The sequence below is a fragment of the Rhineura floridana genome, chromosome 4 (assembly GCF_030035675.1).
Source record: "Rhineura floridana isolate rRhiFlo1 chromosome 4, rRhiFlo1.hap2, whole genome shotgun sequence".
Classification (NCBI taxonomy): Eukaryota; Metazoa; Chordata; class Lepidosauria; order Squamata; family Rhineuridae; genus Rhineura; species Rhineura floridana.
Genome location: NC_084483.1, coordinates 56,138,810 through 56,210,898, shown reverse-complemented (window position 1 = coordinate 56,210,898; position 72,089 = coordinate 56,138,810).

The following is a 72,089-nucleotide window of genomic DNA, read 5'->3' as shown; positions in this document are numbered from 1 at the left end:
TCCACTAGGGATGGGGAGTAATTTGATTCAGTTCACATTTATAACCAAATTTATCAAATCCACTTTCTGAAACAACAGGAGAACCGAAACACAGCCAGCCTCTGGAATTCACACTTATCTGAATTTTGCAATGCAGTTCTCCAGCTAAGCAATGTTTGCAAAACTGCGTATATTGGGGGAAAGTGTGCATAAACACAAATACATTTGTGAAAAATGACATTCATAAATGCATTACCTCAATCAAAATTGCTTGCAAAAATAGGTATATTAGTCAAAATTGCATTCATTGTTTAGTAGAAGAAATTCTCATTAAAATGCTGGGAAATTTTCCTGAGGATTTAAAAATAAATAAATTACAAATTGCTACAGAAATGTGGAGAACCACATTTAGGACTGATAATATTGAGAAACGGAGAGAACCGAAACTGACGGATCATTCCAGTCCTAGTTTCCACTGAGACAGAGTATTAGCCCTGGAGGATATGCTGCAAAGAGCTGAATCAGTGTTACAAGGTCTGTGTTTTCTTGAGTCACCAAAATACTGTTGCAACATTCCTTATGGCATCAGGTCTATGTTGCAACAGCAGCACTGATGCAACATTGGTAAGGTGTTGCATACTGGAGTACTAGGATATGTAGTTAGTAGCTCTCTCTGCTGGCTGAGTACTGAGTTTGGTTTAAACTATAGTAGACCAAGTCACCAGTTTGTGCAGCAGCAGAAATATCAAACTGTTAGCTGCATATCGTTGGCTATGTTTTCACAGCTGAATCCAAACTTTCCTTGGAAACTAATTTTTGGTTGGGGGGGGGGAGAACCAACCAACCAACCAACCAACCAGCAACTTGTATGACTACGGCTTCAATCTTATATACACTTACCTGGGAGTAAGTATCATTGAGCTCAGTGGGACTTACTTCTGAGTAGACATGTGTAGGATTGCACTGTAAATATGCTTTTGTAGTGGTTGCATTGTTATTCAGTCAATATATTACAATGCAGTTTCCATATGGGGAAAAAATGATCATCTAGAAATTTCACAAATGCCACTAGCACACTAGAACTGGAAAGTCTGGCTCACATTATGAAAAACATGCTGTTCTGGAAAGCAATGTAGCAGTTTTTGACAGGTTTTCTCACATCAGCATAAAGATGAAACAGAAAATGCTTAGAATGGCTGAGCAGATTTAAATGATACGATGTTATATATTATTAGTACAAGAAAATTCTCTGGTGAAGTAATTGTCTGAATGAAGCAGACCCAAACAGGAACATATTATTTTGCTCTGTAATTGTCAGACACAGTGGGATGGGCTTAAGAGAAAATAATCTGGACAGTTTTGCTGTGAAGTATTCACATTCTGACTTTTTAGTGGAACAGAATTCAGGTATTCATTTTGAACCTTTTATTGGCCACTCAGGAAGAAGGAAAACATTTTCAAAAGTCACAGCATGAGGCATTCCTGTAATCTGCAACTCACTGACATAACACAGGGAGTCAACCATAGGCTGATTTTTGTGACAAAAAAAAGAGGGGAGAGAAATTCATAACTCCGTGAATTTCTGTTCTCAAACACTCAGCCAGTCAGAACCACATCCTTTCTGCTATTGGCCTTTCCATCTCTTCCTCCAACAAAGCAAAGGCTTAAGTACCTGTGGGGTGAAGGTATGAATGGTAGAGGAACCTGTTGATTATCAACCAGATTATTTCCCTCTGTATGCTTGTTCAGTCCCCATCATGGCATGGACTCTTGCTGTGAATGCTTTTCTCCTTAATTTGCTGTAACAATTTTTTTTTTAAAAAACAACATGCACATTATATGTAAATACATATGTAAATTGCTCTACAGTGTTCATTATTGACATATTCATTGATGTATAATTGCTACTGTCCTGACAGACATTGCTTTTCTTTTTTTTGGATGTGTTGTTGACTTTGTATAAGTTGTTTCATTGCTAGGAGCAGCCCATATGAACAACGGCTGCAATCTTAACCATGTCTACTCAGAAATAAGTCCCACTGAATTTAGGCCCCATCTGCACTATACATTTAAAGCAGTATCATACCACTTTAAACACTCATGGCTTCCCCCAGAGAATCCTAGGAACTGTAGAGCTCCCTGGCAAGATAGATTCACTGTTCAACCACTTTGGGAATTGTAGCTCTGTGAAGGGAATAGGGGTCTCCTAACAACTCTTAGCGCCCTTCACAAAGGGTGGCAAGAAGGAATCTCTTTTGTTGCCAGGAGAAGAAATCTAAAATGATTTACTTCACCTTCAAGTATCAGAAGGAACTGGAGTACACACCAGGACATGCAGCTGCATGGGATCGGTAGAATATCCTCCTGCCTAAAGAGAAGGACAGAAATGCACCAGGTTAGAAATGTCTTTTTCAGTCTTCAGGAACAGGAGGGTATGCTTCTCAGGAATGTCAAAAAGTGGTATCCTGGAGCTGGCTTAATTATTCTGCAAGGTTTATTACTGTATTTATTATCGGTATTTGTTAGCCACCATTCACAAAAAGGTCCAAGGTGAGATACAAAAAGAATAAAAATACAATATGTAAAATTAAAAAGACCTATGCAAAGTGAAAAAATACAGAATCAGAAAGCTCACATTTAACCATCCTCAAAAGCTTGGGTGTAAAGGTGCACCTTGGTGTGTCACTGAACTGTCTACAATGTACACAATATTTAGTCTTCTTGGCGTTCAACTGTAGTCCTGCTTTTGTGCTTTCCTTTTTAACTTTCATCAGGATTCGTTTCAAATCATTCCTGGTTTCTGCTAGTAGTATGGTATCATCTGCATATCTTAAATTATTGATATTTCTCCCTCCAATTTTCACACCTCCTTCATCTTGGTCCAATTCCGCTTTCCGTATGATATGCTCTGTGTATAGTTTAAACAAATAGGGTGATTAAATACACCCCTGTCTCACACCCTTTCCGATGGAGAGGGTGATCTAATGATCTTGTAAACTGCTCTGGGGAGCTTTTTGGCTAAAGAATGGGGTAAATGATCACCACCACCACTAGAGGTAGCAGTCTTCCATTGCAATAGTTTTACTGAATTTACTCAATTCAGTTCTCTTTAGTTTTATTTACTCTGTCAGACATCTCTGAATTCAGTGGCAAACTATAAATATGACAAACAAATCCTGAGCCCGCAATTTAGCATTTTAAACAAAGGGTTGTAACAGCTTTGTAAAATTAGGAAGCCATTCCTAATTTTAACTTGGAGCAAAGCACAGCTAAATCATAAACCCTGTGAGATACACTATGTAGTTAGGGAAATGCTGTACATCGCTGGACTGCTGATGGCCTTGACTGTAAATAATTGTCACAATATGCAATGATTGACAGTATTATTTTGTTTGCTCTGTAGTGCTGCTTTATATAAAACAAAAGTACTGATTAACACAGAGTCTAACTTCTGTCATGTTTCACAGAAAATATTGATTTTAGTGTTTCTCACAAATAATTTTTCCTTCATCACATGCTCACTTACTAGAAATTCCTACAAATATACTGAAAGACAGAGGGATCTGGGGAAGGCTCCTAGGAACAAATGGGCCTTTTGCGATGAGGAAATGTGACACGAAACATGCTAACAAATTAGCATGTGTAGCACATTAGAAAATACATTTTTAAAAAAATCACTGACAAATGAGGGCTTATTTGTTCAAGTGATAACATATATTTGTAGACTGTATATTGATTTGAGAGTTTTTTAATTTTCTTTTTTGGTATCGGTTTGTACTTGTATATGGTTTTGTTATTCTTTTGTATGGTCCTGGATCTCCACTTTGTACAATGTTTTGAAATTATGTTCAATTCATTTAACGTTTCTTTTCTGTACATTGCTTTGAGATTCTTTGAATGTAAAGCGATTAAGGCATTTTCTAGATAATAATAATAGTAATGTTAAATCTGCAAAACAACTGTAGCCCTATTAGGGTGTTAGTTTTTCTCATATGATTAGAATGGTATGAAGGAGAGCAGGGATGAGCATGCTAGCTGCACTCCCTGTTTTATCACTGTGCCCACCTCTACTCCCTCCACCTCTTAGAGGACCAGAGCTTGGAAAAGTTACTTTTTTGAACTACAACTCCCATCAGCCCAATCCAGGGGCCATGCTGGCCAGGGCTGATGGGAGTTGTAGTTTAAAAAAGTAACTTTTCCAAGCTCTGTAGAGGACCAGTGGGATGCCTGCTGCCTTCTCATCGGCTCCCTGCACAATTTACAAACCTGATCCTGCAGGGTTCTAAGTCATGCAGGAATCCTACACAAGCATAACAGCTCCCATGCTGCTGGTCTATGCTCTCCAACAAGTCAAGGGGTATGGAGAGGGGCTTGATGATGTGACAGAAGGGGCAGAGCAAGCATGCTTGCCCTTCCCCATCATTTCTTGAGGGATATAACACCTGTATATGGCTAAGAATGATTTTCAGGGACATAGAGGGCTGCAAGAGGGAGGACAGGAAGAGAAAGATCTATTACATCAGCTGTCTTCTGCTCCTGCTTTGGTTTACGTGGCTGCGAAAGAATCTTGAGTTGGATACTAGCTCAAATCAAATCAAATACTAGCTCACTTTTGGAGTTCTTAGCATGGTTTTGATTACAAAGGATTTCCATTTACATTGAATGAAGCTTGTCAGCCATTTCAGTGTTGTACAGCCTTGTACGGCAATGGTAAACCACCTCTGAAAACTGCTTACCATGAAAACCCAGTCCAACAACAGCAGCCTTCTATCATGCTGAAATTGGGGGCATGTTTTCAGGGAGAGGGATCAGCAAATCATTTCACCTGGGTTGCAGCACTTATGTTGCCACCTTCTTTTCTCTTTTTTAATGCCCAAGTATGTGCGCATGTGTGTGCATATGGTCTTTTTAACTCTCTTTGATTGTCTCTCAGAGAGATAGAGAGAGAGCACTGCTAGCTTATGTCCACCATTCCAAGCCCCCCCCCACACACACACGCAGTAGACAACAATAGCAACGAGTAGCTGTTGTTTCATTCCAGGGGTAAATGGTCAAGGACAGCCTGGTAGGAAACAACAGAACTAATCCTCTCTCTAAAGCTGGAGACACATTTGCAGCTGTACTAGTTTCAGCATGAGCCCACCTCTGTTTTCTGAAACCAGGGGTACATAACAGTAGTCAAACTCTGCCCCTTTTTACTCCAAATCCTTGGAAATTGGAGACTGAGTGCATTTTACCTTGAAGTCAGCCTCACACAGACTGATTGGCCATCAACTCTGAAACTGATTGGCCACCAACCCCGTAGCCCCTCCAAGATGTGCCCAATGGAAAGGCTTTGCTGTGGGTTCAAGCAGAGACAATGATTGGCTCAATGCTTTGCTATGGGTAAAGGTATGACATCAGCAGTGGGAAAGGGAGATGTGTCCAACCGTGGGCAAATATGCTTCTAACCACAGCCAGACAAAATGGTCTCACTGCTTTTAGAAGAACTAGTGTGCACATAGCCAAGAATAGAGTGAGACAGCACACTAAAAAAAACACAAAGGTTGCAGTTCATGCCTGAGAAACTATTTGCTGATTCCCTCCCTCCCAATTTCCCCAAAATAGTTTAAATGGCCCTGTTTGTTTTGTACCTCTGAATAAGGTCACATTTCATAAAAGAGAAAGGGCCAATCTGTGTAAGGGAACAAGGGAATGATATCATTGAAGGTTATTAAATTAAACCACTTTCCCAATCAATAGTGGGACTGACTTATAGGAGGCAAAATGCATTTTCAGTAGACTTATCCAATAGCAGGTTAGGAGATTTATCAGATATGTCTCCAGCTTCCTGTAGTCTTATGGTTTCATAGGAAAGGAGTAGAGTTGACAAGCTACCATTGGGAGTAGTAGCTATTTGGATGTTCTTGCTTCAGAAAAAGCCACCAGAGCTGGAAGCTTCTGCTAGGAACAAATAAGCAGGGATGCAATAAGGACAGCAGCAAGTGTGGAAAACCTTGGTCTATGTAGTGTTGCTGATTGGCTGAAAGCTACTGGCCCCAGATTTTTCTTCCTGGATGCAGTACAAGGGGTAGAACCAACCCAGGAAGATGAACTTCCATTAGATGTGACTGAAATAACTCACCATAGACCCAGCCAAAGCAACCGCTGCAGATTTGTGCAGGGTAGGATTCCTGGAAGCCCAGTAAGAGCATTTCTGCAGATTTGCCAATGCAGTAACATTACTGACTCCAGCATAACTCTGACATACAACAAATGAACAATTAGATTTTGTTTGAAAAGGAAGAACAAATAATCTGGGAGTTTTTAAAATTACCATTCAGGAGAAAAAAAACCTTTCCAGCATAGCTTTTACATTCTAAAACTGTGTTGAATTTGAAGGATTTGTATTCCTTTCACAAAAAAAAGCATGGGGTGGTTTCTAAGCTTGGTTAAGCAAGCAAAATATACCCTTAATACCTACCAACTCATTTTTCCTTGTTCAAAGAGTTATGGTGACATTTCTAAATGCTTCACAAAACACCAGAGGTCAAATTGGCACACAACTGCCACAGCAATGTTGGCTTTGGAAGACAGATATTCTGCTCCCCAGATCCTTGTTAAAGTTTGTATTGGGCAAAATGCTTTGCTGGTGTAAATCCATTTACTTTGGTAAAGTTATACCATTGGGGAATTTAACCCACTTTTAGCAGCGTTTATATATGTGTGTCTAAAGCCAATATATTCTGGATGCCCACAGGCCATTTGAAAATGGTAAGAAATAACTTAGAATACAATTACTTGCAAATTTGCTTTACTTCCTAGTGCTTTTTATGAGCCTTAGCTGTGACTTGAACTGGCCGATACTGAGGGTCATATTTGTTGTTGTTTAAAAAAAAACCTCTATATTTTTAAAGAAACCCCTGCCATGATCAAGACAATGATCTCAATGCTACTCACTTCAGGTTATAGCTTACACATTACTGGAAAATCTGTGACTGTCAACAAAAATTGTAGCTGTTTGTCTCCTCCTACCTTGTACCTTGATGCCACAATATTGTTTAGCAGCCCCCCCCCCAGCCTGGTGTCTTTCCAGATGTTGTTGGACCACAATTCCCATCATCTCTGAACATTGGCCATGCTGGCTGAGGTTGATAGGAGTTGTAGTCCAAAGCATCTGACAGATGTCAGATTGCGGAAGGATGCTATACAGCTTCCCACTCCAATATAAGTGGAGGTGGGAAAGAATGAGAGATGTGTAACTGTTTTGTACAAAAGTTGTACTAATAGTTGCAGGGGAGAGGGAGAGAACATGGCACCAGTGCCATAACTAGCCTTCCTCACAAGGTGGGGGACTGCTACTTTTCCTGATGGGGCTTCCAAGAAATGGATACAGAAGGACGGATTTATGGATGAATGTATGTAGGCTATGTGAAAGTTGAGTATGATGGAAAATTTATTACATATAGCACAGTGGGGAGGAGACCCTGGCTGATAGTCCAGAGTCTGTGAGTTCAAATCCCTGCTCGTGTCTCCTGGGTGTCAAGGGCCAGCTAAAGATCACCTCCACAGTGAGTGGCTCAGGGGCTACGTGCCCTGTCACCTGTGCAGCCGTGGGCAAGCTGCATAGTCCCAAGGAGCCCAGTTGCCCCCCAGCTGGCAGTTGCAGACAAGGAAGGGGCTGGCTTGTGCAGCTGTGGCAAGCTGAGCAGGCCCTAGCCAGGTGGGGAGGACAAGCCTCAGAGGGAGGCAATGGTAAACCCCCTCTGAATACCGCTTACCATGAACACCCTATTCATAGGGTAGCCATAAGTCGGGATCGACTTGAAGGCAGTCCATTTCCATCTTGTACTAAATTATATATATTTTGACTTTGTAAGAATCAAACATGCTTGTAGGATGCAATGAAGGTTCAAACATTTGAAAAATGAACAACAACAGTTTATACTGCAGAGTTAAGCTTATACTGCACAGCAATACAAAAATGTTAAAAAAGGAGTTTTAATGCTATGCACAAATTAAACCACATGGATTTGGGAACCGGGAATATGGCATCCTTGATTTGGGAACCTTGGGAATATTGCAAAGGAGAACAGACAACATGATGCAGACCGGGTTGCAAACTGTGTGTTTGCTCATCTGTCAGGAGTAATTTTTAGAGCTATGCTCCATACTCGGATGAAGCCTGAAGAACGGACCAAATTACGGTTCTTCTGCACTGGTTTGTGATGAAACAGATCTGGCTGAGTCCATCTCTGCCTCACAGGGGGTGGAGAATGCATTTCCGGATATTCGTTAATAAATAAAGCTTATCTGGATTTTTAAAAAGCAAGCACTTGTGTATTGTCTCTGGCTGGCTACAGTACACCCAATCTACACACACAATGCTGAGACATTAATTGCAGCAGGGGAGGGGAACACTGCATTTTACTGACAGCTCTTCCTGCACTTAATGTCTGCCTGACCCACTCCCTCCTCCCCCTTCCGGCTTGGGTTGCCTTGGTGCTGCTTCTCCTCCTTCCCTTAGTGTTTACATCTGGAGCTGGAGGAGGAGCTGGAGACTCAGCACTGGGGAAATGCTCTGGCAGCCATATGACCTTGTGCCCCTCCTCCTCTTGAGTAAGCTGCCCGTCTTCTTGACCCATGCGGAAGAGCTCAGGTTACAGGGCCGGTGCCAGAGGGTGGCCAAGTTGGGCCCTGGCCAAGCACCCATACGGTGCAGAGGGGCCTCTGAAGGGACTCTCCTTAGGGTGTGAGGGTCGCACTTCTGTTCCATGATCCTCAGCAGCATTGGGTCCTGCAGCCTGACCCTGCTGCGGATTGTGGAGAGTGAGCTCCCAGGCAACCCCTCAATACAGACAGCATGGGCTTCAATAAGCCTGCCTGCATGCCCCACCTACCTCTCCCATCAGCGTGAATGGCATGTGCACTGTGCACGCATGCCTGTCATCACCTTAAGGGGCTACTGCCCCTGCTGCCATCTTGGTTGATGGCAGACATGCCCACTGTGTGCGCACATTATTCAGACACGAGAGGTAGGTGGGACATGCAGATGGGTTAGCCCTGTGCTGCCTTTATTGGGGCAGGCTGGTGGCCAAGGGCCCAGTCACTCCTGATGCCAGCCCTGCCAGGTTAGCAGGGTATATGCCTCCTCCTCCTTCAGACTAAGGAGCATGGGGCTTATTCTTTCCTAACCACTGGAGCAAGGGAGGAGGACAGCGAAGAGGAGAGTGTTAAGTCTGGAGGCAAGCAATCACTGAGGGGGGGCGGCCGCTTGGTCGCCCCCTCTCCATTGCCCAACCACAAAGAAAGAGCAGCAAAGAGGTTCTTTTTCCCCACAAACAGAAGTCCCTCCCCATGTTATTTTTTTTAAATGATCAAACAAACCCAAGAGAGCTGAAGTTGTGTGTTTGTTCTCCTTTGAAAGAGTGCTCTGATGTGGCACAGTCACCTTTTCCCCAAGCTTATGAATGAAGAGTAAATCTCAGGCACTGAAAACAACCATATAAATTACACCAGCCCCATATGGTTTTATTTTATTTTATTTATTTTTTATTTTATTACATTTTTAGACCGCCCTATAGCAATAAGCTCCCAGGGCGGTGCACAGCATAATAAAACAGGTTAAAATACAAAAACACAATAAAACATAATTAAAAATTTTCAATTTTAAATTCAAATTTTAAAATTTTTAAAATGCCTGGGTGAAGAGATAGGTCTTTACCTGGGGCCGAAAAGATAGCAAAGAAGGCGCCAGGCGTATCTCATCAGGGAGGGCGTTCCATAGTTCGGGGGCCACCACTGAGAAGGCCCTAGCTCTAGTTATTGTTCTCCGTGCCTCCCTATGCGTTGGGACACGGAGAAGGGCCTTCGACGTCGAGCGCAGCGACCGGGTAGGTACATAGCGGGAGAGGCGTTCCGCCAGGTATTGCGGTCTGATGCCGTTAAGGGCTTTATAGGTAAGAACCAACACTTTGAATCTGGCCTGGAAACATATTGGTAGCCAGTGCAGCTGGGCCAGGACAGGTGTTATATGATCAATTTTTTTTGTCCCAGTAAGAACTCTGGCCGCAGCATTCTGCACCAGCTGAAGTTTCCGAACCGTCTTCAGAGGTAACCCTACGTAGAGTGCATTACAGTAGTCCAATCTAGAGGTTACCAGAGCATGGATAACTGTGGCAAGGTTCTCCCTATCCAGATAGGGTCGTAGTTGGGCTACCAGCCGAAGCTGGTAGAACGCATTCCGTGCCACCGAGGCTACTTGAGCCTCCAGTGACAGGAGCGGATCTAATAAGACCCCCAAACTACGGACCTGCTCCTTTAGGGGGAGTGTAACCCCATCTAGGGCAGGTCAGGCATCAACCATCTGGGCAGAGAGCCCTCCCACCAACAGCATCTCAGTCTTGTCAGGATTGAGTCTCAGTTTATTAGCTCTCATCCAGTCCATTATCGCGGCCAGGCAGTGGTTTAGTACATCAACAGCCTCACCTGAAGAAGATGAAAAGGAGAAGTAGAGCTGCGTATCATCAGCATATTGCTGGAAACGCACTCCAAATCTCCTAATGACCTCACCCAGTGGCTTCATATAGATATTAAAGAGCATGGGGGACAGAACTGAACCCTGTGGGACCCCATATTGGAGTATCCAGGGACTCGAGTAATGCTCCCCAAGCACCAGCTTCTGGAGACGATTCTTGAGGTAGGAGCACAGCCACCGCCAAGCAGTGCCTCCAACTCCTAAGTCCGCAAGACGTCCCAGAAGGATACCATGGTCGATGGTATCAAAAGCCGCTGAGAGATCAAGGAGAACCAACAGAGTTACACTCCCTCTGTCTTTCTCCCGACAGAGGTCATCATACAGGGCGACCAAGGCTGTTTCTGTACCAAACCCCGGCCGAAAGCCCGATTGACAGGGATCCAGATAATCAGTTTCATCCAGGAGAGCCTGGAGCTGGTGAGCGACCACACGCTCTAAATCCTTGCCCAGGAACGGAACATTTGCTACCGGTCTATAGTTGTCAAGATTTTCAGGGTCCAAGGAGGTTTTCTTTAGGAGCGGTCTCACCACTGCCTGTTTCAGGCAGGGTGGTACCACTCCCTCTCGTAAAGAGGCATTGATCACCTCCTTGGCCCATCCGGCTGTTCCGTTTCTGCTAGCTTTTATTAGCCATGAGGGGCAAGGATCCAGAGCAGAAGTGGTTGCCCGCACCTGTCCAAGCACCTTGTCCACGTCCTCGAGCTGAACCAACTGAAATTCATCCAATAAAACAGGACAGGACTGTGCTCCGGACACCTCATTAGGCTCAACTGCTACAATATTGGAGTCAAGGTCCCGGCGGATGTTTGCAATCTTATCTTGGAAGTGTCTCGCAAACTCATTACAGCGGGCTATTGATGGTATTATTGCGTTCTGAGGACCAGAGTGTAAAAGTCCCCGAACAACCTTATAAAGTTCCGCTGGGCGGTTAGAAGATGACTGAATGGAGGCAGCAAAGTACTGCTTCTTCGCAGCCCTCACCGCCTTCACATAGAGCTTGGTAGAGATCTTCACAAGTGCAAGACCACAGCCATCGGGAGTTCGTCTCCATTTGCACTCAAGCAGTCTCCTTTCTTGCTTCATCACTCTTAGCTCCAGGGTAAACCACGGAGCCAATTGAGCTCTGCAGAGGAGAGGGCGCACTGGGGCGATCGTGTCAACTGCCCGGGTCATTTCCGTATTCCACAGATTGACCAGGGTTTCAACAGGAGCGTCAGTTTTATCAGCCGGAAAACTCCCCAGAGCCTTCTGAAAACCTTCAGGATTCATTAGTCTCCAGGGGCGGACCATCTTAATAGGTCCTCCACCCTTGCAGAGGGGAGAAAACATTGTGAGCCTACACCTCAATAGGCGATGATCTGTCCATGACAGAGGAATAGATGTAAAATCCCTCACTCCCAGATCACCATCCCCTGCTCCAGTAGCAAAAATTAAGTCTAGAGTGTGCCCCGAAATATGCGTAGGGCCAGTAACAAATTGAGACAGCCCCATGGCTGTCATGGAGGCCATGAAGTCCTGAGCCGCCCCAGACAAAGCGGTCTCGGCATGAATGTTGAGATCCCCCAATACCATAAATTTGGGGGATCGCAACACCAAACCCGAGACCACCTCCGTCAGCTCAGTTAGGGAGGCTGTTGGGCAGCAGGGTGGACGGTACACCAACAGTATTCCCAGTCTGTCTCGCTGGCCCAACGTAATATGGAGACACTCCAGCCCATTAGCTACCTGGATAGGGTGCCTAATGAGAGGGATGGAACTTCTATAGACCACAGCGATTCCCCCTCCCCGACCCTCGGATCTACCCAGATGCTGAACCGAGTACCCAGGTTGGCACAGCTGGGAGAGATTAATGCCTCCCAGATCGCTCACCCAGGTTTCAGTAATAAACGCCAGATCGGCCGCCTCATCCACAATTAAATCATGGATGAGGGAAGCTTTATTATTTACCGATCTGGCATTAAGCAGCAGCAACTGGAGATCCGAGAGTTGGCTGATAGAACTACCAGCAATCCTGTGGATGTGGGGAGGACCGGAACACGGTACAGCCACCAATTGTCTGTGCCGAGTTCCCCTCAACCGGCATGTCCTCCTCACAACGCCATACCTCCCATTACCCGTCACTACGCTAACAGGGCCCCCCTCTGGTCCCCCCTCCCAATACCCTATCCTCCCACCCAGGCACATAATAAAATAAAATAAAAATAAAATAAAAATACACACACACTCACAACATACAGTCATACAAACATCCACTCATTCCATTCAGGTCTACACAACAACCACAGTCCCGTGCTCCATGCACACCAACGCAGCTCTCAAACCGTTCTTCTTCCCGGGAAAAGCGCCACCTGGGGCCTGGTCCTGCGAGGTGCCCACATGCAGAGCAGGAGCCCAAGAAGGAGAGAGCAGAGATGTTATCCAGCAGCAGCAAAGCAGGCAGATGGCTCTCCCTCCCTGGGCAGTGATGGTCCTCCTCCCTTGCAGGCACTGGATCTCCCAAGCCCCCTCAGCCAGCCGGCTTATATATCCCCTCCAGAGAAGGGACAGGTGGAACAGTATCAGGCACAGCTGGCTGAGTACCTGGAGCCTGGTCCTGCAAGGTGCCCACATGCAGAGCAGGAGCCCAAGAAGGAGAGAGCAGAGATGTTATCCAGCAGCAGCAGCAGCAGGAGCAGCAGCAGCAGCAGGAGCAGCAGCAGCAGCAGGAGCAGCAGCAGCAGCAGGACCAGCAGCAGCAGCAGGAGCAGCAGCAGCAAAGCAGGCAGATGGCTCTCCCTCCCTGGGCAGTGATGGTCCTCCTCCCTTGCAGGCACTGGATCTCCCAAGCCCCCTCAGCCAGCCGGCTTATATATCCCCTCCAGAGAAGGGACAGGTGGAACAGTATCAGGCACAGCTGGCTGAGTACCTGGAGCCTGGTCCTGCAAGGTGCCCACGTGCAGAGCAGGAGCCCAAGAAGGAGAGAGCAGAGATGTTGGTCAAGCAGCAGCAGCAAAGCAGGCAGATGGCTCTCCCTCCCTGGGCAGTGATGGTCCTCTTCCCCTTGCAGGCAGTTATTGAAATGCACACTCGAGGGGGGGGAGCAAACTTCAAAGGTGGCTAGCTTGAAATCCCTTGCATTTCAGTTGAATACTCAGATGGAATTTGGCAGGATTAATCCCCTCCATAGAGGCTACCATGTCCCTAAATTTCATGTCCCTATGTAAAACAACAGGGAAGTTATGGCAATTTTTGCTTTGCAATGCAAGTTAATGGGATTTCTAGATATTTGTAATATCTGGATTTGGGTCCAGATTGGGGCGTGCGGGGTACAAATATGTTCAGACCAGATCGGGCCATATCTGTATATACAAATCAAAGCCACAAATTGGGTTGGGGGGGTCCATGTCCGAGTACTGTTGTGAAAAGCTATTAGAAAAGGCATAGTAGGGAAACCAGGTGTGTGTGATTCCTTAGCGCTACATTATGCTGGCAAAGAGCAGGGCTTAATTTCTAGAAGGATACGTTCTTATGCTCAGATTTATGTGCTAATAAAAAAGTAGGGATGGAATCGTTGATCTTGTGTGCATGGGCTACAAGATTCACCTTGTATCTGTAGTATTGGGAAGGAACCCATTCTGTTTCAGATCTGCTCTGTATTTTGTTACTCAGTTTTGAATTGATGTGTTTAATCTGAAGCTGTTTTCCTCACCTTGACTAGAGGGGGTAAAATTTATTCTGATGGGTCACTGCTGATACATGCAGTTTCTGTTTGCCTCTAAGGTACAGAATCTACATTACAGCAGTGGTTCCCAAACTTTCCCCCCCACGGACCACTTGAAAATTGCTGAGGGTCTTGGTGGATCACTTAATGATTTCTCTACCTGTTGGAGCAACTGTAATGCACTGTGATAGATGCTGTATGATTTTTAATTGTATTCTTATGGCTTCTTGTATTTCTTATATTGTATTTTATTGTGCTACAATATGCATTTCATAGAATTCAAATTGTAATACAAAAATATACAATGTAAGAAATAAAAGAAGCAATAAGAATACAATTAAAAATCAATATGAGTATTTAACCTGGACATGCTGCAGACCACCTGAAGGAAGCTTGTGGATCACTGGTGGTCCAGACCAGAGTTGGGGAATCTCCGCATTACAGCATTTCTCCGACATTGCAAGCCACATACACTTCACATACCAGTGAGTTCAATGGGACTTACTCCCAGGTAAGTGTATGTAAAGAAAAACAGATTATGTTACCTCTGAATTCTACTATTGACGAAAAATAAATAGTATAAGTATTTGTACAACTGTGGAGCTTAAGTGTCCACTGTTTCTGTGCAAGGAAGAAGGATGGGGGGGGGAACAAGATGACTTTCTCCCTGCCTGTGTAACCCCTTTGGCCCCAAAGCAACCCCAGCAGGTGCCAGAATCACCAGCCACCATTGGCAGCAGCACAAGTCGAGAACTACCTGGCACTTTGTACATGCTGTACAGAAAGTGTAACATAACAACCACTTGTTTCTGGGAGCATCCACTCCAAGGAGGTAGGGGTGTGTGTGTGTGTGTGTGTGTGTTGAGGGAGGTGTATGCAGGGAACCAAAGATCTCTGTTGGCCTTTGGAGGACTGGATTTGCACTGGAGCACAAACGTGTGCCTCTGAGCTGGTGCAGAATGCCCTGAATAATTTACTCCCCTTACAATCCAGAATGGAGGGCAAGGAATGGGCTCCCAGCTCATAGGGCTTAACTCCCTGGAACCCTGGAACCTTTTTAAAATTTTATTTTATTAAAATGAATTAACCCTTTGCAAGTCAGGATCCCTCTGGGTAAAGGGATTGCGCTCCTCTTCTTTTCTACCCTCTCTTTGCTTCCTTCCTACCTACCTGGGCAGAAGAAGCCCATTCAGCAGCCATCGTGTTCCTAGCAGGCAGGCAGGCAGGCAGATAGGCAGGCAATCTTGCCAGCCCATCCAAAGAAGCTGCCGGAGGGAGTCCTGGAATCAAGCACTGCTGTTGGAGGAGGAAGGTACTGGGAATGGAGAGGAGGAAGGGAGAGGCAGGGGGTCCTCAGTCTGCTGGGGCAGAAGGGAAGATGAGCCACACACTCACAGCAAGCAAGCAAGCACCTGCCTGGCCACCTCTATCAGCCAGCCTTAACCCAGCGTGCAAGATCCCCCCACCTGCCCACGAGGGAAGGAAATCAGCCAGCCAGCCCTGGAGGAAAAGCCACCCAGACTCAAACTGCGGATAATAAGAGTTAGGGGGGACTCAGTCCTGGCAGGTGAAAGCACTCTACACATGCTTGGCAGCCTGGGGCATCCTCACCACACTGTGCTGCTCAGCTCTCCGAGTGATGGGGACTGACTGTTGGAAGGAAGGTGGTGGTGGTGGTGGCGGCGGTGCACACAGTGTGGTAGTGCAAGGACCAGCCAGGCTCACTGCTGGTGGTGTTTGGGCATGCCCAGGTACTATTGAAGCTTCACCAATGACTCCCAGTCCTTTGAGGCCTAGTCAAGAGGGGAGAAACAGATTCATTGACTATGCCAACAAGAGGAAGCCCACAAGCAAAGAAAGCACTGACTCATTCTTCCTTCTCTTGTGTCAATGGCAGTAACTGCTCATGGCAGAAATGCATCTCAAATTTTGCATTTGAGAGTCCTGCTGTCAGTGTACAACTCAGGATTTGCTTGTCCTCAGTGTACAGGAATTGTAATGATCTGATGCTGTCATAGTCTGTTACTTGGTTTTTGAAATCAGTTTTGGGGAGTAAATATGTTAACACCTTGTCTTAAACAGTTAATCATCGTTCTAAAACAAACTATTTCACAATCCAAACATTTTCAATTTTTCAGGAAAAAAATTAAGCATTGGGGGGGAGCCCATTTTTTTCCTGAATTTTTCTGGTTTTTTCCTCCTGGGCCTTCACATCTCCAGGTGAGCCCTTGTATAAATAAAAACCTGGGAAGGGCACAATCTCCTTGCACTTGCCTTTTTGTTTTTCTGTAAACAGGAAATTTGTGAGTCCATGCAAATTTTTTGTGTACTGAGAAGCAGAGACCTTAACATGTGGCTTAACATACAGGAGCATAAGTAACAAACTGATGGCTAGGGAGAAAGGATGACTATGCCACTGTTTTGTAGGTATGACTCCATTACATACTGGCAAATTTAGGTTGTGTAATTAAAGTTGATTTGACCCCTTATGTGCTTATGCAACAAACCCACTTAAAAAAAACCCCACAGAATTTTTGTAGCAAGAAAGTGGAAAATGCACTTAAAAATGTGGAATATTGGTAGGCGGTATCATATAACCTCCATGCCAACAAATCAGGATGAATGCTCAATAAACAGATTGTCTGGGAGAACCCTAAGGAAGAGGTCCCACACAGGAATAGAAGGACAGATCAGTGGAGCAGGGTGGACACTCAAGGGAAATTTGGAAGTTGTGGACTAAGGAGCCTGAAGAAGGGGTCAGGATGAGTCTTTGGGGGATAATATTGAATTTACATATGAATTTGAATTACCAGCTAAAAACGCTGGATGTCAGTCCACTAGTATAATTTATTATATAACTGTATATTGAAGTTTACATAAATAACAGGCTCTTTTTTGTAAAACATGGTGATGATGATTTTTTAAAAAAATTCCTAGATGTCATTAAATGTAATCTTTGGGAAGAAGTTAGGATTGGGGAAGTAGCTATCATGTTAATCCGCTCATCACTGAAGGCACTTTAGTTTGTCCATAAAGAAAATTTATATATTTACAAAGTAAACACCCATACCACTTTAGCAGTTATTTTATGTTTGCCTAAGGATTGTTTTGGGGCAAATCAACAAGTGCAAGCTACTTTCGGTTTAGCCAAGTGACAGCGAACTCAGGCCAATTCTGCCATTTTGATAGTACACTTATTTTTTTGAAATAATGTTTTCAACCAGTGTTGCATTTAAGGCGCAGTAACATTAAAAGGAATTATGTGCATTCCTCAACACCTTCAGGGGCTCAGAAGAGAGAATGTTCTGAGCAGTAATTCGTTGACTGATCTGTGCATGCTATTGTGTCAACTCTCAAAGGAAGAATGGGATCAAAAACAAGGCAAGAGATTTATTATTATTAAATACCTTACTCGTCTATGGTTGTGATCCAACACATACTTACCTGGGAGTAAGTCCCATTGAACCAAGTGGAGCTTACTTCTGAGTAGACATGTATTTGACTGCAACCTAAGCCTACTACAACCCTTCTAAATGCTATCAGCTGGCACCTTTTTTGAAATCAGGACACAATGTGTTCATTGAGCAAATCTGCAAAACAAAGCTGTTGGTAATAGCAAGATAATTCAAGTTATTAGCATAACATTTCACATTACTGATGTTGTAGATGACTTGTTTCTTTACTTTTTAAATAAGGTAGGCTCTGTTCTTCTTGATTTTGTAACTTCACTATAAATACTTGCAGATGACACATCTCAGAGAACATAAGGTTGGCCAGACTTTTTCCTTCGTTTTCCATCCAAATGTAATAGCTAACACTGAGAAAATGGAAGATAATGCCAAGTGTTTTACAGGCTGACCTCTGGGCTTGGGCCAGGGAGTTGGGTCATAGGCCTAATGGATTGAAATAATTTTTTTTCAGAGGCCTAGTTTTGAAATGTTTCCCATTTATCTGCACATGTAAGGCTTGGATGAGATTCCTCCACACTCTCCTTCACACACCTAAAGCATGGATAGCCTACCCGTGGCATGGGTGACAGCAGTAGAATAGGTCAGCAACAGGGATGCTTGAGGAATGTGAACTGTGCAAATTCCAGTATGCACTGACCTGATCTGTACTGCCCAGACTAATGTGCAGAATGCACATAAGAAGAGTCATGCTGGATAGGGTCAATGGCCCATTTAGTCCAGCATCCTTTTCTCACAGTGGCTGACCATATGCCCCAATGAGAAGCCTGAACTCAGGACCTGAGTGCAACAATGCTGTCCCCACTTGTGATTTTCAGCAGCTGATATCCAGAAGCTTACTGCGTCTGGCACTGGAGGTAGAACATGACTATTGCAGTAGTGGATTGGATTAGTTTTCCAGTGGGCTCTGCACTTCCTTTGAAAATGCATACGTTACATTTTAAAAAGAGTACTTTCAGAGAAAATGTGTTTCTAAATATGTATCTAAATATATATTTGTGTGGGGATTTCCAAAAATCAGTTGCACATTACTACAGAAATGGAACAGTTCACTGTAGTGCACACGTGGCAAGGCAGTTGCAGGAGTCTTGGATTGGCTCCACCACTGCGCCCGCACTGTATTGAGCTCCCCTTTCCCTCTCAGTAAGCAACAGCAGTGCTTGCCATGTGCAACATAACAAGGCCTTTGCTGTCCTGCCGACTGCTAATGCTCTTTCTAAAGACATTAGCCTGTATTGTGGTGTCTGCACTGGTCCTGGGATTTCTCCTTTCTGTTTATATTCTTAGCTGTGTTCTCATCCTGCTCCCCCCCCAAAAAAAATATATATATGTAGCTTTTTTTACCCTTGGCATGCTTGGGTACCTTGCTCTTTGGACCATGCAGTTGCTCCCACATGATATATTCTGGTCCTCCAGAAAGCTTCCAGAACGTTGCGTTGTGTGTAATTTGTGTGCTTAATTTCATTTAAAGCAACACCACAGCAGCAGAGTAACAGCAGATGTTGAAATGCGAGTGTGCCAGCGTGTGCGTGCGTTTGCCTAAGAAAGCAGGCTTTTACCCTGCATCAGCATCACTGAGACTGGAGACTTAGTAAAATAAGAAAAGCTACTTTATTTATAGAAATACATAATAGATAGAAAAGACATACTTAGTTCTAACTAACTAGCTAAGTTGGAGGCGTAACGCCCAGGTGTGGGAGTTAGCCTCATGGCTTGGAGAGAGCAGAGACAAAGGGATGTCTCCTGTCTCCTGGACAGTCCGAGAGGAAAGGTGTGGAAAGGGCAGAAGGAGGAGGGGCAGGTAAGCTTCCCTAAAGATGTCACAGTCTAGCGACAGAAGGAAGTCAGTCAGAGCATCACAGGTAAGAGGTAAACACGCCTGTCCATATGGAGGACCCTAGCTCTATCTTCCTTCTGGAGCACAAACAAAAGAACAAAACAGGAGTTGCTCTTGCCCCATTTCCAACACAGAATCTATAGATTTCACAGTGGGGCAAAATAAAGTAGGAGACTAGAAGAAAGGCAACAAGTGGATTCATACTGCTCATATAACTCGGTACTGCAGGTTGTATCAGAGAGTAGTATTGGGAGAGAGTTCTTCATAATGTTTACACTATGGAGTGCCACAGGGCACTCTTTTGTCCCCAATATTATTTAGCACCTATATGAAGCTGTTGGGATTAGTTATTAAGATCTTGGAATGATGTTGGAAGCAGAATGTTGGCAGATTTGGGACAGACAAAAGAATGTACTTCTTCACACAGCACATAGTTAAACTTGAATGTCTTTAAAAGAGAGTTAGGCAAATTCATGGCGGATAAGGCTGTCAATGGCTCTTAGCCATGATAGCTATGTTCTACCTCCTCTGTTGGAGGCAGTATGCTTGAGAATACTGCTTGCTGGGAATTGAAGGTGGGGAGAGTGCTGCTGTGCTCAGGTTCTGCTTATGGGCTTCCCATGGGCATCTGGCTGGCAACTATAAGAACAAGATATTGAACTAGACGGGGCTTTGGCCTGATCCAGCAGGTCTTTCTTATGTTCTTATGAGGCATCATCAGTACACTGATGACACCCCACTATTTCTTGCTATTACCTCTGAGTCATGAGCAACTGAGCAAGCCCTAAACTGGTGTGTGGACAGTGGTGGACTTGATCTCAAATCCTGAAAGACGCAGGCCTTGTGGATGGGTGGTTCTATATCCAGGAGACTGGTCAATTAACTGTTCTGGATGGGGTTACATTCCCTCTGAAGGAAAAGATTCACAGCTTGGGAGTATTCCTTGATTCATCTTTGTCACTAGAAGCCCAAGTGGTCTCTGTAGCTAGGAATGCTGTCTTCTGGCTTCAGCTGGTATGCCACCTGTGACCATTTGTGGACCAGGATAGCCTGACCACAGTGGCCCATTGATTACAATAAAGCACTCTATTTAGGCCTGCCCTTTTATCTAGTCCAGAAGCAGCAACTAGTACAGAATGCAGCAGCCATACTGCTGACAGAAGCAGGTTCCTGGTAACATGTTACTCCTTTGCTGAGAGAATTGCACTGCCTGCTGATTTGCTCCTGGGTCAGTTTCAAGCGCTTGGAGTAATTCACAAAGCCCTAACCAACTTGTGCTCAAAGTACCTTAAGGACTGTCTGATTCTCTATGCTCAGCCTCGAACTTAAGGTTCCCTTGACCTTTACCAAGGACTGAGCCTTTAGTGTGGCAGGCCCTGGCTGTGGACCTCCTTGCCAACAGAAGTCCCGCAGGAGTCATTCCTGTTTTCTTTTACAGGTCTTTTAAAAACTGTATTGTTCAGACATGCCTTTGGAATTTGAATGTTTTTAACCAACTAGTATTATTGACAAGTCACTGGTGTTTTCATTAATTTATTTATTACTAAATTTATATTCTACCCTTCCTCCGAAAGGAGCCCATTTTACCAATCGTATTATTGTTGAATTATGTGTTTTGTGTTGAACATATATTGGCTATATTTCCAACGAAAGTGCAGTTTAGAAATATTCAAATAAATAAACTTCAGTTTACACTAGCAAATTCAATCCAATGTACAATCTGAATGAGATTGGAGAGGGGGCATTAGAATCTTGCTAGACCTGGACAGAGGCCATTAAGCACTAAAGAGCCAGTTATTAAGTCATTACCATTTGCTGGAGGTGAAAGTAAACAGCACATTAGGGAAAAGTTAAGAATACGTCTTACTTTCAAGTTTGTTTAAAATGTTCTTATTCCATTCATTTTTATTATAATTCTGATGTATTAATCAAAACGCCAAGGTGATTTTGAGTTTCTACAAAGAAGTCCAATACTGTGGATCTTCAACCTGGCCTCAAAATGCCTAGTTGTTTCATTCAGGAAAGCCTCATAATGTTTACATTGCTGAAGGAGTGATAAAGATGCAAAATAAGTAGTAGTATGGAAATGAATAAAACTTGCAGGATGGTCACTGCCAATTACTCTTAGCTCAGTGATTGCTATTCCACATGGCAAGGCACAGGTGAGGTAGCACAAATATTTGGTTTAGAGTTACATGGAATAAAATGCACAGGCTACATGTAACAGTTAACCTGCAGTTGGCAAGGTGCACAACATAATCTATGAACTCATTCTCTCCTCAGATGCAGAAGCAGTGTGGTGTACTCTCTCTCTCTCTCTCTCTCTCTCTCTCTCTCTCTCTCTCTCTCTCTCTCACACACACACACACACACACACACACACACACACACACACACACACACACAAAACTTCAATATGACTACTGTATATGACAAACACAGGTCAGAACAGACGTATGGGGCAGTCACCATGCCTCATCTTAAACTGCACCACAGGGTTGTTGCCTTGACTTACTTGGAGAAGGGATGTGATATAAAGGCAATAATGCAATCAAAATGTAGACAGCAGTTGTGGGTATAATTAAATGACAATATATGTTTGTGAATGCCAAGATGTACTGGACACGGCTATGCAGCAGATCTTTGACATGGTCTCTCACTAGCATTTCTTAATAAACAGTGTGCTTTGATAGGTGATTTTAATGGTTCATTAATTAGCTAAAAGATAGAAGACAGTGTCTACAACAGTGTTGTGCCCACAGATGGGAGTGAAGCTCAGCAACAGGAGGAAAGGAACCACACCCAAGACTAGAACACAGGCAGGGCAAAATGTTATTATTGATTACAGCTCTTGACAATAGCAAGGCATGGCATGCAGGCAAGGATCCTGTTCCTGACAAAACACCTGCTACCAGAAGTGTGTGGCCCAGCCACCTGCTGGAGAAATATTGGAAGGTAGCAGCCACTGACAGCTTGAGCTGTTTCTGCAACCACTCATAAGGGGGCTAACAATAATAAACAGTAAAATCTAGCAATGGACTGAGCTGGCTCATTCTGATTCAGATTCTCTGGCATTCAAACATGTTGAATCTGTCCCATATGTGTGTTTCAAAAGAATGCACCAAAAGGCTGCATTTAAATTGCACTTATTTTGTTTGCATATTTATAAATACACAGCTTTTACATAAAATGTTTTTCAATGCATATTTTCCATGAAAAATGCTTTTTCGTTTGTAAAATACACATTTTGTGTCCATTTTTTGTGCATCAAAACTGTAGCAGGAGAAATGCATAATCTGACTGGGAGTCGCATTCTGATCTGCATGCTTTTTTGGGAGCATCAGATTGAGTTGGTCCACTGCAAAAAATTGAATTGAATGAACTCCTCCTCCAACAGTAGGAAAATCACAATGACCAAAATAGTCTTAAGTTATTTATTTATAGTGTGCTTTTCATTTTTTAAAAAAATACAGCAAGGTGATATTACAGCATACAAAATGACAGTAACTTTGATAAAAGTATTTTCACATTAACCCTATGAAGTACTGTAGCTTCAGCTGAGAGAAAGTGACCAGCCCAAGGTCAATCTGGAATGATCAATCTGGGAGGGTGGAGATGAACTTGGGTCTCCCCAGTCCACAACAAAGCTATGTCCACTGTCCCATGGTGGTTCTCACACTTTTTTCATAGAAGAACAAAATGGTAATTAGGGGTTGTGGTGCTGGAGGTTTAAAGTAAATTGGGAGCAGAGGGTCTAATGCAGAGTTCTTCAACCTTGGGTCCCCAGATGTTGTTGGACTACAACTCCTATGATTCCCTGACCAGTGGCTAAGCTGGCTGGGGGTGATGGGAGTTGTAGTCCAAAAATATTTGGAGAACCAAGGTTGAAGAACAGTGCTCTAATGTACTGGTGACTTCTCTAAAGGTACACAAAGTGTCACATCACCAACAGCAAACAGAGCAGAACAGTTTGCTGCTGCTCTTGAGCAATGCCGTTGAGCCCCATCCAGAAACCAATTTTACCCTTACCGATAACAAATAAATCTCAGCCCTTACCAGAAACTCTAAAAAATACCATTGTTGGGGTTAAAAAAGAGAAACCAAAAACCTCCTTTGTGTGCATGTACTGCAGCAAGGCCTTCAGGGATAGCTACCATTTGAGACATCATGAATCCTGCCACACAGGGATAAATCTAGTGTCACAGCCAAAGAAAGCTCCTGCCATAATGATGCCCCTAATCTCAACCATCACAGGTGACAACAGCCAGGCAGTGCTGGTTTTGACCATTGCAGGTACCCTGTCAACTGCCACTACATATTCCTCTACCATCTATCCAAGCAGCAGTGCTGGTGCCACAGCCATGCCAGTGATGCAGGCTGTGAAGAAGCCCAGAAATTAGCATGCTTGTAAAAAGTTCTGAAATTAAATCCATACAAGGAGCAGCCATCAGGGAGAGGCGGGGCCACATACCTGGCCCCTTGGCACTGGCATCACTGCTGCTTACTGAGATGGTGTGTGGGCAAGGCATGGTGGTGAGGGTAGAATGGTGCAAATGGATCGGCCTCACTACACCCTGCCATGCCCATGCACCATCCTGGTATTTAGCAGCAACACTGCTGTTGGGAGGCCAGGCCCACGTCACCACCACTTCCCACAAGCTGCTCCTGATACATATGCTCTGCAAGGGACAGATTGCCAGCAGAAATGTGAACTCAAGCCAAGGGCTCCTCTTTAGACCTTGATGCAGATGAGTCATGACAACAGCAGACAGCAAATTGTTACTAGGGATGGAAAGATCTGTCAGTGGTGGTTCTCTCAGTTTCTCTTTTTCCCCCATCTTAAATTCAGTTCTCCACATTTTTGCAGCAATTTGAAGATTCTTCAGCATTTTAGTCTGAATTTCCCCCCAATAAACACATTTTATATGCACTTTTGACTAATGTACACATTTTTGCAAGCAATGTCTTTTCATATAATGCATTTGTGTGTGTGTGTTCACTCATATATCCATTTTTATTTTATTTATTTATTTATTATTTGATTTATATCCCTCCCTTCCTCTCAGCGGGAGCCCAGGGCAACATTTTTATGTGTGTATTTAATGTGTGCATTTTTATGCACACTTGCCACTAATATATGCATTTTTGTAAACATTCTTTGACTGGTGAACTGCTCTGCAAAATTCAAATAAGTGCAAATTTTGAAGGATGGTTGTTTCAATTTTCACAGTGTTTTGGAAAGTGTGAATTTGATAGACTTGGGTTCAAATACAAACGGAATTGAATTTCTCCCCCATACCTAATTGTAACATAGTATTCATTTCCAGCCCAGGTGAACTGATATAAATTTCTATTACCTTTGCTACTCTTTGGCTCCATCTTTCTATGATGCTCCTGTAATGCATGCCTAAATTAATGTTACCTAATTTTCCAGAAGGGCATTCTTTCTAACAATGATTTAGAGCAGCCTTTCCCAACCAGTGTGCCTCCAGATGTTGTTGGACCACAACTCCCATCTTTCCTGACCATTGACAATGCTGGCTGAGGCTGATGGGAGTTGTGGTCCAACAACATCTGGAGGCACACTGGTTGGGAAAGGCAGAGTTAGATGAATACAGACTGAAAGAAACACATGAAGAATGTAAATTTTGTGTTCCACTGAAATAAAGTGCTGGACTGCAAGAAGAAGATGTCATCTGGATATTTGGAAGTTGCCTAGTATTTTCAAGTCTTATCAGTGATGCACATTCTATAACACAAAATGCATGCCCTCCAACATTTCACTGATGAAAACAGGGCCGTGTTTGTACTGACACCCCATTTTTTACCCCCATATCACTGCTAAAGTTTTCTCTCCGCTTGCTAAAAGCTGTACTAGCCGGCTATATGCCTTTTGTTATAGGCTTGGCATCTGTAAATAGGTATTGTGGCTTTGTCTTAAGGCGATACTGGATTTGGCAAAGGAATGCTCGTAGTCCAGGTTATTTCTGTGATGATTGCTGGCTAAAGGAACAATAGATGCTCTCTCAATATCTAGGAAACTATTGTTTGTTGAATTGGGGCTTACCTCTCTCCCTTGCCCCTGATAAGAATCATGTGATCTAGGGGTGTGTTTGTATATGTCTGAACAGTAACAAAGGCGCTAGCCTGAGACGAGTGAGAGTAAGATAGCAAAACAGAAAGTGGACTCTGCTGTATGTTGTCTCTGTAAGATTACGTGGAACAATGGAATTGCTGTTTGTAGGAATTAAATTCATAGGAACATCTTAAACTGCCTTATAGTGATCAGACTTTTAGTCTATCTGGCTCAGTAGTATCTACGCTAGCTGGCCATGGCTGGCCAGGCTTTCAGGCTGGGGATAGTCCCAGCTCTACCTTGAAATGCCAGGGATTGAACATAGGACCTTTTGAGTGCTCTTCCACTGAGCTACAGCACTGTCTGCCTCCAGCTGTTCTCAACATGCATGTTTATAAATTATTATTATTATTATTTCCTTCTATACTTACTATCTAAAAGATCTTAATAAAATACACAAGGTACAATAAAAACATATCAAATTAATTTACAAAGCAAAATACATAAACAATATCCATATACATAAACATGAATGAAACTTTCATCTTTAAACAACTAGTTTAAATAGTCGCAGACCTGCAAGGAAAATATGGCTGTGTTACCAATTCAAAGCAAGGACTAAAGGGAGTCAAAGAAAGCTTTTTACATATTTGAAATTTTCTGCTACAGAATTAAGAGTTACTGAATATATATTTAAAGGTTTTGGTTAATCATATTTAAAATGCACTGTATGTCAACAATGATTTCAAAGTTTGCCATTTTCAAATGAAATACCAAAACATCAGAATTACAACTCAAGGCATTAAAATTATCACTATTTTAAAAGTGTTTTCAGGATCACCAACAGCTTTCCTATGAACAGAGATGTCAACACAGATGCATAGTTTTACCATATTGGCCTGCGCTCTCTTGCCATTCCTGGAACCCTTTTCGGAGATATATTTTTCAGCTTGATTAGATCCCACAAAGCTGATGGCTTTGATATCAGGATGGTCACAAATAAAATTCACAGCTGCATGTTGTCCATGGATGATGTTCAGTGTTCCATCAGGGGCTCCAGCATCCCGCAGCAGCTTGGAAAGGAACATGAGGGCTCCTGGCACACCCAACAATCAGTGGTGTAGCTGAGCAGAGAGGGGCAGACAAAATGCCGCAACTTAGTTCTCAGCAGGGAAATTATGCCCCTTTCTATATGTCTCATGACACATTTGACTTTGTCTCAAGATGACCTACATTTTTAGCCAAAGCACACTAAGTGACCATTGTTACAAACCATTATATATGGCCTTATGAACTAAGAGTACATGCCAAAGACTCCATTCCGTTTCCTTGGAGGTAGGGAGCAGTGTGAGTTGATAGATCTGTGCTGATGACATTGCTAAACTTACGATGGAGACTTGAGACCTAACACATTGGAACCCAGTAGCCACCAGCCATCAAAAACCATCCAAGTCCATTGAGCAAACATCTTCTAGACTAGCTACATTTGTGGGTATTAGCTTCACAAATGACTGGTGAAAAAATAATCGGCTTGCTTGACAGCCATTACAAAGGTTTCAGTCATAAATCAAATCAAATATTTCATAATACCTTAAGATGATCCTGCCTTCAAAAGGAAACCAAACCTGTGTAAGTGCTGCACCCAGAACATGCACACCAATTGCGGGAGGGGTGTGTACATGCCACTGTCTACAACAGACTGTTCAGCACTAATTTAAAAGATAGGAGGACAGTTGTTCTTTAAATTAAAAATGTCCTAGGAAAACATTGTTGTCGTACAACACGTTATCAAGCATTCAGAATATATGGTGCAATTGCAGGGCATGGAATGTCAGACTGTATTATAAGGCACTTTAGTGTTTGTTTATGGATCTGCATGTGCACACGACAGAAAATGCACCATCCCTAGTATGAAATTTGTTTATTATTTATCTGATCCAGTATTGCCTAAAGCCTTTTGCTGTTCAAAATTTGAACCATCTAAGACAGCTAACAAAATAACTTTACAAAAGCAATCAGTAAAAGGAGCTAACAATCCCACAGGCAGGGCAAAATGACCAAATAAAAACAAGAGTCTGCAAAGTTGAAATGACAAAACTAAAGCCTTTCAAAGCAAGAAAGTCTTCGGGCGACCGTGGAATGCCAACAAAGAGGGGCTTCAGTGGATTCTCTGGGCCAGGGACTCTTCCACATTCCTGCCACTTGAACTGCAGAACATAGGAAGCTGTCTTATACCGAGTCAGACCATTGATCCATCTTGCTTAGTATTGTCTACACGGACTGGCAGCAGCTCTCCAGGGTTTCTGACAGGGAGTTTCTTCTTGCCCTAACTGGAGGTACCAGGGATGGAACCTGGGACCTTCTGCCTGCAAAGCAGATGCTTTACCACTGAGCTACGGCTCTTCCCCAGAAGCATGGGGTACATGAAGCAGACCTCTCCACAAATAGGCAGGAAGATAAGTGAAGAGGTGGTCCTTTACATTTGCTGGTCACAAGCTAGTTTGAGCTCCGAAAGTGATAACCAACACTTCAAACTGCACCTGGAAAGAAGCAAGCTCACAACTGCAAATAGTGGGAAAGAGGAGCTGCATGCCTCGAAAAACTGGTTTTAACTTCTAGAGACTCTGTCTGGGGAGGGAGTTGAATGAAAAATGACAACTCTAGCAACTCACACTAACAACATTTTAACAACGTATCCCCAAAAGGGGAAAAGAGGGACAAAATCAAGACAGTGAGTTACTGAGGACAGGGACTAGAAAATTGGGACTGTCCTGGTAAATGAAGACAGCTGGAGCATATGTCTATGTCACTATCATGTCAATGTCACTATCTCCAGTCTGCGTGAAGTGGGGTGCATGAGTCTCGGGATCAAACCTCCGTCCCTGCACATAGAATGTCTTATATGCACAGTGGCTTACACTTGTGCAGCTTTTATACATGTGGAGACATTTATATGAAATGCTCACTCTTGTCTTGCAGAGGACGGATCCCATGAAACAGATATGTGCATGTACTTTGGTTCACTCCGAGCATTAAATATGGGGTGAAGTGTCTGTGTGTGTACATTCCTGAGGTTCTCATGAATCACTGCATTTACACGGGACACAAAAGGGTAGTATGTGTACCAGCTATTTGATAAATACTTGTATCGGGTTATCTGGAATCTTCTTTTAATCTATTCAGTATAAATATTTTCTTTGCATATATTTTTGAGTGCATATACATTTAACACTGACCTCAGCTAGACCAAAGAAAATTATAAGAAAAAAACTAAGGCCGAATAAGGGTTTTTTGAGTCCTTTAGTGAAGTAATCAGAAAAACTGCATTCCTTCAGTGGAAAATAGACTGATCTCTGAATATGCAAGCTATGTTCTCCAGTCCAAAATGTATAGGAATCTGGGGAAATGAGGTTCATAAATTCAATTCAGCCCCCAGGTTGCTTCATCTTGCACAAGCAGTATTTATGCAGCAAATATCCATTGATCTTTCTAAACTTGGCAGCTTTACAGAAGTCATATTTTCCTATAGAACCAACTGTTCTTGAACAATTCATCCAATGTATATGCACTTTTCTTCCAGCATGAGTAATATGGACAACACAAAGAAGATCATCATAGAGGTCAAGCCTTTCAGAAAGGCTATAATGCAGTATAGGCTGGTGTCTCCTAGTCCTGTTTCTCTTCAAGTATCTTCTTTAAAAAATGCTTGGTGTTCAGGAAACATTTACTTCTTTTCCAAAGGCAGACAAGCTTTTAAGTTTATTATTACTTCTCAAGGGCTGAAAGTGATTTCAGTTATCTGGATAGCAGCAGGATCCTCCCAGCCACTGGGCTCTCATGGAAGACACTTCATAGAAAATGAACTGTATGGCTACATGCCTTCCAGAATCCATTAGGGACTAACATACATGAGTACTCTGATAATAAAACAATAAGCAGGCTACTGCACCCATACCACAACTCCCTTACTCCTTTCCCGCCCCCAGTAAGCAGCCATAACACATCTGCTAAGGAGCTCGTGTTACAGCTCTACCATACAGGGCAAGATGCTTCTGAGGAAAATTTAAAAAAAATTGCCTCCTGTTTTTTTTTAAATGCTTTGTTTATTCTGCATTCTTCAGGGTGAGAGTGCTGATATTCCCTATTTTGGCAGAATTCTGTCAGCACGCAGTCACCTGAGTTTGCTATTAGAAGAAATGATGTCTGACATCTGAACTAGATGGGAGCATACAAAGAGATTTGTAATGGTTCCTCCATAAGCACTGGCCTCTTTATCTTTGGAGACGCATTAGTGTAGGAACTTCCAGAAACACTGTTGGACCTTTCTGTTGGAAGAGTAGTAGAAGCATGCATACCCTCTATGGTGCCTGTGGGGCCCTTCCAACCATTGGTTTGTCTCAGAGGTGAGTGGAACCATCAGAGAGGCATTGCCACTCTTTTGCAGGGCTCTGCACACACCTCATAGCTCCAATCTGGGGGGGGCATCAGGGCAACGTGACCTGGGTTGACTTGGGGACCCCCTGTCCTGGATCTGGTCCTAAATACATTCAGGGACAGGGCTAGTGTTTAATTTGGGTTTTAAAACTCTTATTAAACATATAGCCAGCAGAGGGGCACGGGAAGGAGATGGAAGTTAATTCTGCAGGGTGTCATGGCCCCGTCAGAGGACTCCTCAGATGAGGATGACTCGGGAGTAACAGCAGCAGACCCAGGAGCAGCAGACTCAGAAGGAGACACGGAGAATCCAGCTGCAGAGCACCCCAGGGACAGCAGAGGCCCTGCAGCCAGACACAGACAGTGCACAGGATACTCCCCCCCTCACCTGCAGAACGTAGACAGCAGAAGGTCAGGCAGAAGAGGGGCAGGCCTGTCTCCTTAAGGCCCAAACGCTGAGGGCTCACACCTGCTGTCAACCCTGCTCTTTATAAGGCACACCTTGGCTGCAGCTTGTTGCTGACTGCAACGTCAGGCGTGGCTTGTGTGTTCCTAGTTTCCTTGCAACCTCTTTTGGACTGACCCCTTGGCACTTGATCCCGGACCTCTACTGACCTCGCTTCTAGACTCCTGACTCGACAAGTATGCTTCGGACAAGCCTGGCCCTTATCAGCTCCCCTCCTCCTAGACCTGGCAGATTTATGGCCAGACTGCTGGCTAAGGACTTTGCTTCCCTGCCAACCACCCAGGAATTCCAGCCCCCACCGGCACTGCTGACGCAGTGTAGAGCTGACAGTTTGCAGTCAGCCCAAAACAAAACAGGCAAACGAGGGAGTGGGGGAAGTGCTGACCATGGAGCAACTCCAGCAGGAAAACTTGCTCCTGCGCTCACAAGTAGACCAGCTGTTGTTGGCTGTCCAAGGCTACAGGGAGAGCCAAGTGTCCTGTGACTCTCCCAGAGAAATTTACTGGGACTTCCGACCAGCTCCCAGCCTTCTTGGCCCAGGCCCAGCTCTTCATGGAGTTACGACCAGAGGCCTTCCCAGATGATAAGACCTGGGTGGGATTCTTGATTAACCTGTGCACCGGGGCCGCAGCTAGATGGGCCTCCTCGAGCGGAGCTCCGTGCTCAACAACCTAGCCACCTTCACCAGAGAACTAAAGGCTATGTTCGAGGACCCAGTCCAATCAGCTACAGCCAACCGCTGCATACGCCGGCTGCGGCAAGGCCGACGCCCCTTGGGGGAATATGTAACAGACTTTTGCTTATTACAACAAAACCTGGGCTGGAACGCAGCAGCTCTCATGGACCAATTTCAGGAGGGGTTGTCGGATGAGCTTCTGGATGAGCTAGCTAGGGTGGAGCGCCCTGGAACCCTGCACGCCCTCATACGCCTGTGTCTCCTGATTGATGGGAGGCTGGAAAGCAGGTGTGCTGCCAACTGACCCCGGCCAGTCTACAGAGCATCAGCCCCAGTGGCTGGGCCCTCGGAGCCCGTCGGCAAGGACCCTACACCCCTGGCAGAACCGATGCAGCTGGGAGGGGCTCGGCCATATCTCTCTGCGGCCGAAAAGCTGCTGATGCCGGCAACAGGGCTTCTGCCTGTATTGCGGCCCCCTGGGGCATTTTGCAGCCCAGTGTTCCGCAAAACGACCCACAGCCTCTGCCTCGGGAAACGTCCATGCGCCGACCTTCACAGGCCCCTGAGCCGGGGCAACCTCGTGGTTCAAGGGGCCTGCCACCTCAGTTCCTCACCGCCCAAGCATCTGACCGTGTTGATCGCACTGATAGTCCCCGGAAGGGGGACCCTACAAGTACCCGTCATGCTGGACTCAGGATCCACCAGCAATTTTATGGACGTGTCCTTTGCCAAGCTCCACCAGGTTCCTAGTCAACCCATTCGCCGCCCCCTCCTGGTTGAGACTATTGATGGCCGGCTTCTCGCCTCGGGCCCTGTAGTACAGGAGACAGTGCCGCTCGATGTGGCCCTGGGGGAGCACGAGGAAAGCCTCCAGTTCTACCTGGCTGCCGCACCCCACTTTCCGATCGTGCTGGGCCTGGCGTGGCTCCAGCGGCACGACCCCATCATCCAGTGGTCCATGGGCCGGCTGACCCTCGGATCCCCCTATTGCCAAGTCAACTGCTGGAGGCCAAAGGAGCGCATCCTGATGACCCGGGAGGCAAGCTCCGTGCTCGAGGCCTTACCGGAACAGTACCGGGAGTTCGCGGATGTGTTTGGGAAGCAAGAGGCAGACCAGTTGCCGCCCCATCGTCCTTATGACTGTCCCATTGATCTGCTCCCCAGAGCCAAGATTCCCGTGGGCCGGCTTTACTCCCTGTCAGAACCCGAACTGGCAGCCCTCAGAGAGTTCCTAGACAAGAACCTGCGCCGAGGGTTCATTCGCCCTTCCACGTCCCCTGCAGCCGCCCCTGTCCTCTTTGTCAAAAAGAAATGTGGGGAACTCCGGCTGTGCAATGACTACTGCACCCTCAACCAGATTACAGTTCGGAATCGCTACCCTTTGCCCCTGATCCCAGAACTGTTAGAGCGGCTGTGGGGCGCTCGCATTTTCACCAAACTAGACCTGAGAGGGGCCTACAACCTGGTGCGTATGCGGGAGGGCGATGAGTGGAAGACGGCCTTCTGCACCCGTTATGGGCACTTTGAGTACACCGTGATGCCATTTGGCTTGTGCAACGCCCCTGCCGTCTTCCAGCACTTCATGAATGACATCTTCCGGGACCTCCTAGACCGCTTCCTGGTGATCTACTTGGATGACATCCTGATCTACTCGCGGAACCCCTTGGAACATAAGGAGCATGTTCGAGCGGTGTTGCAGCGCCTGCGGGAGCACCGCCTCTTCGCCAAGCTCGAAAAATGCGCCTTTGACCTCACGACCGTGGATTTCCTAGGCCATCGGATCTCACCCTCGGGTATCCAGATGGACCCCGCCAAAATTGAGACCATCCTCCACTGGGCAGCTCCGCGAAGCCCCAAAGATGTGCAGCGCTTCTTGGGCTTCGCCAACTATTACCGCCGGTTCATCTCCCATTTCTCCGAAATCACCACGCCCATATCAGACCTGCTTCGAGGCAAAGAGAAGTTTGTTTGGACAGAGGCCGCTCAACAGGCCTTCCGGCACCTCCAACATGCCTTTACATCTGTACCCATCCTCCAGCAACCCGATCCTACCCGACCTTACATAGTGGAGGCTGATGCATCTGATAAGGCAGTGGCAGCAGTCCTACTTCAGCCGGTGGGGAGCAAGCAGTCCCTGCTCCCCTGTGCGTTCCACTCCCGGAAACTCAACGCTTCGGAACAGAACTACACCATTTGGGAGAAGGAGTTACTGGCCATCAAAGTAGCCTTCGAGACCTGGCATCATCTCCTGGAAGGGGCACGCCATCTGGTCCAGGTATGAACGGACCACCGAAACCTGGAGCACCTGCAAAGCGCCCGACGGCTGAACCAACGCCAGATCCGGTGGTCCCTGTTTTTCTCCCGGTTCCAGTTCACGGTCACCTACCTCCCTGGCCGCCGAAACACCCTAGCAGACGCACTCTCTCGCAAGCCGGAATACTGAGCCGAGCAGGTCGATCGCCCACTTCGCCCAATCCTCCGCCCAGAGAACTTCACCGCTACACACCAACCACAACCCTTCCTGGACCGGGTGCAGGAGCAGCAGCAAAAGGACCCCTATGCCCTGGCCCAGCAGCGAGAGCTCCAGTCCGGGACGCCCGCCCGGGACAGCCCCTTTTCCTTGCATCAGGGCCTCTTGTACCACCGGAACCGGTTGTATGTTCCCCCGGGAGCTCTGCGGGGAGAGGTGCTCCACCTCTGCCATGACAGCCAGCCGGCAGGGCATTTTGGAATGTATAAAACCCTCCACCTGGTCCTACAGGATTTCTGGTGGCCCCGGGTCCAAGCGGACATCAAGGACTATGTAGCGGCCTGTGATACCTGCCAGTGAGCCAAGAGCCACCCCGGCAAGCCCCCGGGGCTCCTGCTCCCACTGCCTACCCCCCCAGGGCCCTGGCGCTCGGTCTCCCTGGATTTTATCACGGACTTACCAGCCTCCCAGGGAATGACCACCATTCTCGTAGTCGTAGACCTGTTCACCAAGATGGCCCATTTCCTCCCCTGTGCCGGACTACCCTCTGCCCCAGAAACTGCGCAACTGTTTTTGACCCAGGTTTTCCGGTTGCACGGCCTCCCCGACCACCTGATCTGTGACCGAGGAGCCCAGTTCACAGCCTGGTTCTGGCAGGCCCTGTTTCGGGCCCTGAACGTCCAGATCCACTTGTCCTCTGCCCACCACCCTCAATCAGATGGACAAACAGAACGGACCAACGCCACCGTCGAACAATACCTGCGGTGTTACACCTGCTTCCAACAGGACAATTGGGTGGATCTGTTACCGCTGGCGGAGTTTGCGTATAATAACTCCGTGCATGCCTCCATGCGCAAGACCCCGTTCTTTGCCTCCTACGGCTACCACCCCCGATTCTTCCCCTCAGTGCGACCCCCGTCGCCGGTCCCCGCTGCGGATGTCATGCTGCAGGAGTTGCAAGCCCTGCAGGCAGTCCTGAAGGAGCAGCTGGAGCAGGCCAAGGACGCGTATAAGCGCTTTGCTGATCGCCACCGCCAACCAGGCCCACCGCTGAAGGTAGGCGACCAGGTATGGCTCTCAACCAAATTCCTGCATTCGCAACGGCCGTCTCACAAGCTGGAGGCTCGGAATGCAGGTCCCTTCTGGATCACCCAGCAAATTAACCAGGTGGCCTTCCGGCTCCAACTCCCTGCCTCCTTCCGCATTCACCCTGTCTTCCATAGATCACTGCTGACTCCCGCTCTCCCGCCTCACCCCTTGGGTAGTCAACCACGGCCCCCACCACCAATACAAGTCAACGGGGAGGAGGAATTCGAAGTGGCGCAGATCCTGGACTCCCGGAGGCATTGGGGCCGCCTCCAGTACCTCATAGACTGGCAGGGGTACGGCCCTGAGGAACGCTCATGGGAAGATGCGGCGCAGGTGCATGCCCCTCGTCTGGTCCGGTGCTTCCACCAGCGCTACCCGGCTAAGCCGGGCCCCGGCGGGAGGCGGAGGGTTGGTCGTGGGGCGGGGGATGGTGTCATGGCCCCGTCAGAGGACTCCTCAGATGAGGACGACTCGGGAGTAACAGCAGCAGACCCAGGAGCAGCAGGAGACACGGAGGAGCCTCCTGAGAATCCAGCTCCTTCTGCCCCTCAGCTGCAGAGCACCCCAGGGACAGCAGAGGCCCTGCAGCCAGACACAGACAGTGCACAGGATACTCCCCCCTCACCTGCAGAACGTAGACAGCAGAAGGTCAGGCAGAAGAGGGGCAGGCCTGTCTCCTTAAGGCCCAAACACTGAGGGCTCACACCTGCTGTCAACCCTGCTCTTTATAAGGCACACCTTGGCTGCAGCTTGTTGCTGACTGCAACGTCAGGCGTGGCTTGTGTGTTCCTAGTTTCCTTGCAACCTCTTTTGGACTGACCCCTTGGCACTTGATCCCGGACCTCTACTGACCTCGTTTCTGGACTCCTGACTCGACAAGTACACTTTGGACAAGCCTGGCCCTTATCAGCTCCCCTCCTCCTAGACCTGGCAGATTTATGGCCAGACTGCCGGCTAAGGACTTTGCTTCCCTGCCAACCACCCAGAAATTCCAGCCCCCACCGGCACTGCTGACACAGTGTAGAGCTGACACAGGGTGCTATGATGCCTTTACCCCCCCGATCAATGCCTCAGCTGAGGCGGTGGGGGAGTCCTCACAGCACCCTGTAGAATCACCCCCTCTGCTGAACAGCTGGTCAGTTGAGGGGGATGATCCTGTGTAGGTGATGCTTGCAAATTACTTTTGTAAGGAAAGCATCTTGCAAACCACCACCACCCGGATCCCTCCCTGAGCTCAACAGCCAATGAGCTGAGGGAGTGAGCCCATGCGATGCAGGAAAGCACCTTGCAAACTAGCAGGAAAAGGCTTGCAAACTGGCACTCACTGTGATCCACTGGGACAATGGCAACTTTCAGGCAGGAAGGAATTCCATGTTTGCCTCTTCTTATTGCCTGATGCCCCACCTCCTGACAGCCCCAGGTCACTCTGAGTCATCCAATCTGACCCCAGCCATCTGTGGCTGTCAGAACCCTATTTGGCCAAGGCCACAAAAGGTCCAAATGGGCCCAATTTAGCTTGCGCCTCAGCCAAATATGGTGCACAGCCTTATTTTTCTGTGAGGTGGACTGGACCAAAACAGAGGAAAGAGGTGTTTAAGCTTCTTCTAGGTGTCCCATCTTCCCTCCTGCTGGCTGGGGAAGAGAATAAACCAGCCACAGATGGTTGATAAAGGGGCCTTCCCTTTGCCCTAAGCTTTGGCCCCAGCCAGATTGGGTGATGGTAGTTGGTCCAGCAACAACTGGAAGGCCATAGGTGCCCCATCCCTGCTTTAATATGAATGTGTGGTATGCATGCTGCAATTGATTTATATACACGGCCATTAGATCGGCAAACAGTTCACTTCTCTTAATTTGGTGGGGATAGTTAGCTTTCTCGATACCTTTCAATGCTTGTTTTTGTGGGCGTTTCATGAGCCATTTGCTGCCACTTCTCTTTGTGTTCTCTGACTTCTGCTGTACTATCAGGTTGGGGAAAGACTACCTTTGAAAAATACATTTGATTTATTAAATAGAAAGAGGACATGTATGGAAAAGGAATAAGTAGGTCAGGGTTAACCGATGTGGTGCCCTCCAGATGTTGCTGGACTACAACTCCCATCAGCCTCAGCCAGCATGACCAATGATCAGAGATGATGAGAGGTGGAGTCCAGCAACATCTGGATGACACCTCACTGACTACCTGTGGGTAAGGTGGTTATTTTACTTTCCATCTGTGAAAGTCCCTTTGAACATTGAGGCAGGGCTGGAATTGCTAACAAAAGCCTGTTTTGAAGTTTTCATGGTGGACACCATATAGTTTGAGGTAAACATTATACAAGGATGTAGTACAAATATTTTAATGAGGGGCTCCTATTAAACTTTCCCCAATAAACCTGGATATCTGTACACTAATTATGTTTCTAATAGCTATTATCAGAAAAAAGAGGCAGCCTCTTTTGTCAACAAAATGTCCTTTCCCTGTTCTGCATGCTGAGAACATTGAATTGTATTTACTAAGAGTTATGCACTCAGTACAGATAACAGAGCTACTGTGCCCTTTCATTTCCAGACAACAGGGGCCACATTGTTGTGAGTTAAGTCACTTCTCATTGGGCTGTGTGCACATCATTCAAAGATGTGATGCACTAAACATTTAGAAAGCATAAGGCTTTCTATTTTATCTGACAGAATTGTAGCAAATACTCCATTGTGTCACTGAGCAGTACATTAAGTGTTCTTACATAGTGGTGCATCTTGGAAATTGCTTTTCAAATTTAGTTTCATTTTTTTGCTGACAGGCTGTTCTGAGGCTTGGAGTCGAATCCTGACCCCAGTGGACTGTACAGAAATTTGCCATTGCCCAACTTCATTTTGGTTACCTGTGCAGAATATTAGCAGAGGGAGAAGAAAACATATGTGACATGCTTATTATGCCTGCAGACAGGCCTACGCATGGGGTGAACTTTGTGTGTGTGTGAGAGAGAATGAGAAAAAGATACTTCAGTGGATTTCGCTGGAAAATCAAAGGTTTAAACACTGCTTTTCTTGTTTACTATCAGCAAAATGTTGGCATCTGTCTGAGAAACATTCCCATCCCTGACAAAACATTCCGACTGAGTCCAGAGAACTCGGGACCCCGCTCTTTCTTTGATGTATTTGGAAGTCATGCATATATCTGCTTCAGCTTCATCACTTTGATTACTCTGATAATATTAATCTGCTAACAAATGGCATCACCCATAATTTAAAAGGAAGAATAATATCGCATTTACATTAATTACAAAGGAAATTACTGTTTCAGAAGGAAATGTCAATTGTCACAGCAATACTTAATTCCATTTTAATTAGCTTTGAGCCATTAAAAAACCCTTCAAAATTGCAAAAATATTGTTGTCAACTCAATTTTAAATTTCTTATCAAGAGCTGAGCTATTTCCTTTAATCAGTCTCTTTTCCAGTTTTTGATTAAAAAACTCAGTTGATCGTTGCAGTTCTTCAAACTAATTTATGTTTCCTTTTTTAAAAAAATTAACAAACCTAGAACTTTGCAAAACAAGAGAGGTTTATGTTTTGATGTCTGTCCAGAAGCTGCTGGAATAAAGTCACATCCTACCATAATGAAATCATAACCCAGCATGTAAATTTCATTTTTAAATCAAGGTTAAGAAAATAGCTAGTACGAGGACGAAGGAGGGAACCAGGGCATGATCCATCCTAAGAGCTTCACATGCAAGATATTCCTACTTGGAGGAAGGGTAGTCTGTACATATAGCCCTGGAAAGAAGAGGAGCTGATACATATGCATAGCATATCAGGTAATAGCAGAAGCAGCTTGCCAGGTGGGACAAAGGAGCTATGCTAGCTTCCTGACGTGTGGGTCACTGTTGCTTATTGGTAGGGGGAGGAGCGAGGTGGCAGAGAGGTCAGTGCAATGCCAACACACCTCCACAGCCAATCCAGAGCTCTTGCCAGTGTGTTGCACCATGCTGACCTTTTTACCACATTGCCCATCTCCCTCTCGGTCTTGGTAAGCAAGAGTGACTCACCTGCTGGGAAGCTATTGTAGTGGTTCCTCCACACTCAGTGAGCCACTTCTGGAATAGTGAGAGCATTGCTCTGTACATGTAGTCAAGGGTGGCTGGGAAAAAGAAGAAGGGAAGAGGAATGGTGTGCTTTGAGCCATGTAGAGATCCTGTCTAGTGCATGCATGCAGGAGGGAACACACTGTGTCCAATGATATGAAACAACTTAGTTGGTTAAGACATGGAATATTACTAATTTTGGGTTGCAGTATGAAATCAAAATATGAAGCGCCAAGACGTGCACATTATTATCGTTTCAGCAGATGATTCATCACCATCATTTGGCCAGAATGATTTGAAGAAAAGATACTTTAACAACTATGCATTCCATAAAGGGTTGACTCTAAATAAAATGGCAATGCAAACAGTTTCACTGGAGATTTTATTGTCTAATCCTAGCATGCTTGACTGCAATATTTTTCAGACCCCTTCCATAAAAAAATGTACACACATATTAGTAATCAGTTATTGTGGCCAATAGATATGTGAATCCCACGAATGATATTGCAGCATTCATTTTTCTCCTTCTCCCAAGTATGAATGAATCCAGGTTAGGGGAAGTAATTTTTCCATGTTTGCTTACTTCTCCAGAGCAAACCTGTAGTACTGCCCTGTGATGTATGAAGTACAGGCACATCAAGATGAATGTGGTCATTGTCCTTAAATGGGTGCTGTTTGCTCTGTGGAAAGAAGACATACGACTAGCACTAGATGATGTATATATTTCTGAGACATTTTGTAAGCACAGTCTATTAGAAGGGATTTCCATCACAATCCAGTAGGGTCCAAAATGGATCTGTATTTCTTCAGAGGGCACAGCCAAGAAAAAAGGACAAGTGAATGGCTATTGTATTCTGTCTTTGTGTCAGCAATCATCACAGTCCAACCCTGGTATCAAGCAGGACAGTTTCAACATTTGTGGTCTGTTGCTACAGCGTGAGATCTAGAAATAACGATAGTCTGTCAGTGTCAGGGCATGAAAAAATGTGTTTTTCCGGAGTGTATAAGAACCATGAGCCTAATGCCTTACAGTAAAGAGTCCCTCCCTCCCCAACAAGCATCCATTTATTCTTTACATTACATAAGGTTGGCAGCATTACTCCTCTGATAATTTGTCTCTTTCTTCTACTCCTGTGATAAATTGCAGGGGAATATTTTTTTTAAAAAAAATAATGTTTACATACTTTGATTAAACAAATGCTGAATATGCACAAAAGAGTGTTTCAAGAGAATATTACTTTGATTTATTTGCCAGCTGGAGGATGTGCTCAAAATGTTCTGTTTGTTTGTTCTTTGCTTTCAATTATAAATGAATAAACTTGGGCTTACATAGGGAGGGTTACATTTAAACACACAAAACAGAACCCACAATATATCTCAACTAGGAAGTACAACAGATAGCTGAGTTCTGCTGCCTGCAACAATACTTACTTGGCTACTATGGAACACATCTGTTCATATGGTAGATGTCATTTTTTCTTCTTCCATATAAACTGGCTTGGGTATGGAGAACTTCCTCAGAGGCCCTTCTACAGGTGTTATCACCATCAGAGGTTAACAAGTGGTGACTGGAGAGGGGGTCTTCTTGGTGGTAAGGGTGGGTTAATCTGTCAATTTCACTTTCTTATTTCTCCACCCTTACGTTCGCCCCATTTCTTCTAAGTGTCTGAGGAATTTGACGTTTGTTAATTCTGACATCAACTGACTACATTTGCACCTCCTGGACTAATGTACAGATTAAAACTTTAGTTATGCATAGGTTTTTGCATTTCCTGAATGTTCCAACACAGTTCACAGGTTGTTTTTTTTAAAAAATGCATAAAATGCATTTTAAAAGGTATATTTTGTTAGGAAACACATTCAGAAATGCATTTGAAATGAAAATTTGTGATTTCTTTTTTTAAAAAAACAGACCACAGATGCATGTGGAAACACAGTGGAATGGATTTCAGAATTGTTTAGAATGGAGTTTGGAATTAACACATACAAAAATGATGTAGGCCAGAAACAGAAAGGTTCATCCACCCCTAGTTTCTTCTGAGGGTCATGGCCTGCTTTTATTAACAGACAGAGAGCACAGTGACTTTGGGCTTATTTACACAGGAGCTAAACTTCGTATTAAAGATGTAGCTTTTGCCATCGCAATAGATTTGCAAGGTTCACACTACCTTCAAATCCACTGTTTTCCGTTCACACTAGTCGGCACTGATTAGAGGGGGGAGTGAGTGAAGTAGGCAAACAGAAGGGGATAGTTGTTTCTTGTCAGTTCCACACCTCTCCCGGCTGAAGCTGGAGACCATCGGGTGTGGGAGGACAGAGTGAGGCGGAAGTGGCTGGTTAAGACACTTTTCACATTATCAGAGAATTGGACTGATACCAATTTAAAGGGGAAAACTTATAGCTTCTCCTTGCCTGCAACGTCATGTGAACCATGTGAATTAAACAGGTATGCAAGTACCACAAATCTCACAGTAAGTCGCCATGTGAATGAGCCCATTATTGCACCAATCTACAGTTAGTTGTTATGTTTAGAATGCTGCATAGGTGGGATACCTGGTAAAATTGTTAAATGAGCTACAGACCAAGTTCAAGGTTTTGTTGTTGACTCTTCAAGCCCCAAACAATTTATCCTGGTAAAGACCAAGCCGATCTTTAAGATCTTCCAAGAAGAAACAGCTTGGTGGCAAAGCAGAAGTGGGCCTTCTTAGTGATCGCACCCACCCTTTGAATGTCCTTCCTGCCCCCTGCAGAGACAGTCATGACCTTTAAATTCCTCTTTAAATGTATGTGTTTACCCAAGTTTTCCTGGATCCTGACATTTAATTTTGTTTTCTTTTGTATGCTGCTCAGTGTTTGTGTGAGATATAGTTGCATTTTGTTTTTATCTAGTTTTTAGGAAGTTGTATTGACTGTTGTGTTATTTTTATTGTTTTCATGCAAACTTCTATTTTTTAATTGTATTAAGAGGAATACTTTTTTATATAAATAAATACACTGGCATACATGATTGACGTCAAAATACAGGCAATTATATCCCCAGAAGAACATTCTGTTCTGTGTGATGCATTATGTGCAAGACAGCAGGTCGAACTGATTTGGACATTACTAAGTTTTATTTCATTCTATTTATTATTTGTAGTACTTAGAGCCTACCCTTTACCATATGGTCCCAAGGCAGATTACAAAAATATCAGTTAAAAATAAATACAACACACTTAAAATCATGAAACAAAACCACAAAACCAGTAACAAAACAGCAGCACAGAACCTCCATCTCTGTTGTCTTTTCAGCATCTAGTGAAGTCCATCCTTTTCCAACAAGCCTTTTAAGTAGAGACCTTTATCCAAGTCTGCATCTGTACTGGAATTGTTTTTATGATGTTTTTATTGTTGTTTGCCATCCTGGGTTTTCTTTGGGGAGAAAGGGTGGGCTATAAATTTAATTAATTAACAACAACACCAGCAGCAATGCAGCAACTATAATTCTGAATCCTAGCAAAAAAAGTTCAGTCATATAATGTATAATGGAGTGGAATGGCAGCTCATCACACTATAGTCCAGCAACCTAAAATTTAATTCTGTTTCTTTTGACTTGCAAGACATTGATATGGAAGGTGCTTCTGAAGAGCTGAGATACACAGAGTTAAAAGAGGTTTTTCTAAGGGGTTTGAGGGTTTCGTAGGTACTGGTTCTGAAGCTACATAGCAAACCACTTACAAAGGCAGACTGTGACATGATATCAGATCTGCTGTCCCAATAAAAAGTTTAAAAAATGCCCCCTGGCCACACCATCTATGCACCCTACTTACTTTACTTTCCTTAGTGACACTGAGCATGCCACAGACGGTTTCCCCTGAAAGTAAAAAATGGAACAAGAGCACAATTTCTAATTTTGCTTCTCCTCTACCCCCTGAAATAACTATGTGACACATTTTATTTTCATTAAGCAATTTCATGAATTTCAACTAGTTAAGTTTGAGTTAGAAAATCATGGAGAGTTGCCAATTTTCTTCAGTACTTAAGGAGGAACTAGGAAAAGTAGCATATTAAGTCCTATCATCATCATCTCCCCATTTTCTGACTTCAGTTTACCACAATGACATTTTAATGCATTTGTTTCTATTAAAAGCATTATTGAATAAAGCACAGCTATTTCCTAAAATGTCAGTAAATAAATGAAATTGACTGTCAACAGTTAATGCTTTCTCTCTCTATATCCTTGCATTATTAATTATATGAGATGAGGAATAAATTAGAACCTATGTTGTATATGTGTGTAATAAAAAGGAAAGATTGACTATGGCAGACAGATAAAACTATTTGTCAGACCTGAGCCTCGTACAGAGCTTTAAAAAAAGGACAATTTTTCATCCAAGACATCTGCAGTCTAGGTAAGATAAGAAAAAGTTTAAATCTGTACCTAGAAACCATTCTTTAAAACCTTTATATGAGAATTCCAACAATAAAAGAACATGGTGGCTTTGGTATATAGCCATCTTACTACAATGTATTTTAATACCAGTTGAATTAAATTCATTTCCATTAACAAAATAGTCCAAAAAGGGAGAGGCTGGGGGAGTGAGAACTAAAGACAGTTAGAGGGCACATTTTTCCTTGGTTTTATTTCTGTTCTGGGTCTTTTTCCTGTTTTTGTTTTAATGGAACCATTCATAATATTATTTATACATGCAACTTTTTGCAGCATACTCACAGGCCTCCTTGTTGCAGCCATAGAAACCGCTCTGTGACCGTTCCTCATCTGCCACAGGTACTCTGAGGGTGCACAGGAGAAAAAAAGAAGTGTGCTGCGGGCATGCTGGGGATGTATTGAGGGAGCCCCCTTGTTTCCCCAGCACACCTCCTAAATAGGAAGAAAACTATGCTAGCTCTGGAACTGGTGGAGCGAATTTCTCTCCCAGAGGAATTAATGGGAGGAGAATTACAAAAAAAAGAAATACAAAATGTACTGTAATTGTCAGGACAAAAGCCTTTCTTCCCACTTCTGTCCTGCTCCCACAAGAGGCAGTGATGGCCACCAACTTGGATGGCTTTGAGAGGATTAGACAAATTCATGGAGGACAAGGCTATCAATGGTTACTCACCCTGATGGCTATATTCTGTCCCCGCTGCTAGAGAAAGCATGCCTCTGAATAACAGTTGCTGGAAACTGCAGGAGAGACGAGCGCTCTCACGTCCTGCTTGCTGGCTTCCCATAAGACTCTGGTTGGCCACTGTGACTAGATGGGCCACTGGCCTGATCCAGCAGACTCTTTTTACATTGACATGACTGGCACACAGTGGGACTTCACATCTCAGTTCATATGCTTGGGGATGTGGCTGCTTAGTGTAAAATTACCAAATGGCATTCTTTGGACAGATTGTTTTAGAGACACCGAAGGGGAACAATGGAGTTTAGAGCAACAGAAAGGAGTGCAAGCACTGGCTACTGATGATAGGGGGAAAACAAACTGATTTTAATGAGACCATCGACAAGGTAGGATATGCTTTCTAATTAAGGACAACATTTCGTGATCAAAAGACTTATAGATTGCATTTTCCTTCCTAGTTTACACAGCCATCTTTTGACACCTTTTTAGACCTCTCATTACAGCAATATTGAAACAGGTGGAGTAACCCTTTCCCCATGTGAGGTACTGAAATAACCCTCAGCTATCCATATGCTCTCAAAGAGTCAGATTTCTCTTGGGTGAATGAAGCTATTGGTGCTGCTACAGATTTTTTGCAGTCTCTGCAGATTTTATTTATATATTGATTTTTGCTAGCATATATTGCATTTACTCCTTTTCCTAGAAGGCATTTCAGATCATAAGATGCATCTGGCTTGCAGTTTCCAAAGTGTGTGTGTTGATGGGAGGGGATGAGAATGCCATCACTTCCTTGAAATTATTTTCTTTTAAAAGGTCCATAGCTACAAGGGACTGCAGAACTGTATTCAAGTAATCTCACAGCATTCAGACTATCCACAGTGATCAGTATGTGATTTTGGTGTATGTGAAGTTTAAAAAAATGGTGGGGAAGATAAATCGTCCTTTAGCTTTGATCATTTAACAGGATTACAGTGCATGGAAATCACTGCCGTTGGAACTGCAGCTAAGCCTGCTGTCAATTTAAAAAGGGTTAACTAACATAAAACATTATGTTGTAGATGGTGAGGGGCATCTCATGTAATTCAGGAGCAGGTTAGATGGTTTCAATTATGCAAGATGCTCTTAAGTGATATATTCAAATAAGAGTCTTTCATTATTTTTTTAATGCCCCACTGACTAATCAAAATTCTTGATGCAACATCTAAAATAAATAAATTAACATAAAATATAACAGAAAAACCCAAATTCATCTTCTAGACACAACAGAATGTATGAAGGGGGAAAATCAATCATATGTGTTCAAGCAAGCAGCATAATAAACCACTACAGCCCCCAAATACAGGATAAGAACAGTAAGTAACATTTGTCAGAGAAGAGTAGACCCAGGAACCCACTGCTTCCTTTCTAATGGCATTTAATGTTTTTTTGTTTTGTTTTATCCATTCAATGATCATCAAAAAAGTTCTTCCTCTCTGAAAGGATGTCTGTGCAGTAAGCCTAACATTAGTTGAGCGGTCAGTCCTAAGCAAACCCTACTACATTGAAGCTGCAACTCTTTATACTCCTGTCTGGAAGGAAATTCCATTGAACTATGTGTCTGAATAGAAATGAATAAGATTGCTGTTAGGTAGCAGTAGGACAGGTAAGAATAGATCCATCCAATTGTATTTACAATGATATTTCTTCAAGATTGTGGTCAGATCCACACCATATATTTCAAGCACACTTATACCACTTTAAACAGTGACAGCTTTCCCCAAAGAATTCTGGGATCTGTAGTTTGTTAAGGGTAAAGAGAGTTTTAGCAGATCCTTAGCAAACTATAGTTCCCAGGTTGGTACTGACCATTTCTAAACAGTACATTTTATAAATGCAATCTATGTTGTTTGTTCTCTTGCATTATCAGAGTTCTTTCCTTCCTTTTCTGGTGCTGTCCCCCCCCCTTTCCCAATTAAAAGCTGTGAATGATTTCAAGTATCTATTTCAGCTCACTGGCACAATGGATCTAGTGGCTTGTATTCTCACTGTATGCAAATCAAGGCTGTGATCCTTTGTCATCCTAGTCATAAATACCATTGAACACAGTGGGAGTTCATTCTGAGTAAATATGCATAGAACTGGACTGAAAGTTTTATGTATGTACATCTAGTTCTATGCCATGCTGTGTTATGAATCTTGTGGTCTTAAAGTGCAATCCTAATTATGTCTACTCAGAAGTAAATCCTATTGGATTCAGTGGAGCTTACTCCCAGGTAAGTGGGATTAGGAATGCAAGCTTAGAGTGCTATTCTTGCAAATTCATGTTTTGTTCTAGGGCATGCATGCTATGATATGATTTGGTGGAATTATAGGATATGGTTTAGCATAAAAGATGAAAATATCATACGCTTGGTGTGAAAGCAACACACTAACATGAGAAACAGATGCTGCAAGTATATATGATGCTTGTTGATTCCAACAGTGAAAATCTCTAGCCCAAGACAAAACTGTAATGAATTCATCAACCCATAGTATATTTTGAAATGGTTGCATAACAGAATCCAAAGCCTCCACCCACTTGTTACTATATTTGCCAAGGACCTAGTCTTTCCATTAAAGCAAAGTGACTGAGGCATGTTCCCTGAGCTGTGCATGAGATAATGGTTTCCCTGGTATGATCTAGTTTGCAGGACGAGCCACAGCTCTTCCCATTTACACCTACAAGGGTGCATAAATAATAAATAAATAAATAATAATAATAGGGGTGTTCTTGCACTCCTCCATGCATTTCATGTTTTACTTTTTTAACAGTTTCCCATTGGAAAGAATGGGAGAAAAAAATGCTGGAAGAAAGAACAGTCCCTGAGCTGGTATAAATACATCCCAGGTTTAGGGACATGTCAGGAGACTGGGATAGATTTGGATCCTTGGGCTTCAAGCCATTTCCCAGTCCTCCCTTGGCATGCTTAGCCTAGGGAAGCTCTGCCTCTTCCCTGTCATAATCGAACTTATGTCACTGGCACACAGAGGAATGGTAACTGTCATGTCTGAAAGTTAGTGAAACTGATTTTAGGCTCTATATTCAGTGGAAGGGCTAGTCAGAAAATATTGTTTCATTTCATTTCAGTGCAACTGCTATTTAACTGGCTTTGCTCTTGAATCATTAGCAAATTAGGTATTGAGCATTCATTTGGACATGGTAACCCACACTAATTGTTCAGCCTAAAGGTACTAAATTGCTAGGAGGAGAGCTGACACACTCTCTCTGTCTCTCTCGCCTTTGTAGGTTTGTCTCTCAACGTGTTCATACCAAGGTAATGCAACATGAACGGTGGCTGTGCAGTTCTTGTGTGCATGATACAATCAGGGATGGTCTTGGCGTGGGCAAGCTGGCAGTCACCTGGGGTGCCAAGGTGCGGGGTGCACTTAGCTGAGCGCAGTGGCTGTGTGTTTTAAATGTACTGTCTGCAGTGAGCTAGGGTGGCAAAAAGCAAGTGTTTGTAACCTTTGTTCAAGGTTCAACCCACATTGTTTAACATAGAATTTTATTTTAAAATAAAGTTGAAAATACAGGCAACAAAAAGAACCCACTTTCTTTCTATGTGTATATATGGGAACCAGGGAGTGAATTTCAGCAAAATGTTATACGTGTTGCCTGTTTATGTGAAGTCTCTGTATGACCTGAGATGGCACACAAAAGCAACATCCTTCTTGAAGAATAAGGGATTTTATTTAAAAAAGGATCAGTCCAATTGTTATATTTGGCCATGCAGCTTAGCAACTGGCATCCATAGTGTACAAAAAAGTAAGACTTTCATAAAGATGCTTTTAATGTAAATGAGGATGAATACCTTTTGCCTTCCTTTTATTAACAACACGTCTCTTAAAGCAGCCAGCTGCAGTGGTTACTTTCTAAAGATGTCTGCGACATGATTATTAAGTCTTGATATTCTGTGGGAGGCCTGGGTATTTCTTTTGTGAAACTAACACATCAGAAAAGCTCAAGTCAGTGAGAAAAATCTTATATTACACCTGCTTCTGGTTCCCAGAAAACATAATGAGATCACAAGGAATAAGATAAGAGGGTCCAGGCCCAATTTTCTTGCTTTTTTGAAAGCAATGTGATGGAATTATTCCTTCATTACTCTTGAATAAAGGAGAATAGATGGGTGTGTGTGGGAGAGAGAAAGAAAGTGAGGCAATGAAACATTATAGAATGTGAATTTAAGACATAATTTTTAAAGAATACTATGGGTAGAATCCAAAGGAGCCTCCATTCATGGAAGGACCCCTTCCCTGTGCCCAGCTCTTATTCCATGAATGGAAGCTCTTTCTTCATGGAGCAACAAGGATGGATGCTGTCTCTAAGGGCACAGTGTAGCTGGGGTTAAGCTTCCATGGACATGGCTGGCCATCCTATTAGAGTGGGTGTTGTGGCCTATCTCAGGCAGCAGGTTTTGATGTGCAATTAAAGTAAAGCTATTTGACAATTATTTAGTTTTTCCAGACAGGCTTTCCAACAGCATGTTGTAGTGCAGTGTAGCTTCTATTCAGGTTTCTAGGCTACCACTCCATTCCATTCACATTTCTCCATTTTCTCTCCCCGAATCATCATTCACATTCTGTGCCAGCTTAACATGCACAGCCCTCATTGGGCTGTTCTGGGCGTTTCCCCCTTGGTTTGTTTGTTCTCTCTCTACTCCATTTGGAGCTTTGGGCAGTGGGGAAGTGTAGTGAATATATATATGCCCTTTCCTCACTAGATTAAACCCTTCCATTTCTCCTTGATGCCAATTCCCAGTCTAAGAAAGACCATAAAGGACCTTGGACAGCCACCTGAGATGCTATTTCTGCAGAGCGCCAGAGTCAACTAAAGCCTTATGTAGGCTGACCAAAGTTGGAGTGTGATAGGCTCCACCACACTGGAGGACCTCATTGACTGGTTAAAAGGTCCTCATCTTATTTTGCAGCCTTTGGTTTCTGCGGGGCTGGGGAGACAAAGGTACTGTATAGGACTCATCCTCTGAGTCAGAGAATGGTGGTAGAGTTGTATCCTCTGGCCAGGAGGGTCCCGAGTAAAGTACTGACAGTTCTTCCTTGAGGAAGGAACCTGAACCTCATCAACATCAGAGTCTTCCACAGTGCACCAGAAGTTCCCTGGGCTGTGGGTCATGACAACATTCAGTTTTCCCCCATTTCAGTCCCTCAACTTTTCATGCCATTGAGTTAATATAGAGCTAGAGTATTTTGTTTGTTTTGCTGGGGGCAGGGGCTCATTTAGGTTTCTTTTCCTTTCATTTTTTTTACTTGTGCTAGTGTAGCCACTTTTACAATGCCAAAAAAAGAGGAACTGCTTCATCAACAACAGGGGACACAGATTTTCATAAAATTAGCATGTACCAATTTCTATGTACAGATGCAAATTTGGAAAATGTTACTATAATTTAAAATAGAAATACAATATATCTCACCATACTGAGGAATATTCCTCAGTCTGCTGCCGAGATACAACCTGTTGAATCAAATTCAAGACCCTGGCTCACTGTTCTTATGCTTCTTTATTGCTAAAATGGACTTGTAGCAGATAGCCTTTCAAATAGAGGACTTCTTAAAAGGGGGAACTGAGCTCCAACATCCATTCAAATAACTATTTTTCTACATAAGCATGAGAAGATTAGAATTATTTATTTTATCACAATGAGTGGCACCATTTGGATTAACTGCCTCACATACAGGGCTAAGTTCTGGTATAAAGCCCTATACAGCTTTGGACCAGGACACCTGAAAGACCATCTTACCCCTTATATACCCAGTCGATCACTACACTCTGCAGGTGAGGGCCTCCTGCAGATACCATCTCATCAAGAGGTCCATTCCCCACAACATAGGAAGTGTTGTGTCACCTAACCTTTGGTACTTCCCTTAAATATTAGACAGGCAACCTCTATGTTATCTTCAGTAGTGCCTACTGAAGATCTTCTTTCAACAAGCCTTTTAAATAGAGACCTTTATCTCTGCATTTGTATTGGAATTTTTTTTTTTAATGTTTTTATTGTTTTATCACTTTTTGTTTTCCACCCTGGTCTCTTTTGGGAGGAAAAATGGGATATAAATTTAGATGATGATGATGATGATGTTAGGAAGTACATATTTTAAATCAAATAATAAGTAAATAAATAAAATGTTTTAACTCTCTCTGTCTCCTGTTGAAATCAGTGGTACAACATTGCTTGATTTGGCCTGAAGCATTTCCTCAACTATTTTAATTTAAATAAATAAATAAATTGATTCACCTGTTTGTTTTAGGTGAGCAGTGAAATTTGTAAAATCCTGGCAAGGCATCAAAATTATAAGAAAAACAATCTGGAGATGCAAGATCTCCCTCCTAAAAGGAATGCTCTTGTTGAGGGCTCCAGTCACCCTTTTCTAAGCAGAGCATTCCCCTATCCTCCTCCCATGTTTCATTTCATCTTCCCCAATTATCCATCTATATTCCATGGCTATTCAGCATGCTCATTGGGCTGTGCTGGCGGGGGGGGATGCCTTTTATTTTTATTCCAAAGTTCCTTCTGTACTTCTACAAACTTTGGGGCACCCCTGCGCTTGCTAATATCTCCTTCGTGCTTCTCAGTGATTCCATTTTGGCTGCAAGTCAGGATTCATTATCAGGAAGAGAGATGCTGCTCCGTCCCCTTATCCTATACTCCTGCCTCCCGCCCCTGTATCCCAGCCAGGTGTGCTTGTTGCTTTCTTTCTTAGCTGGCCTATGTAGAATACAATAGTACGTAAGTCTAAGAAGCTTGGTTGATGTAACACAGATGAGGTAAGAGAGGCTCTTAATTGGCAAAAATAGATAGTGGATGCCAACAGATCATTAGGGAGGATGTTTTCACACACTGCTAAGCCCTGGGAACCTGGCCTTCAAAGGCAGCTGCAATGAATCAGGCTGCTACAAAGCAGGCAACACTGACCAACAAAATTGATAAACAAAGGCAGAAGTGTGAGACTCAAATTAAAAAACATCCCCAAAGGTACAGCTAGTTAAAGTCACAGGTGCAAACCTGCACCCAAGTCCAGGGGCTCTTTGGGGTATAAATAACTCCCTAAGTAAATCCCTAACTCCTGCTCAGGGAGCCTCAGCACAGACCCAGGCCGGTTGGAGGTGCTGTGTAGGGGCCAGCTGGGATTTCTCTGCCGTTGCTTGTCCAGGGCTCCCAATGGCTGGAAGGAGACATAAGCTAACAACTGCGTTCCTTAGCTGCTTTATCTGTCTGTTGCCTGCCTGCCATAAACCACTAGTTAAATCTTTCAAATAAGACATTGTAACTCTGTTTTCTACTTGAGTGTTCATTGCCTCTGGAATCTCTTGAATTTTATTGCCTGTTGGCAAAACAGATGCTATGACTTCTATCCACATTGATGTTTACTTCAATCGAGTGAGAAATACTTTCGGGGGGGGAGGGGGGAGTTTTGAAAACAAGCCTTATCCTTGCTTGGGGAGGTCACTGTACAAAAGGGAAATGGCAAATGCTACCTAATGGGAAAAAACATTGACACTCCATCTAACAAGGTTATTTAATGAAGCATGGACAAATAAATGCAGATAACAAAGGACAGTATTAGGGCATAAAGCCTATAATGCATAAAATGGCTCTCTACTTTTAATGTCATTTACCCCAGTAAAAAGCAAAGGACAGAAGGCATTTACGCTTACTATGAATACTCTAAACATTTTTTATACAAATGCAGGAAAATTGAAGTGAAACATCAAAGATACACCATGAGAGTGAAGTTGAGGGGCCTTGTAAAATATACAAAATGTTCACATGTAACAAAATACAATTTACAGTTTGAAATTACTTTGGCCTAGGAATGTTTGCATCATAGTCAGATCACAAATTACAATCAACCTTTCTGAGCACCTGGAAATCTTTTCTTTTTCTTGAGGTTTTGATTTCCTCCTCCTCCTCATTTTGATGCTTGCAGGTTTTCACACTGTCTTCTTGGGAGCTGAGATACAAGGGTGAGGGATGGCAACTACCCAGCACTCTCTTTTGGTCTGCATACATAATGCCAGGAAGATAGATTCAGTAGATTGGATCCTGCCTTGCCACTGATGGCTTCTCCATGGCTTTATTCATCTGCTAGTCAGCCACACTGTTTGGCTTGGGCTGGATCAGTGAGTCCTACCCCCTCTCCAATCACTCAAAACAAAAGAATCCACACAAAAAGATTTTAAAAACCACATACAATAAAGAATCTAAACACTGAGAAAGACATACATTACATGTGTCTGACTGAACTGCACTGAGGAAAATTACTTACAAGGATGCATTGGAAAGAGTAGCTGCCCTATCCCCCACCTTACCTGAAACTGGCCAAATGCTCTGATGCAGTGGAAAGGAATCAGGATCCTCCATGGTTAGCAAGGGAAGAAAAAGGCAATCTTTCCTGGAGGTGCTGTGCCGTCATTGCAACAGTGAAGACCAGGAAGTTGCCAGCAGTGGCCCAAAGAAGGCACAGTGAGTTGGGTGGGGCTGCTGGAAGATAATGTGGGTCCATCTGATTTAAAACATTCCTTTCTGATCCAGTCTGCAGCTTTTGATCCAAACAGTTGGACCCCACCTATTGCAAAGTGCCCAAGTTCTGCAGCATCCTGCCCCACCACTGCAACTTCCCCTGCTACCCTGTTCCTCACTCTGTGGTGGCCCTGGCCAGCAGAGTTCCAACCTGGAGGACCACTTTTCATGATAGCAAGGACACTGGGACAGCTATTTACTCAGGCCATATTTATTTATTATTTTACCACCTGATCCAGTGAAATAACTGGCCAGATTTACTTCATTTTGTTGTGTCCATTTTTTTTCTTTGTCCTTTGGGGGAGCATTAAATAAAAGCTCAGCAGACTAGCTTCTGGACAGCAACACCAGGGCTTCTCCTCTGCCCTTTCTGACTATAAGATACATGTCCTAGATCTCCTAGCACACCTGAACATTAACAGAAAGGATACAACATTCATTTAAAAAGTCATTCATAAATTAATAAAATAAGTATCGTATCAAGGGAAAAACTCTCACCATGACCACATTATTTATTATCTTTGTTGGCATCCCTGCACTGGTCCAGTTTGGTCATTAGCATAATGACTATGGGCATGATCCACCCAGAGGATAAGTCTCACTGATTTCAATGGGACATACTCCCAGTCCCTACCGAGAGAGCATAGAACTGCAGCCAGGCAAAGCAATCCTATGGAGGTCAGGTGGTGGTGAGATATGGTCCGTGGTAGAGGAACAATCACTTCTTGAGCCCCACTGGGTTGAGCCTCCCAGGGCAGAAGGTGTGGGGACAGCTTTTTACCTTCCCTCTTTTCTTCTAACTTTTTTTTTAATTGCTTCTAGTGAGAGGAAAAATAATTAAGTTAGCTACAAGGACTGATGTAGTTTCACCCCACCCCCACTCTGGGTGTGTCCGTCCATGGAAGAAAGGGTCTTTGGATCCAGTGGATCCAAAACTTCCTCTGTCTGCCCCTGCAACTCCCCCAGAATACCATGTTTTGTACCCTTGCCATCCCCAGAACACCAAGGATAGGTCAGCAATGATGGCAGAGTTTCCATAGGTACGCTGAGGAGGCCTCTGACTGTGGACCTACCTGTCTGGCCATGAACCTCTCTCTATGATAGCCAAGTGGCCCCACTGCCACCTCCAAGGGAGCATAGGGTTGCTCTTTGGTCCTCTTGATATCAAGAAGAAATTAACTTTCTCTTCCATTGGAATTAATGGAACTTGATGGTGCTTAACATTGAGAGTGAGTACTTTTAAAAAATAAATAAAATGATAGCATTTACTAAGATTCCAATATGTCAGTGTTACATTGGGGGACTTGTATCATCATTTTATACAGATTTTATCTCATTTTTCTCAGTGCAGTGATACCTTTGAAATGTTTCCACAATGATTCTAGCACTTCAGGGAGATAGAAAATGATTCATCCATCCATCCCTTGGTCTAGTTTGGTTTCTAGTTAGACATTGCACTGTTGGGAACATGCCTCCTCTGGTCTTTTAAAAGTTCTAGCCACCATTTGTTTTGATCTTTATAGCCCTTTACCAACTCACACATTCAAGAATCAAAAACAAATAAAATACCCCATTAGAAATTCATTGCAATCCAATTAGGCCAAACAACAACTCACCAGTCTACTACTCCGTGAATCAAAACAGACTACCAGCATGGGCAGGATTTAAAGTGGTTCCAAAAGTCAAACAGGCCTTGGTTCTTTTCAAAGCAGAGAGAGTTCCATAGCTGTGGCATAACTATGGTAACAACCACCACTACCGCAGCTTCCTTCCTGAACATGGGACGATCAGTCTTAGATACTGAGTGCCCATTAGGGAAGATGTGGTATCTTAAGTTCAGACCAGCTATTCAAGTATCATTGTACTACAGTACCCTTCCCATGTTTTGGATTATAACTCCCATAATCTCTGACTAACTGCGGCTGATGGCAGTTGTATTCCAAAACATCCAGAGGACACCAGATTGGGGGAGGATATATTATGAGACTTAAAAGCTTTGTTTGTATACATATGTAGTGAGGGGGAAAATGAAATGGCACAACAATTGACTGACTGAGTGAACGGATTTATTCTTTAGAATGCAATCCTATACACACTTTCTGAGATAAGCCCCATTGAACTCAGTGTGGCTTACTTCTGAGTCAATGAGCATAGGCTTGAGCTGTTAATTGCCTTTATTATGCAAACAAAAATAAGTAAATATTCCATACTGTAAAGAAAGTATGGGTTGCATCCAATGAAGCTATGTTTGTATAAGAACTTCTGCTTGTGCAACAGAACATCCCCTCCCTCTCCTCTCTTTCCATGCTCTGCAGATTTGTTCTGGGGTTTCCCTCAACCTTCTGGAGCAGATTGGGGGGGGCATGGGAGAAATCTGCTCTGGATCAGATGGGGGGCAAGTGGAAGTCCTTGCATGAATGGGATGACTTTGTTGGATACAACCCAATTTATCCAGTCAATAACTTGCATATATACTTGGAAATATGATTCACTGTGTTCAGTGGGATTTACTATCATTTAGTACTAATTTAGTACCATTTCCGTTACCATGGGGAGTATTTACTTACTTTTGTTTGTACAGTGCAGTTTGGATTACTGCAATGCGCTCTATGTAGGGCTACCTCTGAAGACAGTTCGGAAGCTACAGCTAGTGCAAAATGCGGCAGCCAGACTGCTAACAAGGACCAAGCGGTCTGAGCATATAACACCTGTTCTGGCCCGCTTGCACTGGCTGCCAATATGCTTCCGGGCCAGATTCAAAGTGTTGGTATTAACCTATAAAGCCTTATACGGTGCGGGACCACGATACCTTGCGGAACGCCTCTTCCGATATGAACCGGCCTGTACACTACGTTCTGCTACGAAGGCCCTCCTCCGGGTTCCAACTCACAGGGAGGCCCGGAGGGTGATGACAAGATCTAGGGCCTTCTCAGTGGTGGCCCCCGAACTATGGAACAGTCTCCCTGAGGAAGTGCGCTTGGCGCCGACACTGTTTTCTTTTCGGCGCCAAGTTAAAACCTTCCTCTTCTCTGAAGCATTTTAATTTAAGTTAATTTAATCTTAAAAATTTTGCTGTATTGATTTTAGACTGTTTTTATGTTTTATTGTATCATATTGTGTCATTTATTGTATTTCCTATGTTCACCGCCCAGAGAGCTATTGCTAGTCGGGCGGTATATAAGTTTAATAAATAATAAATAATAATAATAATATCCACTATTGTATCCAATATTGACAGATTTTCCTGATTTGTTTTTCTTTGTTTGATTTCTGATATTTATCTATTGCTTTTCTGGTTTGTACTCAAGCAACAGGCAGAGGAAAATATATATAAATGATGTAAATTTAGCTAAAACAAGAACAATAGTATAAAGAAAGCAATAGGTCTATAAAAAAGGATGCTGAAACATTCAAAGTCATATAAGTAGATAAGGCTGTAAATCCTAACCATGCCTATTGAATCTATTGAATCCAAACCAAGGTAAGTGGAGTTAGGGTGGCCTCCCAAGTGTCTGTGGTTGACACCCTAACCAGGTAACTAGGGCACACTAGTCAGGGGAATTCTAAAGAGTGGCTGCCACAACCTCTCTCACCCCAAATTCCTATAGGTTCTAATCCTGGGACCGAGTCAGTAAAGCAGCTGCATATGGGTGAAGGTGTCTCAGAATCTATGTAAAGCCCAGGAAAACCACTCTTCTCTTTCTCACCTTTCATATATCAATAAGAGAGGGATTTGTTAGGAGGAGAAACCTGATAATAACATATGCTAAATGTGCTATATGAATGAAGACAAAAATAATTTCCAACTATCTGTGCAGACAGTTGAAAAATATCTCTAAGGTAATGGCATTTTGATTCCTTTCATAGAATGAATTTTTTTTTCATGGGTAGAATCCAGGAGTATAACATCCAGTCAAGTGTTTACAGAGCGGTGAATATTTCAAGATTAGGATTTATTAACCAGTTCTTTTAAGGGTGTATCAAAGGACATGGGAGGAACACCAGAGCACTTTGATCATGAATCCTGTATATCTGTTTCAGGTTTGAAAGGAACACCTTAAGGAATATCACAGATATACTGTATATCCAAATGAAAGATTTCCAGCTGGGAAATGTATATATTTATCTATGCACACATATATTATGTATGTGCTTCCTCCCCCCTCCACCCCCCTCTTTGGTTTTTTATTATATTCCAGTCAGGTTCACATTATTGGAATAGCAACAACTGACAGCTCTAACAGCATAGACTTACAAGTGTTTTTTTATAAAGATTTCTCAGTGAAGATTTGCTGATGCTCTCCAGGCAGCTCTGCAGAGTCTCCTCAATGGGATTTTTAGATTCTCAACATTATTATTTAATATAGCTAAAGATAATAGGTTAATTTAGCCACACAAACACACAAACCCTCCTAATAACCATGTACACACATTAAAATCAATACACTTAGATGAGAAACTTAGTCGCAAACGACTTGGTTGTACGGAACAAAATAAATTATTTTCCCTTAGAAGCAACACATTTGGGGATAAAAACGTGCCAAGAATTACTGGCATACAAGTGTGTGTGTTATATGGAATAATTCAACCAATATAAATTAAGCAGTGCAGTAGAACCAAAATGGAAAGGAAAAGCAGAATCATAGAGAAATTATTTTAGGTATATAATATCTCAAAGTGGATGCTAAATTTCAGTGTTCTAGAAAACTAGGTGTGAAACAGTATATTATAGTACCCTTTATAGTACAAATGCTGCACTCCTTTTTATTAATCATTAAATGCATTTCTACACTGGGGTAAATCGGTCATGTGGATGGAGGAGAATTTCATTTGGTCTGCATTTTTAAGTGAACCAACTCCATTCACACTAATACATGGATCAGAACATTATCTTTTGGAATTCACACTTCTGTGAATGTTGCGACACAGTTTTGGACTCTATAAATGTAACAATATGTGTAAAACTGCATATTTTAGGATAAAACAGATCTAGAAATGCATGCATTGAGTTAATATACATTCTTGAATGCATATTTTGTAATAAAATATGTAAATTAAATACACATATTTGTATGAATTTTTTATTAAAAAATCACAGATTAATGTGGAAACAGAATGCCCTTATGATTGCACACATGTGAAATTGACATGGACCATAAACAGAATAATCTGTCCATCCCTCGATCTGAGCCATTCTGCAGTCCACCTACAACATTGACACTAGACTGGCCAATTTTGTTTATCTATCAGTTTGACATGTATTTATTCATTATGTTTATATCCCACCTTTTTTCACTGGAACTCAAAGTGGCATGCATAAGGTTTTCAGGTGGTCTCCCATACTGCTAGGATGCACACTTTAACGTGGTGAGGGGGGTTGAGAGTGTTGAAGAAGTTGAGAGCAATGCCGTCAGGAGTCTAGACCAAGAGGACAGACTCCTAGCAGGGGCATCCAAGGTGGAATGGTCAAAAGCTGAGACACCAGACTAAGATACATCCAAACTCAGAGGAAGGCAATGGTAAACCACCTCTGAATATCTCTTACCACGAAAACCCTATGAACAGAGTATCCAAAATACAACATGAGATAGTGCTGGAAGATGAGACCTCCAGGTCAGAAGGAACTCACCGAGCTACTGGGGAAGAACAAACAACAAGTACGAGTAGCGCTGTGACTAATGACACAGCTGGGTCAAAGCCAAAAGGAAGCCCAGAGGCTGAAGTGCACAGATGTGAAAGGAGAGTCCGGAGTTGTTCAACGTACACAATAGGAACATGGAATGTGAGAAGCATAAACCAAGGAAAGTTAGAAATTGTCAAGAAAGAAACTGAATGTATCAAAATTACAATACTTGGCATGAGTGAATTAAAATGGATGGGAATGGGACATTTTCAGTCAGGCAACTACAAAATATGTTATGCAGGAAATGATACATTAAGAAGAAATAGGGTTGCTCTAATAGTGAGAAGTGATGTATCAAAAGCTATTAGGAGCTATAACGCAAGGTCTGAACGAGTGATATTAATGAGACTTAACAGGAAACCTATCAACATAACCACCATCCAAGTCTATGCACCAATGGAAAACACAGAAGAAGAGGAAATGCAGAGATTTTACGCAGAAATACAGGAAGAGATTGATCACACACCAAAACAGGATGCTGTGATAATCATGGAGGACTGGAATGCAGAAGTAGGGAACAGAGAAGAACTAGAATTTGTGGGGAAATGGGGCTTAGGAGATAGAAATGAAGCAGGAGAGAGACTTATTGAATTCTGTGAAGCCGATCTTTGTTTCTTGCAAACACATTGTTTGAGCAACCAAAAAGACAACTGTACACATGGACATCACCAAATGGTCAATATAGGAATCAAATCAATTATATAATTGGAAGCAGAAGATGGAGAAATCCCATATTTTTTACAAAAACAAGACCAGGAGCAGACTGTGGTACAGATCATGAACTGGTAATGTCGAAAATCAGAGTAAAGCTAAAGAACAAGAAAACAATTATAATGCCAAAATACAATTTAAATAACATCCCAGAAGAATATAAAGATCAAATAAGGAACAGATTTGAGGCTTTAAACCTAGCTGATAGAGAACCAGAAGAACTATGGAGTGAAGTTAGAGACATGATCAGGGAAGAATGCAAAAAGACTACACCTCTAGTGAAAAAGAGAGAAAGACCTCAATGGATGACTAACGAAACTCTTAAAATGGTTAAAGATAGAAGGAACATGAAACTAAAGGAGAAAGAAACACGGTTAGAACCCTAAATGCAACAATACAGCGATTCGTACGTAGGGACAAAGAGAAGTACTACAATAATTATTGTACAGAAACAGAAGAGGATAATAAAAAAGGTAGAACAAGAGCCCTGTTCCAAAAGATTAGAGAAATTATAGGGAAATTCAAACCAAGAGTAGGGATGTTGAATAATCAACAGAGGAACACACTGACTGACTGAGATAAAATAAAAGGAAGATGGAAGCAATACACTGAAGAATTATATAAAAGAGATGCAAGGATGACAGATTCATTCATGGAGGAAGCATATGAAAAAGAACCAGAAATTTTAGAATGTGAGGTGAAAGCTATGCTTAAAATACTTGGAAGAAACAAATCACCAGGAATAGATGACATACCAAGTGAGCTGCTACAAGTTACTAAGATGGAATCTGTCCAAATTTTGCCAAAACATTGTCAACAAATATGAAAAATAAAACAATGGCCCACAGACTGGAAGCATTCAATATACATCCCAATTCCAAAGAAATGGGACCCCAGGGAATGCAGTAATTATCGAACTATTCCCTTAATATCCCATGCAAGTAAAGTAATGCTCAAGATTCTACAACAAAGGCTCTTACCATATATGGAGCAAGAATGCCGCTCCTCTCTGCCCGGCACCAGAAGATTTACATAACTTCAAAGTTGATAATGAGGACATTGAACTTGTCAAGGATTATCAATACCTTGGCACAGTAATTAACTAAAATGGAGACAATAGTCAAGAAATCAGAAGAAGGCTAGGACTGGGGAGGGCAGCTATGAGAAAAGTAGAAAAGATCCTCAAATGCAAAGACATATCACTGAACACCAAAGTCAGGATCATTCAGACCATGGTATTTCCAGTTTCTATGTATGGATGTGAAAGTTGGACAGTGAAAAAAGCGGATAAGAGAAAAATCAACTCATTTGAAATGTGGTGTTGGAGGAGAGTTTTGCGGATACTGTGGACGTGAAAAAGACAAATAATTGGGTGTTAGAACAAATTAAACCAGAACTATCACTAGAAGCTAAAATGATGAAACTGAGGTTATGACACATAATGAGAAGATATGATTCACTAGAAAAGACAATAATGCTGGGAAAAACAGCAGGGAGTAGAAAAAGAGGAAGTCCAAACAAGAGATAGGTAGATTCCATAAAGGAAGTCACAGACCTGATCTTACAAGGTCTGAACAGGGTGGTTTACAACAGATGCTACTGGAGGTCGTTGATTCATAGGGTCACCATAAATCATAATCTACTTGAAGGCACATAACACACATACACTGATACAGGCACTGTCAGACCTAACACCTGCTTAGCTCCTTAAGTCAGTTGCTATATCATGACATCTGTTTTCACACTGTGCCCTGAGACCAGCTTTCTATTTGAAAACATTCCCAATAGTGATACATAATTCAACAGCAGAATCCAGATGGTTCTGCTAAAATCCCACTGCCAGATGATGTAGAGTGTTGCATTATGAGCTATGGAACACCACAATTTCCTTCCCCCTTCCTGTTTCTTTGCTTTGACACAGCCTAACTGCCCACTAGGATCATTATTCAAGTTTGATTAAACATGAGAATGCTAATATAGATGCCTAAACTTGTAAGGAATAATTGTCTGCCAGGAAGTTGCATTTTACAGCAGGATGAAGTTGTTTTCACAATTTCAAATTCCCATTATTTATCAAATTTTCAATTATAAATGAAATTCCAACTTAATTTTTCTGCACCATTTGCATAACTCACTGAAGTCCCCTCCCACTTAGTTCAGGAGGTTTTGATCAGGCATGTATCATCAACTCATTTGTTTTTAATGTATGTAAGAAGGCTTTGCCTCTGTTCATAAAAGAATCCCAAGTCATTTAATCTGTGTCAATATAGCAATAATACCGAGTGAAGGCTTTTGCCCAACTGTAAAAGCAGTTGAAGCTTCACTCAATTGAAAGGCCAATCAACCTTTAAGCAAAGATGTATATCGCTTCTACAGGATGACCCTTAATAACTTAACCATTTCTATACCCTTAAAAAAAAAATTACACTACTTGAGTGGTAAACTGGTAAACCTGTATTCTCACCACACAAACATACAAATATTTATGCAAATTTATAAATAAGCCAACTGAATACAGGTTGTAGCCAAATAAAAACACAAATTAACATGAATTATATATGAGCATAAAAACCTATCAAATATAACAACATACACAAGAAACAAAACCTTAAATGTTGAGTCTGACGATGTATACTTGACTAAGTTGAGCAGCCTTCTCTGTGAATTTAGTTGTATTAAATATTTCAAACCTGTCCAGACTGGACAGCAAACATTTCATCTCTGAGGGTAGGAAACATTTATAAAAATTGGGCTGCAGATTGCAGAAAAACAGGCTAGCTACACTGAACCCCAAGAGATTTGCAACAATCAGTACAGTCACAAGCAATTGCAATCAATAAGATACATCAAACACCTTTTTAGTATAAGCTGTATCATTCATGAAGATAGAACAAATAACCATTTTTATTAGATTAAGATTAGTTATAAAAGCTTGTAAAAATAATAGAAACCATATTTAGGGTGAAGTGACGTGAATGAAAACTACATTTGATTCTTGTTTGCATTCATTTAATCTAGATCCTAGATCAGCGTTTCCCAACTAGTGGGCCACCAGATGTTTTTGGACCACAATTCACATCTTTCCTGACCATTGGCAATGCTGGCTGAGGCTGATGGGAGTTGTGGTCCAACAACATCTGGTGGCCCACTAGTTGGGAAAGGCTGTCCTAGATGCTTTGGGTTTGGGAGGGACCTCTGGGCCTTCCAGACTTTGCTAGACTACAACTCCCACTATCCCTGACCATTCACTATTCTGGCTGGGGCTGATGGTCGCTAGAATCAACAACATCTAGAGGACCACAGGTTTCTCAACCCTACCTTAAGGCCTGTCTTCTTCAATATGAACCTTCCAAAACATGAATATCTAAGGGGTTCTCTGATCTGTGCACAGGAAATACTTTGCTGCCTGAGCTGAAGAACAAGATAGCGCTCCTCCTTCCATGTACAGAAGCCAACCAGACTTGAATCTTGCTTGAATACTGATGATGGGAACAGCATCCTCTGCCGCATCGGAAGGCAGTAGGCTATCTTATGGAATACAGGCCAGGTCAGCTTAGGGAGCACAGGGCAAGCTGTGTGAGATAATATACAGAAATGGCTGACAGGCCATCTGAGATAGCTTCCTCACTCTGCTTAATATTAGGGCCAGCACCAGGTAAGAATGTGATACAGCATGGTGGTATCTGGGAGTTGTAGTTTGTTTAAGGACTCGAGCAAGTACTGGAGCCCTGAAACAAGCTACCCTCTCTCCAAGCACCCACAATTTCTTATTGTGGGTGACTGTGGGAGGGGAGGAGAAGGGAAGTCAGATGGAGAATGAAAATTGCCTCTCATCACTGCCACCTGCTCTTAAGGACCATGGAAAGGAGCAAGGGAAGGATTGTAATGTGTGTTGGCATTGGAAGGCTGTGGGGTGGTTTGGGGGTTGGGAGGGCATGGAACTTTTCCCAAGAGCTCTCAAAAGCATTCACTGGACAGGACAGGAAGCTTTGGGGTTGGAGATATCATGTCCAGTTTGGATCCAGGTCTTCCAAATGCCCTGGGTTCGAATCTGGACTAGGCTCCAACAAACTCTTGTTTTATCTGTAGTTCTGTTCTCCTGTTGTTACATGCTGTGTGTGAGTCACCTTTCTGTTATTATTCTGCATGTAATTTTTTAACAGAATAATGATACATTTTGTACAACCTCAGGAATTTGAGCAAAGCAATATAATGTCAAGCTTTTGAACTAAATCATCACAAACCTTTTGTATGCTATTGTTTTACAAAACACAGTTCTAAACGCAAAGATGTCAGATAAGACAATGCAGAACTGTAACTTTGATTTAAATTCATCTTACTCTGAAGGTGAAAGGAACAATTTATGAAACTCAAACTATAAAGCTGTTAGGGATTCAAGTAAGAAAATGACACATCTTAAGACTGAGCCTATTATGCTGGACACCTTAGATGATGAATAATTGGAGCTTGGAATTATCCATTTGTTCTGACATTGCTCCTAAAAGCTCTAGAACATATGTTCATAGACTTTGATCTGGTTAGGAGGTTAATAATTTCTGGAACAATTTCCCAGACAAAATGGAACAAGTTTTAAAGAACAAAAGTACATGTTCTTTGTTTTTTCTCTGTATCAGGTGATACAAATGCAAAGTCTTTTAAAACATTTAGCTTCATATGGGGGGGAGGGTAGAAATCTTAATGGACCACTTGACAGCTGTGATGCCAGATATGCAAAACCCTGAAGGAAACCCCCTATTGAGCAGCACCTTAAATGGCAGGATACCTGGCAATGGTACCAGCCAAAATAAAGTATACAGATGTCTTCTCCTTTTACAAGAGAAGTGTCCTGAGCATGTTGACAGCTAAGGGCATTGCTGACGTGATAGGACTTGAATTGGTAGAAGCAAACCTAGTATTGATAGTTGATAATGGAAGTTTATGTATCATGCTCAAGGGGGTTGGGAAAAAAATCCTGTAACGTTTTGTTGAGATATGGGCAAAATCCACTCATCTAGTTGTATAAAACATTAGGACTTTCTTAGCCTTTTTGAAAAAAATATCAAATAAAGCTTGGGCTTCCCCACACCCTGAAAGTTCTCCAAAAAGGCTGAGAAAGATCTAGCCTGTGGGAGGCAGAGGAGGAGAAGTGGATCCAGCAGGCAGACTGGAACCTTATCCCCCTGCCCCCAATGGAGGAATAAAAAGCCTCCTGCCAACACACTCCCCAAAGCACTCACACTAGCAATGCAGGAAGAGCCCTTGGCATTAGCCTTATCGGCTGTTTTCCTTCCTTCCCCTATCCAACAAGTAGTTCAGCTGGAGAGCAACTGTAGGAATTGGAGGGGGGCAGGGGAAGTGGCAGATGAGAAGGCTAGTGCCAAAACATTAGAGATGGGTGAGAATTTTGATGCAGTTCACATTTCAAGCAGAATTTATCAAATTCTTAATTTCCGAAACCATATGAGAACTGAAACACAGCCATCCTTCGAAATGTGCATTTATTAGAATTTTGGGATGCAGTTCGCCAACTAAACAAAATTTACAAAAATGCATATATTAGGGGAAAATGTGCATAAAAATGAATACATCAGTGAAAATAACATGCAAAAAGGCATGAAATGAAGAGAAATGGCTTGCAAAAATGTGTACCTTTGTCAAACCTGCCTACAAAAATGTGTTTATTTGGAGAAATTCACACTAAAATGGTGGAGAATTTTCATGAGGATTTTTTATTTAAAAAATTGCAAATTGCTGTAGAAATGTAGAGAACTGAATTTAATATTGTAAAAATGAGAAACTGGGAGAACCGAAACAGACAGATCTTTTCATCTCTACACAACATTGACTGAAATGGATATTTGTGATGCCTTTGGTTCATAATGGACCATTTTCAGACTGGGTGGGCACTTTCTGAGCAATCCCATTTCCAAAATTCTCTCCCTCTCAGTTCTGTTTTGTCCTGTCACTCCTGTTCCAAGTAACTTTTCCAAGCTCTGATCAATGGTATAAAATGTTGCTGAAAGGTGGAACAGGACCAATAGATGCACATTCTCCCTGTCCAATTCCTGGAGAAGGTCATCCACCAAGGCAACCAAGACTGTTCCAGTCCCAAATTGGACAAATGGCAGATTGAATGCATCTACATTATCAATCTCATCCAAGAAAACCCAGAGCTGTGAGGCCACCACACTGTCTTGACGATATATCATAGCTAACAAGCAGCAAGAATAAATATTTGACAGCACACACGATTGCTTGCAATAAAACTTAGGAAAATTTAGGTTAACCTCCTTCATTTATTTATCCAACCAAAACAATCAACTTCTGATGTCAAATCTACATTGCTCAGAATTGGTCATTACTATGGAAGCCAAATTTCAACATCAATGGTCAAGTTTTGCCAAACTTTGTTTCATCTCTATTCCACACTGTAGATATTTTGCCCCATAGGCACTATCTTGTGCCATTCATTTATGGTCACATAAACAGTGATGAACAAATGCATTCCCAGCAAATATATGGATGCATACTATAGGTTACATTATAACTTCCATAGGGAAGACACTGAATCTTTTCCATGATTTTAATTTCTGGGAAGTGTGTTTGAAACAACTGATACATTCAGATAACATTTAAATAAGCAGTGGAGTACCTATGGCCCATGAGCTGCATCCTGGCCACCAAGTCTCTTCATCCAGTCTGCCAAGACTTTTACCTCTCTTTGAAGTCCTGGCCCTCAGGAAAGGCCAGGGGTGAGAACAATGTTGAAGAGGGAGTTGTTCCTTTGGTTCCTGAAGGAAGCCTCTCTGTGCAGTGAGAAAGGAGCTCTTGTTTCTCAGTGATCAGAAAGGAAACACAGAGAGCTAGCCATTGAGGCAGATATTGCTCTCTGCCTGGATTACTATCTTGCTTGGATTCTGCTTTGTGCACAGAGGAGCTCCTATCTCTCTCTCTACCAGAATCATCCACTTATTTGGATTCCTCTTTGTACACTGAGAATGGCATTCATGCCTCTAGCAGGGGTGTGTTTGCCGCCACCCCATTGCTAGGAAGACTCGGGAAGGTTCTAGGAGAATTTCAAGTTAGTCAGGTGGATTGGAGGTCCAATCAGAGGAAGGGATGGAGCAACTATAAATAGTGAGCTCCTCCCTAATATTGCACCTTTTTTGCCTTGCGGCAGCTGTGCTCATACCTATTGGCATAAGGGCTCTCCTCAGCATTTTGCTGGTGTTCATCCTCATTGTCCTGATTGATCTTCTCGTCTGGTGTTTCAGTGTTGAGGTTTGATTGCGATTCCTCGCTGCAGTGGAGCGTTGTCTCCGGCCTCGTGGGGCAAGCCAATTGGCTTCAGCACCGCGGGGACTTGACGGGGGGGTGTTGTTTGCTTCTTTCCGTCTCGCCGGTCAGCTTTTCTGCGGCTGGATTGGGCTTCGCCTGGGGTGTTTGATTGGGGCGGTGGTGGCTTTGTTCGGCCTCTCCTCTGGCCTGCCTGACAGTGGCTGTATACTATAGTCAGTAGGGATTTTTCATGTTCTACCATGTTAAATGAAAATACCCCCCTCACCCCTTTCTGGTGCTTTCTATAGTCCTAATTCAAAACAAAAACTTACAAGTCTTATACTGTTGGATTCAGAATTGCTTGCTCTACAATTCGGGAAGTTTTCTTGGTGATACACAACCCCCCCACGGAGAATCCACAGGTTAAAGTGAAAAACAGGAGGGGAAAAAACTAGAAGCCGTTTGGAGGTTTTTTTTAGAAATTGACATAATCTGTTGAAATTCATTAAAAATCAGAGATGACTGTAAGGTATTCCTAATCAGATCCCTGAGCTTGCCCCATACACAGTACTTCATCTGCAGTAGGTTTAAATTAAAAAAATGGCATGGTTTATTTTTAATTAATTTATTAAAAAATGCATTGCAGTGGGTTATAACATACCGCATGCATCGTAGAAAGAGTTCTTTGTTTCACTTTCTCTCCCCCCCTTCCAGTTACTTGGAGGAAGCAGGGGAAGTCTGCTGCTGTGATTGGTGGGCAACAGACATGTGACTCACACTGGCCTTCTGCTGAGCTTGCTCTGTGTGAGGAAGTGAGAGAGAGAGAGAAAATGGCCGATGGAGGGAGAAAGCAGCAGCAGAATGGAGGTGAGTGGGAAAGAGTCAAAAAATGGGGGGGAGCTTTCTTTCTGTTCTTCTTCAGTCCTGTTTTAAAGCAATTAGGCAGGGCTTACTTAGGTATTACAGTTTTTTATTATGTAGGAAACTAATACTGATTTGTTTAAAATTAATACTGATTTTTTGCAATGACCAACTGGTTTGACAATAAACTATTATATGGGCTGTATGTATTTATACATCTGCAGTGTGTGTGTGTGTGTGTGTGTGTGTGTGTGTGTGTGTGTGTGTGTGTGTGTGTGTGTGGAGTCTTTCCAACAACCCTGTGACTGGGCTGGTGATTGGAAACCAAATTGTTACCAAATTCTTCCAAGCTACACAGGAAGTGGATTGGACTGTGAAAGACCAACCCAAATTGTGTTTGCATTTTGACAAATTTGTAGGGCAGTACAATATCTCAGAGAGGAGTTCAGGTCTCCTGCTCCCCTGGTGCATTCACTATAGCTGCCCAATTTCCCTGCTTTTTAAAGTTTGGTAGAAATATATGTGGGCTATAGGTACATTCTTAAACCGCAAGGTTTTTTGCCTGTTAGTGAATAAACCATTAGCATTTCTAAGCAGTATACATAAACATAAACTATACAGAGAATTAAAAAAATTAAACTGAAAACTACCTTATAATGCTTGCTGGAATAAGAAAGTATTTGTCACAGTGGCGTACCTAGAGTATTTGACACCCAGAGCAGATCATTTTTTAGCACCCCCTCCTCTATATGACAAAATATTTTCAGTAATAATCATGAAATGAAATGAATACTAATAATGGCCAGAAAAGAAATGCAGACAGTGTTTCAGCCCCGTTGCGTGACATCTCTCAAGGAAACTGGAAAGGAGTTCTGCAGACGTTCAGAGTCATACACTGTCCTCACCATCATTCTTTCCCATTTTCCAGTACTGATACCATGCTCTGGGGCTCCCTCTCGCCACCCATCCTCATCTATCTGCCCGTTTGTCTGTCCCAGCGTTGGGCGCCTCCATTGGCTGCACACAGGGCAGACAGTAACCCTTCATGTAACTAGAGGCATAAAATGCTTTTTTTAAAAATCCACAAACTGAATGAGTTAGCCCAGACAGACCTACCATTGGGACCTAGTTCAGGCATTGGTCGATTTTCCTGCAAGGAAACAAAACAGACAACACTCAGCTTTTGTGAAAGTTTCTAATGCTTACTCCAGGATTATATCGAGGATCGATTCAGGTGGCCTACTATAGTAAATTCCTTGCCATCCCAAGGATAAATGGTGTTTTGTTTGTACTGTTGCAACCCTATTCAGAGATAGATAAATTTGGAAATAAAATAAACAGAGCTATTTGAGCCACTCATGGGTCAAAATATGAAAGGGGCAACCACTGATTGTTTCGTTTAATGCCTACTCTTAAAAAATGTGATCCTGGCCATTAAGAAAAATTTGTTCAGGCCTTGACGGACCTTATTGCAAATAGGTCACATCCACACCATTCTTTTAAAGCACCTGACTTCCCCCAAAGTATCCTTGGAACTGTAGTTTGTTAAGGGTAATGGGAATTGCAGCTCTGTGAGGGATTCTTTGGGGGAACCTATGTGCTTTCAATGTACGGTGTGAAAAATCCTCATTATCCGTCTGTTAAGAATTCTGCAGCATTCCATAACTACAGGGGAAATGCTAATACTTCTGTAGTGGTCCTATGACTAAATTCCAGGGATAAATCTTCCTTTCTCAGTAGAATTTACTGATATCTGATATGTTAACATGAAGTAAAAGCCCACAGTAGCAAACAAAGCTCTTGCAAGCAATGCAGCACATGGGGAATGAAAAAAAGTACACTACAACCTTAGACTTGCAGTGTTCTACAGCCCCCATCATCCTTGGCCATTGGCTAAGCTGGCTGGAGTTGATGGAAGTTACAGTCTGACAACAGCTGGGGACCCAAGGTTGAAGAACAATGACTCAGAGCAGTAATGGGACCTGGTTAGGGCATTTATGCCCTGGTTATGGACTTCCCAGACTTATCTAGTTTTAAGGATTTTGGACTATGTGGACCTTCATTCTGATCCAGCAAGGCTCTTATGTTCTAATGACTCTTTATTCCAAATTGATCATTTATTTATTTACATTTATATACCACCTTTCTTCCCTCACAAAACTCCAGGTAGCATTTATGTGGTTCCCAGGCACTTGTACCTGCTTAGCTTCAGCAAGATGCCTCATGGTGAGCACATGCTGCATACAGAGAAAATAAATAAAGGATTCACATCTTTTTCTACCATATGCACAAGCCAGGCAAAGGCACCGAGTACAACACCATGTCTATGCACTGGGTGGCCATCAAACTGTAGTGTGTAAATGTGAACTGCAAGGGAGTTTATGGCTGCAATCCTAGGCAAACTTACTTAGGATCAAACTGCACTGAACAGCATCGGACATACTTCTGAGTACTTGCAGCACTGTGCTCTAAGGCCATTTTCACAAGTGATTTGGGAAGCCCAATTCTATGGATTTACTCAGAGGTCCCACTGCATTGGATGGCATTATTCTCTAAGGCAGGCTGTAACTCAGTAGTACAAGCACATGCTTTGCATGCGAAAGGTCTCAGGTTGAATCTCCAGGATGGAGCGGGGAAAAATCCCATCTGAAAACATGGAGAGCCGCTGCCAGTCAGTCAGTAGACTATAAGGATGGAGCAATGGCCTGACTCAGGATAAGGCCTCCTATATTTGAATACTGCGGTTATGAAGTGCCCTCTGCTATTGATATTTACTCAGAAATAAACAATACATTCTATTGAGTTCAGTGGGGCTCCCAAGTATAGGATTGTGCCCTCGCAGTGCAATCCTATATATGTTTACTCAAATGTAAACCTCACTGTACTCAGTGAGGTTTAATCCACTGTAAATGTGCACAGAGCTGGAGCCTTACAGTGTAAGCCAATACATATTTGTTTAGATGTAAGATGTAAATGAGAAACCAAGAGAACTGACATTGACAGATGCTTTCATCCCTACTCCCAAGTAACGGTGCACATGACTGCAGCCTTACAGTGCACACCTATACATGTTTACTCAAATGTAAGTCTCATTGTGTTCCAAGGGCCTTACTCCCAGGGAGCTGCACAGGACTGCAGCCTAAATCACCTTTTTCCCAAGTCCTGCTTCCGGAACTGAAATGTCAAAACCTGCTGCATTTGGCTGGGCTTTTCTTCTTTTGATTTTTGTGTATGTAACCGCCGGGTGAGCATGACTGGGCACCCCAGCAAATGTCTGCCTTCTCCCAGCAGGCCCTTGAACTGAAAATGGTGCAGAATGGTAGTACCACCTGCTACACAATACAATCTTGCCATAAACATCTCGTGCCGTTAAGAAGGCAAGGTTACACCAGTTCAGGTTCAAGGGCGTGTTGGGAGATGGGAGACATCTTTCGGGGCACCCAATCATGGTGGCACTGAGATTAAAAGCAGAAAAGCCCCACCAACTGCAGCAAATTTTGAAACTGCAGTTCCAGATGTTGGATGGGGGGAGTGATTAGGCTGCAGTCGTGTGCACACAGCCTCCTGGGAGTAAGCCCGTTTGAACACAGCGAGACTCACTGTTGAGTGAATGCATCTTGGAGTGCAATGAAAGGCTGCTGTTCTGCTTTTGAAGCCACCTACTTCCCCCAAGGTGCAAGCCCCAGGGAGCCATCCCAGCCCCCTGAAGCGAGTACCGGGGACTCAGACACCTCTTCCTAAGGAAAATGGTGGGTTAAAGTTCAGGAGGGCTGTACCAGGCACAAATTGCTGGCTTTGTGAACCACCACTGACAGGTTCATGCTGTTGACTCCTGCCACCATCACCGCCAGCTTCTCTGTGCATTGAGGTGACGCACCTCAAAACGCTGTGACTACTGCTTTGCCTCAGGGAGCTGCCTCTTGTTGCCCTCCACTTTGGCGAGGGACTTTAATCCGTGGCGGGCAGACTCTTTTATTATTGTTTTTAAATTCAGACAATGCACCCCCTTATTGCGGACCGCTCCCCCCACCTAGCCCTTGGAATGCCACTGCTTTGTCATACACCTGAAGTTTAGCGTTTATAGGATTGCAGCCTTGGTCTTTTAAATGCGTTCTCTATGAAATGCCTGAAGGATGAGATGGGATCAAATCTGAAGGGAGGAAGGACGGACGGACAGACAAACACCATGGATATTTACTTGGAAATGGCCATTTATTTCTCCTTTTAAGATTAAAATTTTCATGATGCTTAAATACCATGATTTATAGAAATGAAGATGTGCTACATCTCATAAATAATTATTCCAAATGGTGCTTATTGTATTCATAGGTAGATTATACATAAGTCTTCTAGGATGACTCCACTAATACCACTTTAGCTGCGGATGTTGCTTCTGCTGCTATCATTCTTACTACTACTCACTATTTACAGGGCCAGCATCAGAGGGTGGCCAGGTTGGGCCCTGGCTGAGGGCCCTTGGTCCCAAGAGGGCCCCTGGTCTCAAGAAACCCCCGAAGGGCCCCTCCTTATGGTAGGTGGGTAGTGCTCCTTTCTGCAATCAGCAGCAGCTCCCGACCCTACCGTGGATCGCAAGAGGGAGCTCCCAGACGTCCCCTCCTACCACCACGCAGGCCCACAACGCCTGCCTGCATGCCCCACCTATCTCTCCCATTATGTAAATGCTGGTTGCACTGCAGGCACAAGCCTGCCATCAACCAAGATGGTGGCCAAGGTTTCCCTAAGGGGCTGATTCCCCGCCACCATCTTGGTTGATGGCAGGGATGCACGTGTGCAGCACACATGCGTGCTATCAACCAAGATGGCGGCTGAGGCACCATCCACTTATAGAATCATAGAATAGTAGAGTTGGAAGGGGCCTATAAGGGGCCATCAAGTCCAATCCCCAGCTCAATGCAGGAATCCAAATCAAAGCATTCCCGACAGATGGCTGTCCAGCTGCCTCTTGAATGCCTCCAGTGTAGGAGAGCCCACTAGCTCTCTAGGTAATTGATTCCACTGTCGCATGGCTCTAACAGTTAGGAAGTTTTTCCTGATGTCCAGTCAAAATCTGGCTTCCTGCAACTTGAGCCCATTATTCTGTGTCCTGGACTCTGGGACGA